The 54315-nt window shown below is 41.9% G+C and overlaps 1 protein-coding gene across 1 annotated transcript; it reads right to left on the bottom strand.

Moving 5' to 3' along the window:
* Positions 1 to 298: 298 nt before the first annotated feature.
* Positions 299 to 18374, bottom strand: st8sia3 (ST8 alpha-N-acetyl-neuraminide alpha-2,8-sialyltransferase 3). The gene is made up of 5 exons (XM_068335364.1): positions 18196 to 18374; positions 8431 to 8460; positions 5755 to 5865; positions 4301 to 4858; positions 299 to 581 (listed from the first exon to the last, which is right to left on the bottom strand). The coding sequence occupies exons 1-5, from the start codon at positions 18357 to 18359 to the stop codon at positions 299 to 301; spliced, it is 1146 nt and encodes a 381-aa protein (XP_068191465.1). The 5' UTR covers positions 18360 to 18374.
* Positions 18375 to 54315: the final 35941 nt, after the last annotated feature.

Below are 54315 nucleotides of genomic sequence, written 5' to 3'. Positions count from 1 at the left end.
ACAGCAACCTTTTAAAAATGAGGAAAAAAAAGAAACTGCAGTCATTTTCTCTGCTGGAGTTTTGGTAGACGTTACCATCTCTTGACTTCTTGAACTGATGCTGTTTGCACAGTTCATCTGGAGCGGCACACAAATACAGGCACCTGTTAGAATTCCTCAGAGAACATGATGGACTAACAGCCTGAGAGCCAAGATCTTTCATTTAAAAGCATGAAGTCTTCCCTTGTTGCCTCGTCATCTTAACAGCTCTGCCTGTGGAGGATTCAGAAGAGGCGCTGCGCTGGCTGCAGGCTTCAGCCTATGCACAGTGGGAGAGGGACAGCTTCAGCAGCCCCTCCAAATGCATCTTATAGAGGAGTTTGAACTCGGCAGGTAACTGATGAGACTCCTGCCATTTGGTGGTGAACTTCGTGCCCTTCTTGTCGTAGTAGTGGTATGGTAGCTCCTTACCCGTGTTTGGGTCCCAGCCAAAAGGCCAGAAGCCGTACAGATGTATCTGGTCACACATGGATGAAGCCAATGTGTACATCAGGATGCCAGTGCTCAGGCGCTTTGGCGACAGCTGCTTGGTTTTCCAGTAGCTGATGAGTACAAGAGAGTAGAACAATCACATGTTAGAAGAACCCAAAGAAGAGTTTTCTAAGTATGTGAAGTATAAATCACCTAAAACACATGGAAATAAGCTAAATTGCATTGACATTACTTAACAAATCTTTTACATATTCTCATATTTCTCTAAGAAGTATTTGTATTTTCTGAAATGCCTCTGTTACATCCCGCTTCAAAGCGATGATGTATTGTAACTGTCAGTGTTGGTGTGTTTGTCCGTTCGTCTGACCTGAAAGGTCAGAGACTGCAATATCCCGTGACTTAGGTAAGGGTATGTGAAAGTAATACCTGACAAGTGCATAGCATTGACCTTTCAGGGTAGGCTATGCACTAGCTTTGGCCGTAGATCAAAGCTAGTGCATAGGTAGATCAAATACTAGCTTTGATCTATGGTCTTACACTGGCCTTCTCCCTCGTCTTTCTATCTTGTCCGGTTCCTGAGTGGACAAAATTTGAAATTTGACCTTGATCTAATTTTCTCAAGGTCAAATTCATCATCTCATTTTCTTCCCCTTTGTCGCCCGAGTAATGTGCTTTTAATTAATTAATTTTAATTTGTACTTAAAAAATATCCAGATGTGGACAATGGCTCATCATGTCACATCAGTGTGTGCAGCTGGCTCATAATCCACATCTGGAGATTAAAATACAAGTACATTGGAAAAAAAGACAACAGTTTATAACTCCAACATTTTTGTAAGAACAAATCTATCTTTCTTTCTGAAATTATCTCAAAAATCTTTCAACAAATCTTACTGAAACTGTGGAGGTAGAACCCAGGAAAAGGAAATTAAATTACATTTTGAAGCATTTGAAGGTATGGATGCAGATTCTGCAATAACCCTAACCCTAACACGTTCACAAACATTGTGAATTAATATTATTTCTTGAATAATTTATCAATGTTAAAGTTATGCCAAAAAACACCCCAAACACACTTTGTAATGTGACCACAGTTGAATAAAAACGTCACAGAGGTGGAACTCTCCAAGACGGCCACAACAAACCACTTCCAAGAGTTCTTGAGGTGTTGAAAGCAGCCTGAGCTGCTTAAACGTGACGATTCTTCCAGGACAGGCAGCTTTAATGGGATTGATGAAGATTAGTCTACTGTACCAACTTCCTATTCTGCTGCTACAACACTAAGCACCAGACCTAAATCCGACTCCGCGCACAAAACCCCAGCTCTGTGCCATGCCTTTCACTAAAGACATGTTTTCTCATAATCCGGCTTTGAGACCAAATCTCCTTTTTGCCACACAACACAATCACGTTTGTTTACACAAAGACTTTAAAGAGGATAGAGATCAGCACTGACATAAATACAGAGAAAGAAACACATGGACAATCACGAGCTGACCATCCTGACCTGGTGTGAGATATGAGAGTCTGGATAAGATAACATCATATAGGGACCTGTTGAAATCAGCAATGACAACACATCAGAGTCTGATCTGGATTCAAGTAATAATCCGGACTGTTTGATCCAGAATTTTAAAATGTATGGAACAACAGCCAAACCAGCAATGACACCAAGATGATTCAAAATTCTAGGGGTAGGTTTTAATGGACATGTGTTATGAGGTTCAGATTTAATGCGACTATTGTATTTAGGTGCAATGACGTGATAGGGAAACTGATCTCCTTTGGAGGAGGTGTGTTACTGCAACACAATTTCTCTTAGTAATTATGGAAATAAAGCTACAGGATAGTCACATGATTCCCTACTGTTAAAGTGAGATAGCAATGGATAGTAAGACTACGTTAGGAAATAAAAATAACAGCAGAGTTCATTTTACCTCAAGAAAGTAGTGCGTCCCTGGGATGCGCGTCAAGAAAAATGTGTGGATCCCAACTTGACATTAATGCATCCCAAAATTAATAACAATATATGTTAGAAGCGTACGCAGGGATTGAGTTTTGCCAATAGCACAATATAAAAACTAAACAAACTGTTAATTAAGTAAAAAGAAAAAAAGAGTAAAATTATATATTGGTTTTATCAAAATGTTTAAGACTGGTAGTCATTAGAAAACAGTTTTAGAAATAAAGATGCAATACAAATTTTTTTTTTTCAGTTTTGCTTTTCACTCACTAGTTTTCTTTGCCCTTAATTCATATACTGTATTCTCCTGTGGACGCTGCACCAAGCAGACAGAGCCTTCTCTACACACATTCCAGTAATATCTGTCAGTAATATCTGTCTCTTTTTCTTCATTAACTTTTGATTGTGGTAATTCAAGAAAGCACTCGTAACTTGCTTTTTCTCCAACTTTAGTATCTTTTTCGGAGGCATTGTGATAATCAATCAATCAGTCAATCTTTATTTGTATAGCGCTTAACTACATCAGCAGACATTTCAAAGCGCTTTAACACAGACAAACCCAACAGGACGCTTTTGATTGCTCTGGAGGGTCTAACTAAGTCCTCGCTCAAACTGCAGCATATGAAGTGAGCAGACGTCTTGTTGCCGTTTGGCCGATTTTAATAAAGCGGAATCACGCAGTTGAGTCTCGAGACAAAAAACTCGCACGAGTTTCTCGTGCGAGATCAAAACATTTCCAGGTTCAAAATTTAAGTGGAGAAATGGAAAAATTGTGAATATTTTTGTTGAATGGAAGTGCATTTACAGCTTGCGTCCCAGGGACGCATGCTGTCTGACGATTGTGCGTCCCTGTCAAAGACCTAAGGACGCACGCTAACGAGAACACTGTAAGAGTAAACATAAATGTAACTTTTAAATAATAATTCTATGAAGGTAAAAAAATATTCAAAACCTACAGCACTTGTTTGAAAAAAAAAAATCCCCACCTAATCTAATAAATATTGTTGCCACCAAGAGTTGTCACCATTGGTGGCAACGACATCAAACATTTGCGACAACTGACAGTAATTCTTTCACATCGATGAATTTGTGGCCCACTCTTCTTCTGTATAATGGTTTTAGTTCACCCACAATGGAAGGTTTTCCAGCATTAATTGCCCCTTAACGTTCATGTCACAACATGTCCATTGAATCAAAGACTTAGGACTTAGATGAGGCCACTCTAAAAGCTAAATTTGTCTTGGGGATCATCAAAATATTTTTTTAGCAAATGTGACACAAGCCTTTCTTTTGCTCAGCAGTGGTTTGGATAGCTTTTTCCATCTATGTATGAAATCATCATTTAAAAACTGCTTTAGTATTGACTCTGCTTATGTTTGTTTGATGATCTGAATCATTTACTTGGGACAAAAATAAATAAATTAAAATGGGGGCAAGTACTGTACTTTGTCACATTACATTACTATGTCAGCCTTAAGATATTCATATTAATGAGTTGTTTCTTTTGATCATTACTTTTGTTCATGTTTAAAAAATAATTTCACGTCTGGCTATCAGACCTGGAAAAGATGTTAATGGAAGCATTAAAAAAAGCATTGTAATTGTAATTCAACTGGATCTTCCATCAACATTTCCAGCTAGTTACCCACTCAATGAAGTCAGCAAAAGCTAGAGACAAGGCCAAAGGAACCAAAAGTGGAACCCGTCCAGCAGCATCCTGACTTAGTGGAGGGCCACTAGCTCTACTATATGAAGCATCTAGCGATCAGTAAGCTAAAATAAAGGTGATGATAGAGATACAGCTAACAGATCCTCTCAGATGGAGACGGGGTTTTTAATGCACTGCAGTGATACTCTGTATCTTACTTGTTGATGTACTGCATGATGTTTCCAGGCCAGGCCAGTTGCACCTTCAGCTGATGTCGATGTTCCACAAAGAAATCTACCAGCGTCCTTGTCACTGTGGCCGATGTGTGGAAGAAAAATGCCGGTATCCACAGGATGACCCCGTCCAACTTCTTCAAGCTCAGGAAAAAGTTATTCCTATCCTGCACAGTCAACAAATTGTTGTAGTATTTCTCCAGGATACTGGGGTTAAAGGTTGTCATGTTGGTCCGTCGTCCAACATCTTTCTTAAAGATCTCAGTTGGAGCAAAGTTGCAGCGGAAGACAAAGTCAAACTTCTCAATCTGAGCACCGCAACGTGAGCCAGTCAGGATGCCACTGTTGCCTATCACTGCACAAACATTGTAGTGTTTGTTGAGGATCTGCGATTTCTCAGGGAGGAGAGACTGGAAGTTCTCACCAATGGAGAAGACATACTTGTGGCTGGAATAGTCATAATGCATCAGTTGTCCGATTCGGACTGAGTCTCGTGTAAGGGTGAAGTTGTGGGGGATGTCGATGTACCGAGAGATCTCCTTTCTGCAAAAAAAACATTTTTGTTCATTACTACATTGTGTCTGTAACCATCAATAACTCAGACATGATATTTGTTCTTTCTTATCTAAAGACAATTAATTTTGTCTTTAAATAAGGAAGTTATGTGTTGTAGATGATTACATTCAGAGGCAGATCTGAATCTCTCCAATTCCAAGGACATCTGAATCAGACTAGATGTAATGGCATCAACCTGAGCCAATAGGAGTGCTCAATTCACACATGTGACTCTATACATTACCAGCAAATAAAGCGACTGAGAAGTGATGGGTATACAAGTAGTTAGAGGGAAGAAATCTTCAAAAAAAGAAGTTGAGACAATGTAAATCTTTTACGACATTGTCCCCAAGTTTATTGATGGAAGTAAACGACCCACAGACAACCAGGAGCTCAGTCCAAAGCACTGATTCTTTAATCCTGGACTCTTGTTTCATGGCTGAAGAGGTCCCTTCAGTTCTAACTGACTGGATGAGAGAAGGAACATCTAAACCCTAAACTGAAGTACAATTGTTTCAGATTCAACCTTCACTGGGATGATTCTCTTCCTTATGAGGAAATAAAAAGCCGATGTCTGTCTTAAGTCTTTGTGGAGCTATAAAACACCAAACAAAATGTGATATTTAAAAGTGTATACTCCACAAGGAGGGAAGATTAAGTAATAAAATGTTTTTAGAAAAATAATGTCACAATCATACTATTAAACAATTAAATCTGTAACTAGGGTGCTTTTAGTTACAAGTTTGTTTGATATAAATTTTATAGAATTTGACCAGACAACTCAGAGGAAACAGCAGAGAAGGGAAATAGTCAAACCGCGTGTGTGTGTGTGTGTGTGTGTGTGTGTGTGTGTGTGTGTGTGTGTGTGTGTGTGTGTCACCTACTTGAACTGTGTGAAAGCAGTGCTGTTGTAGCTCCATTTAGAGGTATTCTGCAGGTCCTCATTGGTCAGAGGATTGAAAGCTTGATCCAGATGCTTCAACGCCATCTGGGAGCTTCACAGTCAAAGAAGAGAAGAGAAGCAGGAAGAGGAGGAGGAAACACAGACATGGAGGTTAACCCGGTTTTCATGTTAGTAGGAGGTGATGTGCTCCATTTACACCTTGGAATGACTTCAGGAGAGTTTTATGTCATTCACAACAAGGTTTGTGGGTAAAATATTTGTACAAGAAAAGAAACACAAGCAGTCAGGCAAGTCAGACAGCTTTCACAAAATGCCCCCCAAAAAAAAGAAAAGAAAAAAGAAACAAATGATTTTCTTTTCAGAGAAAGCCGTCTTTTTTTTTTTTGTTTCTTGCGTCTGAGAAGCAGTTCATTAACAAATCAGTTCATGCTTTTTTTTTTTTCATTATCATTTGTCGGTTGGCAAATATTTTAAATATAATTCATGTGAATATAGACTTAAAACTTAAAATTGTGAGATTGTCTGACTGCAGGCATTTCTTCATGTCATTACAGTTGATTCTGCAAAATTAAAAATCAAGCAAAAGTAAATCATAAGCATTTTTAAGAAAAAGAATGACTGTTATTTCAGTGTAATCTTTTTCACAAAGCCAAAATGCCTCCATAAAAAGCTGATTGGAATGAACAAGTATTTGAGGAGCTGCTCGGCAAATGTGTTTCTTTAGGGAAACAGTTGCAGAGACAAACTGATTGACACTTTCAGCCTCTTGTTGTTGAGGCTATAATAAACAATCACTGCATTTCTTGACAAATGAGCACTACAGTCAGAATGTTGCTGAAATTCTATCCATCTTGCCAAGCTGTTCAATATTTTACATGCATTCTCGTTGAGGGAAATAAATTTTTCCTTCAGTCATATTTGGTTTCATCTATGTCAAATGTCATATCTCATAGGAGAGGAAACGTGCTTAATAAGATGACACTTTGGATGCAGTGCAAGAAGCTTCATTTCCTCTGATGTTAAAACCAAGGAGAATAAATTTGTACATTTTCTAAATCATGATTTTCACATGAAAAGCATGATATTTTTACTTTTCCTTGAACATGTTTCTGTCTCCTCATTCGAATTACATATATAGGCCAGATCCGTCTTCATTCACAGCTTAAAAAGGTACCAATAGGGAATAAGGAACTAAATTCAAAATTAAAATCAAGATTAAATAGCAGATAGCCATTTTCTGAGCAATAAAAACCTAATGGTAAAAAAAGAAAAGAAAAAAAAAACCATAAAAGAAAGCCTGAGTAAATCAGAAAAAAGTAAGTAAGTAGATATAGATAAAATAAAAAAGGAAGAAAGAGCAAGTCTAAGAAATGCGGGACACAGGAGAGAAAGACAACAGAAGCAAAAAGAGAAAATTCAGACGAATTGAAAGAGTAAAAGCACATGGATGGAATGAGGACGTTTAACGAGCAGAAAAGAAGAGAAATTACTAAATAAAACAGGACGTAACAGAACTAAAATTCAAAGCAATGACATTTCCTCCAAATGAACATCCAAATGCAAAGGTTTCAGGTTGAGGCACAACTGAAAAATAGTATTTGCAAGCAAATTAAAAAACATCCTCATGTTGCGTGCAGTTAGAGGATCGTGGAGTTTACTGCATCAGGACAGATCAGACAATAATAGACAATATCCCTGCTTCAAAAGCTTGCATGATCATCCAATGACTTCTACTCTACCTCTGGACACCCATAAAGCCCAGAAGAAACCTTCAACAGTACAAGTGAATACTGAGTGACCTAGATCTGATGCCAGTTTGGGCTACAGCAGCATTCGGTTTCTGCAGCATCCACCATCTGTAGACAGCGATGCTCATCCGGAGAGGTGCAGTGCTGAATCAGGATCAGCATGAAATATGTACAGAATAATAATGCAATACATTAATCTGATGTTAAATATAAGTAGTTTGCAGCTAGGGCAGGCTTTCACGCTGTATCAAGACAAATTCTTTGTCTGTTTTTTAACAAACGATGGTAATTAAAACTGATTCTGATTCTGATCAAGAACTCTTGTCCGTTTAGAGTTTTGTGGTGCTGCCAATAGATTTGGGATAAAATTATGCAGTTTATCAAAGAACAAGATCCCACAACCTTCTGTATCTAACTCATCCACCCACACAGTCACATAATGATGAGTCTAAAACCCAGCTCTCCCAGTCATCTCCAGTTCTCACAGCCCTCCCCACATTTTCTGTCCTTCCTCACAGAGGAAAACTGCAGCTATGCATTTATAACAACACCGCCCCACAGCAGAATGCTCTAAATCTAAACCTCTGCTCTCCCATAGCCTCTTCACTGCTGCTCCGGTTTGTTCCTACCATCGTCTTCTGAAGCTGGTGATAATACTTCTATCTGAATAATCCAAAAGAACCACTGGTATTGACGCTGCCATATGCTCTTTGACACCGGATTTCCTGATCACTGTAGCTTATTTGTGAGTGCATTTTACTCTGTTTTCATCGGAATTCTTTGTTTCATGTTGATTCACATTCAACACTGCACCATCAAAAAGACCCGGGAACTAATTAGAGTGCATAGATTTTCTGTTTTTTTTGCTTGTTTTCATGAAAGAAAAGTAGCTAGAACTCAAACGTCACCTCAGGTCTGGTTTTTGAGGCGGCTTCTCGCTGCAAGAGGAAATTTAAAAAAGACAAGAAGAAAATTAGGTCTTTAAAAAAATTCTTTAAAGACCTATATATGCCTATATTTCAAATACTTGCTTCACGTCACTGTGACTTAACTATAACAGACTTTGATTATGTTATAAAACAGATGTAATGGCCATCCGTTGATCATAAATCACTTTAGCAGCAATCACAAAGGAGAAAACAGGAAAAGAGAGATCCTGACAGCTGGACAGTGAAAAACATTTTATGGGTGAAAATACTGAATGATAAAAACACAAACAGATTTTCATCCACTGTGACGTCATTACAACTTAAGGTTGTGTCTTAAATAATTCTGCGAATGGGGCTCAAAGTGTCAGTAGCTTCAGACTGACAGAGTCATCTTGTTCATGTCACCTTTCCTCCATGACCCTAGACCTTCTGATCTTGCCTACTATTCTGATGTAGAAAAAAACTGAAATTCCTAAAAGTTCCATTTGATGAAAAAAATAACTATTTTTAAGAGTTTAAACAAAATTGAAAAGAGATTAATGTTTTTGAAGACCCTGGTGCTTGTCCATAGGAAGATTTAGACTTATCTTTTTAGTTTTATGAGTTACATATAAACTCAAGACCTGAGGGCTGGATGATGCTTCAGGAAACACCCCAGTCATTTCAAATACTGTATAGTGAATCTCAGACAACACAGACCCCACCTCTCCTGAATCCCCACATTCCTGATGATAAACTCAGTCACAAAAAACACAGAAAGAAATGTAAATGTTTCAAATCAGAGTGTGTTCTCCTCAAAATGCTGGTCTTCATCACATCTAACTCATTCTGAACATAACCTTGGACAGCAGTGACAGCGAGCAAAGAGGAAAATGACCACAAGCAGGAGGAAAATTAATGTGGCTCTCACGCTGTAAATCAGAGTCAAGGACAGCTTGCCGTCCTCCAGAACCTTCATCAGAAGGATGCCGCCTTAGCGTCACACCTCAGATCTGACCGAACATGTCAGACAAATAAAGATTTACAGAATGATTTTCCATGATGGTGTGCAGCAGTGGCCCTGCTGACACCTGTAAAAGAAAAGGATCAGGGAGCTCCTCTGGTGTTCGAGCTGCAACTAGATGCAGTAAAACTGGACGAAAGTCAGGTGTAAACACACCTCAGAAGCACGCTGAGGACCTGAGCTGAACGAGTTGCGGAGGTAGTCAGACGCTCATCCTCATTATCAACTACAAGCTCATAGAAGAAGAAGATTTTGATTTTTACAAAAACACATTAATAACACTCAACCATTTTACAATTTTACATCATATGAAAAGTGCTAAAGTGCTTCAAAAATACAAAAAAATCATAAATAAAAATAAACACAATTTCAAAATCAGTGCATTACATCAGGAAATTTGCAAAACTAGGTTGATCAACTAAAGTGCATAAGACATTTTTGTGAAGCCAGACGTTCCTAAAGTTATCCAGGTCTTTTGTCATTTTTATAAAAACCAAATTCTAGTTGCAAGCAACTCTAACGTTACAACAAAAAACAGTAGCTGTTTCTTGAACGGTATTGGTTTCAATTTTCCTCTTTCTTGTAACATAAATTGCGAGTTTTGCTTCTCCAGAAATAAAATGTAAAAGCTGCCACTTTTCTGATTCAATCTCTTGTACCCAGCACCATAAATACATTTTCTGATATTAAAATTTGAGAATTTTAGAAACCCTGATGGAGGGTCCATAAAGGCCAAGCGATGCCATAGCTGTGAGGCCACCAGGTTGTTTATTACTAAAACGCGGCCTCTGTACGACATTCTGGGGACATTCCCTCTATTTTTTCGATGACACCCTCCCAGTTCTTCCTGGTTCTTGTCTCATTTGATAGGTGCACACCGAGATATTTGAGACCATCGGTCTTCCAACACAAATTTTGAGTAAGAACCGGGAGGTTGTCATGCCATTTTCCAACAGCAAGGGCTTCACTTTTGCTCCAGTTTACTTAAGCTGCAGTTAGAACATTCAATAAATTTCTTAAAATCACTAAAAACATCAACATCCCTCTGGTTTTTTGTAAGAACAACAACATCATCAACATAGGCAGATAAAATAATGCCTTTTACCTTTAAAAACAGGTAAAATCAAACCGTCAATGCTTTTGCGGATTTTACAGAGGGGTTCTAGGGAGAGTGCATGGGGCATCCCAGGCAGAGCACAGCCCTGCCGGATGCCCTGGTGCACCCTAAAGGGGGCACACAAACTGCCGTTAAACTTCAGGATACTCTCAACGTCACTGTACAACACACAGATCTTGGCAATAAAACCGGTGCCGAACCCAAACTTCTCCATAGTTTTCCATAGGAAGCTGTGCTCAACACGGTCAAATGCCTTTTCCTGATCCAGTGAAATGAGACCAGCATTTATACCCAATGAGCTGGAAACCTCCAAAACATCTCGAATTAGGGAGACATTGTCTACCATGGACCTGCCGGGCACACAGTAGGTCTGATCCCGGTGGATGACCTGCATCATAGCTTCCCTCATCCTGGTAGCCAAAGCCTTGGACAGAAACTTGTAATCGGTGCAGAGCAGTGACACAAGGGCGCCAGTTCTTGATTTCCTGCAGATTGCCTTTTTTAGGCAGGAGGGCAATGACCGCCCTCCGGCAGGACAGTGGCAAAGAGCTCGAGGCCAGACTTTCATTGGACACTTCCAGCACATCATGTGCTAGAATGTCCCAGAAGGCTTTGTAAAATTCCAGTGTCAGGCCGTCAATACCCGCAGCCCGTCATCCCTGCATGTTCTGCAGGGCAGTGTGGAGCTCCTCCAACTCCAGTGGCTGGTCAAGCTGTGAATTTATCTCTGTGGAGACCTGAGGTAGTTCTGCACAGAACTCCTCCAACAGTGACTGGTTCTCCTGATATTCACTGTCATACAAAGATGAATAAAAACTCACAGCTCGCCTTCTGATCTGTCTGGGCTCTGTCAGCTCCTGCCATGTGTCAGACAGCAGGAAGTGGATTACGTTGGTCTGTCCATGCTTCTTCTCCAGGCCGAAGAAGAAGCTAGAGGGAGCATCCATCTCGGTGATGTTTTGCACCCTGGATCGGACCAGAGCACCCTGTACTTTAGTATCCAACAGGTCGGCTAAAGCCATTCTTTTGGACTTGAGGATTTCAATATACCTCTGATTTCCTGTGGAAGCGCTTGTCTCTAACTCCACGATCTCAGCTTCCAGGTCCTTCATGGACCTGAACGTCACATATGACGTTCAGAGTATACTGCTGGCACAGGAGTTTTATCTCCGTTTTGCCTTAGTCCCACCACTGCCTAAGATAAGTAAAATCAGCTTTTCTAAGTTTAAAAGTGCTCCAAAAATAACTTAAAACCTCTCTAAAGCCTCTGTCTAAACCAAGTGTACTGTCGGCAGTCTGGATGCATCCTCCTTCACACATCCACCAGGCCATGAGAAGAGACCAGCCGTTCCCAGTGTGTTGGGATGCTGGGTGAGGCTCTGCATGATTACGGTCTAAAACCCTGTCCTCAGTACAGTTAAAATCCGCACCCAAGAATAAAGAATCCTCCGAGTCACAGCAATCCAGTCTAGCTTGTATTTTTTCTAGAAAGCTCTTCCTCTCTGTACCGTTTGTTGGAGCATAAATATTCATAAAAACCAGGGTCCGGTGCTCAAAATGTGCCTTTGCTAAAAGACACCTCCCCTTTACGACATGCTCGACCTCCAAAAATGTTGGGTTAAAAGTTCTGGAGAACAGGAAGCCCACTCCACCACTCAGCGTGGTGTTATGGCTCAGGTCCACCTGTCCTTCCCACTCCTTCATCCAGTCCACCTCATTGTTCTCATTGCTGTGTGTTTCTTGTAAAAACAGAACATCAATATTTTTCCTCCCTGCTGTGTCAAAAACCAGTGCCCTTTTCCTTTCTTCTCTGGCTCCATTTACGTTTAACGTCCCCACTCTAAAAGAATCCATGATGAGGGAGAAGTTAAAAGTAAGAACCTTAAAATAAATAAATAGGAAATATAATAAGACAGTTAACTCAGTCGTTTATGGACTTTATTCATTTGCTTTTTGAGTCGGTATATCTCTTGATCACTGAGTTCTGATGTGGCTCTGTTTTTAATAAGTTGTTTTGCTGATTTATAAAAAATTAATTTATCAGGAAAAAACTGTTCTAGATTCAGACCTTTCATGCCTTTAGTTTGTTGTACAAACAATTTAAACATTTTTTCTGGGTACAAAACGTGCTGCTGACTGGCAGTGACTGGAGTGTGAGGTAGTTCACTGCAATCAGACATACAATCATCACTGTCACTACTGTCTCGAACACTCGGTCTGACCTCAATCCGACCAGCTTTACATCCGGCGGACACAGTCAATACATTCTTGCGCTTACTGCGCCGCCTACCAGGAACAGTAATCCATTCAGACGCATGGTCGTCTGTGACAGCTTCAGTACCCATTCTCCTTCCTAACCTCACCCACTGCACCTGTCACCACCCTAGTCTCACCCAGTGTACCTTTCTCACCCAGTTCACCTATCACCTCCATAATCTCACCCCGCTCACTCACTACCTCTCTAATCTCACCCTGTTCACCTGCCAGCTCACCATTCTCACTCACCACAACCGTCACCTCACCCAACTCACTGGACACCACCCCGCTCTCACCCATCACTCCACCTGCTTTAACCCTGACCTCACCTACTCTCTCAGCTATCCTGCCACCATCCTCACTTGTCCCACCTTCACTCTCCCCCCTCACCTCGATGTTATCACTGGTTAACACTGCTCCTACTGCCCCTGACTCTCAGTCTTGCTCCTCGGAGCGTCTCCCTGCTCCGCGTCCCCGATGGTACGCCTCAGAGCGGCGGTGGGAACCACCGTCTCACCGGTCGGGTCCCACGGAGCATCGCTGATGCGCTTTGGACAGGCGCTAACAATGTGTCCCTCCTCTCCACAGCCAAAACATTGAAGTCGAGAGGAGGTGACGTACATCATGTAGTCATAGTCGTCCACGAGATGTTTCAGCTGCGGGGACTTGCACCCCGACGGGACTTTCATAATTGGCGACACAACTTTTCTGTGTCGAGAGAGTTCTCTAATTAGGAAATCGTCACTGATGAAACACGGGATGTTTGGCAGCGTGATTTTAGACGCCGGCTGTGAAAACGGCATGACCTGTACAAACAGTCTGTTTACATTTATCCCCTTTTCAACCAGCAACTTCACCTGTTCCACCTTCTCCACGATTGACAATTGCCCCGTTCATCCGGCCGGCAGACTTCAGCGCACTGCACCCGATAACATCCCCCACCGGAATTGCCACCTCATCCGCGCTACAAGGAGAAACCACCCTGATCCCGTGACTCTTTGTCAGCGATGTGAAGCCACCATACGCCATGACGGCGTCTGAGCGGCCACCAACCAGCCCACGCCTGGTCGGCAAAAACCACACAAAAAAACTGACAATAAACGACACTAAACACTCAAGACAAACCCAATTAACAATATACAAAGAATACAAACATAAAGACAAAACGTAAAGATAGAAAATAGTGCTGAAACACACTCAGCAGTTTTCCACTCATTTCATTCACTCCTCCCAGAAGAAGAAGAAGAAGTTTTTTTTTTTTTTGCAAAAACACTTTAATCACATTCAAACATTTTACAATTTTATAGAAGAAGAAGACGAACAGGAAGAACAATAAGAAGAAACATACTTTTACTTATTTATCATTAATTATTTTTCCACTCCAGCCAATTTTTTGCACACACATATGTATTTGATACAGCACACACACATGAGGCCTGTAGGCATGCAAATAAATAGTGAAAGGTAGGGCAGCTCCTTTGTGGTATGCCCTATGAGCAACTTGTAAGGGGGTGTTGCCTTGCTCAAGGGCACATTGGCAGTGTTTGGGAGGTGAACTACCACCTCTGTACTGCCAGTTCACACTCCAATCTTTTTGGTCTACATGGGACTTGAACCGGCCACCCTCTGGTCCCCAGCCCAAGATCAAGAACTGAGTTACTGCTGCCCCCAAAAGTGTTCCCTGACCAGGAATTGAACCGCAGCAGAGAAAGCACCGAATCCTAAACTCTAGACCACCTGGGAGAACAGTCACAAGTACTAGGGAGTGTATACATTAGCTGAGGTTCTGTTATATACAGACATGAGGTCAATATATCTGCATAGTTTGTTCCAAATGCAGTATGTTCAAATTCACACGTGTAATAAGGGGACATGTGTGAAGTGATATGGATATGTGTAAAGATCTACATAGTTTAAAAAAGAATGTTACAGTTGAACCAGTTCTCCCAATTAAACACTGTCACCCAAAGATCCGTTACAGCAGATGAAGAGTGGCGGTCTACACAGGTAGGCTACCTCTGCATATGGATGATGGATGGACTGATCACATTTCATTGGCTGTTTTGAACTTCACTCCTGTCTTCTCTCTATAAATATCCTTGGCTTTTATTCCACCCTATCACATATTGTTGACAAAAGTGAGAGGAAATGATTTTTATCTCACCACAATTTTGGTCAGTTTCAAAGGGTCATGGTTCTTTCTTGGTCCATGGTACATCTTTCCACCAAGTTTCATTGAAATCAGTTTAGTAGGTTTCCTATAAATCGGGGAAATTGCTGATGCACAAACAAAAAAGGTCCTCAGTGTTTATGAATAAAAAACCGCCCCAGATCTCTGAGGTTTTCTCTTCAGATACCATCCTTTCACCGAGTTCCATGGAAATTTGTTCCAGATTTTTTGCATAATTAGGTCTGATAAACCAACAAACCAACTGATCAACTGACCGACCGACCTACCACCAAACAAACCACCTACCAACCAACCAACATTGGTGAAGTATAACTGTCTCTATAATTCAAGTTTACATTTTTGATTATAGTTCTGAATTAAAGCTGACATTTCTCATATATTTGCAGAATATTTTTATTTTGGCATGAGATTGGAATTTTAACGTAAAATCCAAAGATACAAAACAAAAGTCACACGGATAACTTTACAACCTGATTGCTTCAGTAAAAAATATAGAACGACGAACATCATGCCACAGAACGTGCTACTTTCCAATACAATTCTATGACCTGGCCTAAATATATTTACTCGATGTGTCTGTCCACCATGGTATGTTGACCAGTTGGCAATAAATAAAGTGCTTCCAAAATGTTTACCGTCACCACAGGAAACCCTCTGTTTCACCTAAATGAAAGTTTACTGCAAGGAGAAGGTATTCCACGTTGCTTCTGGTCTTTCATTTACATTTCAGTGGAAAAACACCTGAGTTCATTTGGAGTGTGAACACACCCCAAGAGCTGAAGCCTACTCTGTGGTTCAGCTCACTTGTTGCGTTTAAGTTGTCCTGTTTCACCTGAAACATGAAGGTTGTGATTTACTGTACATTTTAAGATGAGTCAATGACACCACATCAATCTTTCTGTGCAACCAGTTAGAAGAACCTAACAAAGTGTACAGCATAATGCAGCACCACTCAGATTTGATCCTCATTTTCAAAGTACATTTGTTCAGTAAATATAAAAGCAAAACTAAGTTTTTCACATTGTGTATGAACAGGGAGCGATGACAGATGTGAAAGAGCATTGCTCTGGACTCTACACATTCTAGAAGTAGAAGTCCAGTGATTTCTCCCAAAACACTGTCACTCATTTTGGTGTACATCGCTGGTCTCACCAGAGACCAAACAACATCGCTGAGGAAAAGACAGGAGACAGAGCTGGAGGTAGCAGAGATGAAGATGCTGAGGTTCTCTCTGGGAGTCACCAGGAAGGATAGGATCAGGAATGAGTACATCAGAGGGACAGCACATGTTAGAGGTTTTGGAGATAAAGTCAGAGAGGCCAGACTGAGATGGTTTGGACATGTCCAGAGGAGAGATAGTGAATATATTGGTAGAAGGATGCTGAGTTTTGAACTGCCAGGCAGGAGGTGTAGAGGAAGACCAAAGAGGAGGTTTATGGATGTAGTCAAAGAGGACATGAAGGTAGTTGGTGTGAGAGAAGAGGATGCAGAAGACAGGGTTAGATGGAGGCAACTGATTCGCTGTGGCGACCCCTGAAGGGAAAAGCCGAAAGGAAAAGAGGAAGAAGACTGTCACTCATTCTGTGAGTCTGCCTTGACCTTGATCCTCATAAAACACAATATTAACTGGGAATATCTGGTTCCTTGATGAGACGTGTTAGGCTGGGGACATGAAACCTCAAGGATGAAGTCGTTCGTTCCTAAGGTCCATTTCCCTCCAACTGCTTTGAACTTTTTCACTGTGTCTCCGTGCTAGAGGGGTCTCACTTCTTATCAGATGGTTGGCAGTTTGATCTCCTGACTTAAAAATACTATTGTAGTGCCGTAGTACTTAACTAGTTTACATGTGGACGAGCTGTTTCACAAAGACGTAACTGTGTGCTCCACAATGTTAAGAGGTGTAACATATGACATAGCAGCAAGGATAAAATCAGTCTCACCAACTAGTGTCATCTTCTGTGCTTGTTCGTCAATTGGCATCATTAAATCTTCCGAGGGAGTTCACACGCCCAAGACTTCTGTTTCAATGCTGTTCCCACCACTGCAGGCATTAGTGAGGTCTTGGGCTAGGGACTGGAGGGTGCTCAGTTCAAGATCCATGTGGACCAAAAAGTTCACAATGTGAACTAGCACTGGAGAGGTGCCACTTCAACTCCAGACTACTGCCGAGGTGCCCTTGAACAAGGCATCATCCACTTTCTTTTTGCTCATTTGAGTGCTTCACAACGGAGCTGCCCACTGCTCTACCTCTCACCATTATTTATGAATACTTATTTTAATACTTGAATACTATTACTTCTAACAACTAAAGTGGAAAAATGATTTTCCCTGCAGTAAATTTATAAAGATTGATTCTTCTTCTTCATTCTTCTTCTTTTATAAATGTCTTCTTTTGGCCAGTCAGATCTGAGTCACTTTAATATGTGGTTCTACATTGAATGCATGTGCTATTTAGTGTCTTTGAGACATGCGTGAAAGTACAATATGTGGATCGGAACTCAGGTGACTTCTGTGATCTATGCATGTGCTAAACACCGTCATCAACAATGTGCACCAATAATGTGATAAAATGAAAGTACCAGAGAAGAGCAATGACAGCAATGCTACAACACCTTCCTTCGCTATTAACACGCACACCCTGGTTATAATACTGTCCTATGAATATGATGTGTGAGAGGTATATAATGTAGTTTCACCTTGTCACCTGGGAATAGTCATACTACTGTAATTATGAGGGTCAAACATCAAGATAACCAAATCTGATCTGAGCAAATAATCTGAATTTAACATTGAGGCTTGTAATATGAATACGGCTAAGTGCTGAGGACCGGGTGTCGGCATTATTTTGGAGTAATATTGTAAATGTGGCCAAACATATCGTGTGATTATCATAAAGCTATCTGTGGGCTGCAGGCCGCACAGCAGAGAGGCCTTCAACTGAATCTGATCAGTGTACAAGTGGAACTGCTTAGACACTCATGATTCAGTCCACATTGTTTACATCATCATCTGATTTGATTTATCAGCAACTTAATTAAAGTGTGCACCTGGACACAACATTTTAGGATTTAAAACTCATTCAAAACAGAGAGAAATGTTCATTAGATGACTAAAAAATATCCAAACCCACACGGTCAGCATGCACAGCAGCAGCTCCACAGTCTGACCTGGACTCACCGAAACCCAGCGTGGAACATGGACATCCTGGGTCCCCCACTGGACCCGTATCTAGGGGTGCTGAGTAGGAAGTCCTTCTTGATGGACGCGTAGCTGATGAGCGACAGGATGAGCAGCGCGACGCTGAACATGATGAGCCCCAGCGCGCTGGCTATCCGCACCATCCTGCCTCTCTGCGGGCACCAGCCCCCCCACACCAGAGGATCACTGACGGGCCAGGACAAGGACACTGCGAGCACACAGACGCACCGCATCCGCGGCAAGACCAGGGTGTAGACGCGGAGACGCCGCACGGATTTCAGAGTTCATGTGGGGAGTTGGAACACATGCGGGGACGCATAAGCGGTGACGCATGTGCGGCGCAAAGCAACGCGGCCATGCAAAAGGCCGGTCAGGCAAACAACGACGTGCAAACCACCAATTTATAAAACGCTTTTAACTGAAGACATGAAAGCCACAAAGTCCACATGTGACGCAGGAATGGGCAGCAAGAGGCCCGTTTCCGCGACCGTTTTAATAGTCTCACTATGACGCAGAGCGGTAGGTGCGCGTATGCGGAAGAAAAGGCGCACTGACGCATTAACGGTCCGTGAAACGGAGGATGGGCAAGCAGGGGAAGGTCTGTGGTCTTGGAGGTTTTTCTTCACAGCCTGAAGACGTTGAGATGGAGCGACGACACGCAGGAGAAGATGATGCTGCGACGACCGGCGGATGATGCTGCGTCCTTCATCTACATCCAGCTCGGCGTCTCTCTCCTCTTCTTTCTTCGCGGCTGTCAAATTAATTAATCCGGAGTGTCGCTGCAACGGAGACGCAGCTCTCGTAGGGCGGCAATCAGATAAACATCAGCAGCAGCATCCGAGGCGGAGCTCCGCGTCCTGATGGAAGCAGGGAGCCGCAGAGACAGAGGATACCCGCCCGAACGCACACCGCTGCAGAAATACGAGAAGTGCATGAAGTACTCAGGGTTTCCCCTAATGTCAAAGAATAGACAGTATGCATTTGTTCATGCAGAAATGATCAGGACGTATGTTGGAGAAAAACATCTACATGTAGTTCAACAATTGGCCTGGAGGTGTTAAGTTTATTTACCTCTGGGGATGAAGACGTCTTCTTCAGTTCAAATGCACAATTAATAAAAACCTAAAAACGGATAATTTATTGAATTGAAGCAACCCGAAAAACGATTAAAAGAATTAAGGAAAACGGATTTAAATGAAGTTTAATGCTTTTGTTTTCATTTGCTGTTCAAACACAATTTATATACTGTATACTGTATATTAAAAACTGAAACATGTTTTGTGCTGTTCCTTGAAAAAAAGTTTGGAGTCACTTCTCCAAAGGAGGTAAAGTATTTTTTTTGTTTTTTTTAATGCAATTGTGGGTTTATTTGTTTGTGTGGTTGGTATTTAAGTTCACTTTAAAGGAAATGACTGAATCTCGTCAAGAAGTAAGGCTTTTAAAATGGAGAGAAGTTGGTTTCATCTCTGGGTCTGCCCTTCAGCATCTTTAACAACAATGACAACAACAATAACAACGACAACAACAACACACTATGGACAACACCGTTGGATCTGTGCAGCAAGACGAGAGGTGGGATCATTAAAACTAAAAACAAGAACTAACGCAGTCAGAGACTGCAACATCCCGCGACACCCCTGAATTCAAAATTTTACCCTGACTTACTTGCATAGATAAAAGCTATTGCTCTGACCTACTGTCATTGATCAAAACACTAGTTTTGATCTATGGTCTTACTCACATTGGCCTTCTCCCTCGTCTTTCTATCTTATCCAGTTCCTTAGTGTACAAAAGTTAAAATTTGACCTTGACCTAGTTTTCTGAAGATCAAGGTCATCATCTCATTTTCATCCCCTTTGCTGTCTGAATAATGTGCTTTTTGTTTCATCTTTCTATCTGCAACGGTTGTGAAGATATTTGGTGGACGAACGAACGGACGAACGAACGGACTAACTGACGAACACACAAACGCTGACAATTACAATACATCACCGCTTTGAAGCTGGAGGTAATAAGTAGTTTATGAGTCTCATTGAACACTGTGTGGAGTCAACAGGATAAAACCAGGCAATAGATGCTAAAAATGTTTAATTTTTGACCTACAACTCACAACAGAATCACTTGAGATCCTAATTTCAGTGAAATATTTAACATGGCTAAATTAAACTTTCTAGATGCCCAGTTTAAACAAATTTTAGAATGCTGTTTCCACCACAAACTGACATAGACAGACAGACACAGACACACAGACAGACACACACACAGACACACAGACTGTCATTTCTTCTGGCATTTCAACAGTGACCTTTCCACTGATGTTAAGGCCTGATGAAACACACACACACACACACACACACACACACACACACACACACACACACACACACACACACACACACACACACACACACACACACACACACACACACACAGTCCCAGTCAGTAGCTGCTAACTCTCCAGTGTTTCTAACCGATGCAGAACGTAATGCTGACTTCCACTAATCACAGTTGAACATGTCTGATTGATGGAACTTTTAATTACAATGTAGACTACATACTAGCCAAAGCTGTTTAAATCAATCCACTGGACTTTAAGAAAGTTCCTTGAAGATCAATCCAATGGATTGATTTAAAGAGCTTTGGATAACCATGACCTGGATAACTGAGAACCTACAAACATCTAGACCATACATACTAATAATGTTTCTGTCAGATCATTCACAAACCAAATGAAATGAATCTAATCTGTTTGCTTGGCTACTTGTCAGTTTGCGCTAACTGTCCCTTTGCTAATGACGAATAAATAATGAATATGAAAAAAGTGAAAAATGTGGAAATGTAAAAGATGGAGGGTGCATGAGATCATCTATGTAATAAAAATAACATGTTGACACGTGCATTAAACTGTTGCATAATTTAGTCTTTCATGATGTACGGTATGAATGATGCAGCATTAATTTTATTGCAAATATGCACTTAGAAAACTTGAATCCGCGCAAAACTGAACAAAAGTAAAGTCTCTATCAAAACAGTGAGTGCATGCTTGGTTTAATTGTGTTGCTTTTACTCAAAATGAATGAGACACAGTGTTAAAAAAAGAATATGAACAATAATCGCCGTATATTTAGCTAAATGGAACCACTAAACAGTAACTTGCAGCAAGTCACACTGTTTCTGAGTGAAGATGGAAGGTATGTAAGAGGAGAATGTAAATTCAGGTCGTGTGATTAGAGAAGAGGAGTAAGGGTAGGAGATGTGAGTGTAACAGATAGACGAGTAAAACGATCCTGAGTGGAGAGATGGCGGCAGTGAGGACAGATCCAGGAGGATGATATTGGTGTATCAGCTTCCAATAGATAAAACAGGCCATTGGGAATTTTGTTTTCTTCAGAGAGCAGCTGAAATGTGTTGATGCTTCTTTGTCCCTCAGACTCCCAAGGAGCCACCAGCTGTCCCATTCAGTCAACAGGAAGTGACGTAAACGTATAAAGCATCGTGCTGCATATCTCTACTCTCATAGCAATAATGTAGATGGCTTAAATTAAACCCATTGAATTCTGTGTATTTACACTATCTTCCTCCCGCTGATATAACAAAGTAGGATCTTTGTATGATGACCTATGGTGAAGACACTTTGGATTCTTAATTCACTTCAGCTCATTGATTCTTCAAGAGAACTTGTATTATGAGTATACAAAGAGGTTCATCAATGGTTTCAGTCTTTTCAGTCTAAAGATGGATAATGTAGCGCCACTTCCTCATCCTGGACACAGATTAGCCAAGAAAACACAAATACCAGCACTGTCCTACTCTGCTGTTGGAATAATTTGCAGCCAGTTTTAGCAACAGAAAAATAATTGAAAGAAAAGTTAATAATAAAGGGAAGAATTGGCGATATATCAGCGTGAGAAGAGCCCTTGAACCTTTATTTAACTTCTGAGGTCAAAAAGTTCATGTTAGGGGCGGCAGCAGCTCAGTTCACTAGGTCTTGGCTTGGGGGCTGGAGGGTGGTCGGTGGTTGCCAGTTCACCTCCTGCAGCACTGAGCAAGGCAGCGTGTGTGTGTGTGTGTGTGTGTGTGTGTGTGTGTGTGTTTCGGGCCTGTACCCATATATATGCGTATGACTTCTAACAACTACAGTGGAAAAAACTTCAAACTGTTCCAAGAAGTTCTGCTTAGGCCAGCACATCGTGCAGCCATACATAGATGAACAACCACTCACACATACACTCATAGACAAGTTGAAGTGATAAGTGCATTGAAATTGCCTATTTTTGGATGTGAGAGCTGGAAATTGTCACTCAAACTATGTTTTCTGTGATCATAAATCAAGGTGTGACTTTGTTGATAAGTTGTTCATGAAAATGTCTGAAAATCACATTATTTTCTCTTAAATGAGTCTATTTGTGTGTGTGTGTGTGTGTGTGTGTGTGTGTGTGTGTGTGTGTGTGTGTGTGTGTGTGTGTGTGTGTGTGTGTGTGTGTGTGTGTGTGTGTGTGTGTACCTGGTGTTCAGTAATTTCACGCTCCTCGAGCCCAGGCAGAGCCTCACCCTCTGATTGTCCACCCTCCTCTCTGCTGTAAGGACTATTGATTATTAATTGACTCCTTCATGAGATGTGAGCTGCTCTGATTGGTTTCATATCACAGAGTTCACATGAAAATCAGATCAGCCTGAATCATGAGTTCACTACTGTGTTATTGAAGCCCTCTGAGGATCGCTGCAGTTCAACAGGAACAAAGGAAAATGACACATTTCATTTTTTCAAACCAGAATTTTATGCTTTTTTTAGACGAATAAAATCATCACTTTTTAAAAATAAAATAAAACCAGTCTTATTTATATTATTACAATATTTACTAACTATACTATCATGAGTACTATTAGGACCCATTTACACCTGTATTAAATATTATAAGTCATGATGTGTATCTGGATAGTGACATCAGATCCATTTACACCTTCTGACAGTATTGTGTCCACATTGTGATTTGGTGTCTCATAGAATTGTCAAGTTGATGGTGGACAACATGGTGCTGTCATGGTTGTGTGAACAAAGCAGTATAACCTCAGGGATTCAGGAACTGAAAGGATCTTACACTGTTGGAGAAACTGAGGTAGTAAAAGAAAAACAAGACATTATGGTAAAGCATTTAGTGCAGTGCAGAACACAAAACCAATGTAAATACAAAAAACACGGAGGCAATGATAACTCCAGAGACCTGATCAACATGCAACTTTGTGATCTGAAGACTGGAATTTTTTTGTGATCACAATGTTCTCAAAACTTGACATGAATTCACACTTCATTAACCTGTACATTTCCTCATCTAAATACAGATTATGGTTTAATGATGGATGTTAATGCGATCCAGTGCCTGAAACATAAAGCCTACCTCCCAATCAATACTTCTTTGTTTGGTTATACATCTGCTTAAAGTTGTAAAAACAAACATATGATCCATTATATAATAGTCCTTCTGGGTCCACCTCAACATTTAACCAATTTTTCCTAAGCCAAAGATCCACCCTTACACACAATGTCCATCAAATTCTAGAACCCTATTTCATTGTCTGCTAGCTGTAAATAAATCAACCTTCCATCAAGCCTATTTGGAAATGTAGCAAAGTAGCAAAGTAACTGACAAGGTGGAAATGTTGGATAATTTTAAAACGGATTTGATCTCCCCTGGCCACTACTTTTAAAAAACTCCTATATCATCATTGTTTAATCACAAAGACATTGTCAACAATTAAGTTTTTAACTTCACCCTTTTCCGAAAAGAAAGGTCATTGGGGCTCTAAAGAGCCTTAATCCTGTTAAACCTGCTGGATCAGATAAACTAGGGCCTGGCATGAAAACAGGCATCAGATTTTATTCTTTCTCATTTTTAATCTCAGATTAACAAATAAAAGCTACTTCGAGGGTTGTATAGGTCCCGAAAGGGGTTCCACAAGGTTTGACTGTAAGACCACTATTAGATAGATAGATACTTTATTAATCCCTGAGGAAATTATACAGTCAACCAACAAACCAACCAACCACCCAACCAACCATTCATTCATTCATTCATTTTCCAACCCGCTTAATCCGCTAACGCAGGTCGCGGGGTAGCCAGTGCCTATCCTGGCAGTCTCAGGGTGTGAGGCGGGGGACACTCCGGGCACGACGCCAGTGTACCGCGGAGCCACATAGAAACAAACAATCATTCACACACACACTCACTCCTATGGTCAATTGGGGACCGGCCAATTAACCTGAAGCGCATGCTTTTGGAGGTGGGAGGAAGCCGGAGAACCCAGAGAGAACCCACGCAGACACGGGGAGAGCATGCGAACTCCGCACAGAGCGGGACTCGAACCTGGGTCCGCTGTGTTGTGAGGCAGCAGCGCTAACCATCGCGCCACCGTGCCGCCCACCTCCCAGATTACTTTGTAAAATCTTGAGAACCACCCGTAGGCCTGCATTTTAGGAGAGCAGCATTCTTATGGGATGATATGACACTAAGATTCCCTTCAGATATAATGGTGCATGGATATTTAGTGTATTGTATGTGAGCAGGAGAACCTTAAACCTGAATTTCAGTGGAGGCTATTGCAGAGACACTGAAACTGGAGAAACATGCTGTCTTTTTCTTGTTCCAGTCTTTACAGGATCTGCAGCATTTTGAATCAGCTGGAAGGTCTTTAGTCTTTAGTACAACATGATTATAAGCTGTCAAGCCTGGATCAATTTGCATCATTTTGAAACAGAAAGTGTGATTTTTTTGATAGAACATAAATGAAAAGTATTATATTATATTATTATTACACTAAAGTATTATATATAACTCCATGTGATGTCATCCAGACTTACTGTGCCATTCAATCATTTTATCTGGTTATATACACAGTGCGTCCTCGTTCCTCGCGGGTAATGCGTTCCAGGAATCACATGTGATTATCGAATTCCGCGATAGAATGACAAACTATTTATCTTATTATTTACGGTAATTTAAACATTTATGTACCCTCCCCATACTGATATTAAACCACCTTCTATCTGTATTACCTTTTCCCACACTCTTATCCACTGTTTAAAGCACTTTTGTGTCATCGAACATAGCGCACCTCCGGATGCCATCAGCCAATAGAATCCGCATATGGTATCACGTGACTGCCTACCAAAAATCCGCAATGAGGTGAAGTCGTGAGTGTTGATGCGAGAATGAGCGAGGGCGCACTGTGCTGTTATTTAGTTGAAGTATAAATTATTTTGGTCAAAATATTTGCTGGCTGCGATGCACTGGTGCCGCATCCATGCTGTCCCCTGCCTCTCGCCCGTAGTCATCTGGGATAGTCTCCAGCAACCCCTGTGACCCGCAAAGTAGAAGAAGTAGCTGTAGACAAGACAATCACGATTATCACGTCTACAAGATATTTTAGTATTTGTATATTGAGACGCAGAACCTCTGCACCAAATTCATTTAACATTGATGAAGCCCCCACCCAACCAGTTCAATGAATGCTGACTAAGCAACTGCTACAAGGTTTTGGAAACCATAGAGAACTAGCCATCCAAAGGCGTTTAAATCAATCAAATGATTTCAACGCCTTTTGAGAACCATGACAAAGATAAATGAGAACCTTAGAGACACAGGGAACTAAAACTTATTAATCAGAGTTGTGGAACAGCATTTACAGTAGTCGTAACAGTATTGCAACACTGGTAGTCACTTTCAAAAAAGCATTGTGCAACAGTGCCAAAACAAACTGTGCTCTCCGTGATACCTTAGAAGTATTTAAACCACACACACCAAGGCTTCACAATGGCACTTTGGTGTGTGAGTTCTCAGCTTATGCCGATGTTCCACTACATAAAGAGATAGGATGATCAACGGTTAAATATTTCACTATTTCACATGTCCTTAGCTCAACTGTCATCAGTATCACTTGTTCAAATATGGACTTCCTGTTAAATAGTGGCACAAGCTGATTCGTTCAGAGAAATGTCAGGTGGAGTAAAGCAAAAACAGGCCCGCTATGAGAACACACGTAAATGTCCTGTAAATGAGGCTTGTGACTGTGAGTCCTTTTTTTGAATTTTATTTTAATTTTTAATTTTTTTTTCTTTTTTTTACTTTTATTGTATTTTTATTATATCCTTTCTTTTTATTTGTACGTTCTCATGTCTGCGTGGGTTCTCCGGCTTCCTAACACCTCCAAAAACAAGCAGCTCAGGTGAATTGATCACTCCAAATTGTCAATGGGTGAGAGTGTGGTTCTCTCACCCATTGACAATTTGGAGTGATCAATTCACCTGAGTGCTTGTGTCTTGAAGGTAGCTCTAGGAGGCAGGGAATCAACGCATGAAACTGAGACGTACGGTACACAGCTAAGGCAGTCAATCCACGCAGAGGTATCCAAGGCGGAAAGCAAAAAGGCAAGGTCAAAAAACAAGCAAGGTTCAAACACGAAAAGCTATGACAAGAACTATGACAAAAGGCTGGGACGTGAGCAATGAACTACAACGAACTGGCGACGAGACAAGACGCAAAGGGGAAATATATGCAGGACTGATGGGGGGTGATTGGACACAGGTGCTGGACACACAAACAGGAATCAGGTGCACGCAGAATTCTTAATGGTAATGTCATTTAAGCCCCTATAATCAATACAAGGCCGGAGTGTCTCGTCCTTTTCCATGAAGAAGAATCCCGCCTCCATCGGTGACGATGAGGGACGTACGAGTCCAGCAGCAAGACAGTCAGCTATGTAGGTCTCCATGGGCTCTCTCTCTGGTCTGGATAGATTATAGAGCTTACTTGAAGGGTAAGAGGTACCAGGGAGCAAATGTGTTGCACAATTGTAAGGTCTGTGAGGAGGGAGAGATGTGGCGCGGTCCTTGCTAAAAATCTCCTGGAGGTCATGGTACTCGGAGGGAACAGAGGTAAGATCTACTGGCGAGGGTGGAGCTGGTGTGGAAATGACGGAAACGGGAATGGCAGAACGCAAACAATGTGAGTGGCAGAACAAACTCCAGTAAGTGATTGCAGAGGAAGACCAGTCTATATGTGAGTTATGGAGCTTTAACCAGGGGAGACCTAAAACTAGTGGGGAACTGGGGGAAGAAATAATATACAGGGATATTACCTGGTGATGGTTCCAAGAGAGCAACAAGGACAAAGCGGCTGTACGATGAGTTATGCGGGCTAGAAGCCCCCCATCGAGGGCAAACACATTCTTGGGTTCACTAAGAGGTTCGGAGGGCAAGTTCACACGAGTGATAAAATCATAGTCAATAAAACTTTAATCAGCACCAAAATCCACCAAAACTTGCAGAGGAAAAGAGGCTTGAGTTTCCAGGACACAGTACCTTTTAGTAAAATGCGATAAGAAGAGGGCGACTTAGCAGACGTATGGCTCACCAGTGCCCCTCCTGATGCTGAAGATCCTGCTCTTGTCACAGACGGGCAATGAGCTATCATATGGCCCGCCTTACCACAGTACACACAAAACTTCTGTTCAAAATGATGTTGACGCTTTAGAGGCATTGGTCTCTTCCTCCCCAGCTGCATAGATTCCTCAGCATTGGAAGTTGATGAAGCCAGTTATGGAGGAACTCCGGAGGGAAGTTGCTGGTGATGTGGTTGCTGCTGTTGAGGTGGCCTGGGCCGGAAGAGGGGAACACTCTCCCTGACTGCCCTTTCCCTACGTCTCTCACAGAGACGGTTATCAAGACGAATTGCTAGGGAAATTAACTCGTCTAAGGAATCAGTTTCATCCCTAGCCGCTAATTCATCCTTCAGTTTCTCACTTAACCCACGAAGAAAAACCCCCTGTAATGCTCTCTCATTCCAGCCACTCTCTGCGGCAAGAATGCGGAAGTCTATGGAATAAATAGAAACGGCCTGAGCCCTGACGCATGGAAAGGAGTCGGTTACTGGCCTCCTTTCATTGTAAAGAATGATCAAAAACTTTCAGCATCTCGGCGGTGAACAACATATAACTATATGCAAATGGATGAATTACTGTTAGCCATAGCTACAGCCCAAGCAGATGCTTTGTTGGATAATAAACTCATGGTGAAGGCATCTCTCAAAGTATCTGAAACATAAGTCTTAGGCTGCTGGTCAAAAACAAGTGAGCACTGGTGGAGAAACTCTCTATATGACCCTAAAACCCCTGAGTACCTGACTGGAGTGGGAACGAAAGGTTCTCTTGGCTGGCTGGGTACGGTGAACTGATCCAAGCGACTGTCGAGCTGAGTCACACTGTTGCTGAGTTTGCTGAGTCCCTGATTTCCTGAAGTGCTCTCTCGTGTACTCCAACAAGGGTCCCTTGAAAAGTCAAAGCCTGCCGGATGCCATCAGTCTCTGCGGGGTCCATGGTGGCCAGATTATTCTGTTACGGGTAGTTCAAGTCTGGACCCCAAGGAGCAGAGACTGACACAAACGTAAAAATAAACAGTTTTATTGCTCAGGCAAAAACATATGTGAGCAATGAAACTGAAACAACAGAGCAAAAATTAACAAAAATCCACAACCCTGAAAAGAGCATGTAGCAGCGAGAAAACTAACACTAGCATCACGTACACAGGACGAAATAATCTGGCACCCTCTTAGGGAAAAGCCAGGCCTTTTAACATGAGGCTGTGGAGCAGAGTGGGAACTGGTGTGGCTCGTCAGCTGCTAAGATCCAGCCACACCCTCTGCCACAGCTCTACCTGTCAAGAGAAAATGAGTTTTCACAACAACAGACCTGCCAAGCACATGTAACCAACGTGAAGAAACAATTCATGTGGAGTTTCTAGTCGTCTCCTAACAACCGTTGGGGCGTCACATGACCCCACGCAGCGTATCGGTGCCCATAAAAGGGCGTCCCAGGAAGTGAGTTGGGTGATGCGAGGGGGGCCGTGAGGAGACGGACGCCGAATTCTTAGTTTTGATTTCTCTGACAACACTTGAAACGTTATTGATTTATCGCCTGAATGTCAATTTGTGAGAGCCAACGACAGCGTGATTACGTTCGTGAAACGGCGGAACCGATGAGTTGCGCTAACAGTTAGCTTTTAGGCTGTATGCATACAATGGGGTCAGCGAGCATAACTATGCCCGTTTCTCCGAATGTATGTATTTAAGTGTATCTTCGGGCATACACTTTAAAAAAGAACAAAGTTAATATTGTACAGTATTAATTGTGATGCGAACTGCATTATTTATTGATTTTGATTGATTAATTGATATATATATATATATATTAAAAAAAAAAAAAAATGTCCCTCTCACCCTTGTGGGGTGGTATCTGTGTGTCATCCTCAAGCTCGGGTCCTCTACCAGAGGCCTGGGAGTCTGAGGGTTCTGCGCAGTATCTTAGCTGTTCCTAGGACTGCGCTCTTCTGGACTGAGGCTTCAGATGTTGTTCCAGGAATCTGCTGGAGCCACTCTTCCAGTTTGGGGGTCACTGCCCCAAGTGCTCCTACTACCACGGGGACCACATTAACCTTAACCTTCCACATCTGTTCCAGCTGTTCTTTCAACCCTTGATATTTCTCAATCTTTTCGTGTTCCTTCTTCCTGATGTTGGCATCAGCTGGAATTGCCACATCTATCACCACTGCTCTCTTCTGCTCTTTGTCCATCACCACAATGTCCGGTTTGTTAGCCAGTAGCTGTTTGTCGGTCTGGAAGCTGAAGTCCCACAGGATCTTAGCCTTGCCGTTCTCAACCACCTTCGGTGGTATGTCCCATTGGGATTTGGGTACTTCTAGTCCATACCGGGTACAGATGTTCCTGTACACTATCACAGCTACTTGGTTGTGCCTTTCCATGTATGCTGAGCTGGCAAGCATCTTACACCCTGCTACCACATGCTGGACTGACTCTGGGGCTTCTTTACATAGCCTGCACCTTGGGTCAGATCTACTGTGGTAGATATTGGCCTCTATTGCCCTTGTACTTAGGGCCTGTTCTTGTGCTGCCATGATCAGTGCCTCTGTGCTGTCTGTCAGTCCAGCTTTATTCAGCCATTGGTAGGTCTTCTTGATATCAGCCACTTCCTCTATCTGACGGTGGTACATGCCGTGTAGGGGCTTGTCCCTCCATGTTGTCTCCTCCTCCTCCTCCTCTTCCTCCTCAGGTTTCTGCTGTCTAAGGCATTCACTGAGCAGTTCATCTGTTGGGGCCATCTTCCTGATGTACTCTTGGATTTTTGATGTCTCATCCTGGACAGTGGCCCTGATGCTCACTAGTCCTCGGCCTCCCTCTTTCCGCTTAGTGTACAGCCTCAGGATGCTGGACTTGGGGTGAAACCCTCCATGCATGGTGAGGAGCTTTCTAGTCTTGATATCTGTGGCTTCTATCTCCTCCTTTGGCCAGCTTATGATCCCAGCGGGGTATCTGATGACAGTGCATACATGTTGATGGCTCGGACCTTGTTCTTGCCATTCAGCTGACTTCTCAGGACTTGCCTTACTCTCTGGAGGTATTTGGCTGTGGATGACTTCCTTGCGGCCTCCTCATGGTTGCTATTAGCCTGTGGGATTCCAAGGTATTTGTAGCTGTCCTTGATGTCTTCTATCCTGCCCCCTGGTAGGTTGACCCCTTCAGTTCTGATCATCTTGCCTCTTCTTGATACCATCCGGCCACATTTGTCTAATCCGAATGACATCCCTATGTCGTCGCTGTAGATCCTGGTGGTGTGGATCAGTGAGTCAATTTCTCGCTCATTCCTGGCATACAGCTTGATGTCATCCATGTAGAGGAGATGGCTGATTGTTGTCCCGCTTCGGAATTGGTATCCGTAGCCACTCTTTGTGATGATGTGACTGAGGGGGTTCAGGCCTATGCAGAACAGCAGTGGTGATAGTGCATCCCCTTGGTATATGCCGCACTTGATGTTAACTTGGGCAATTGGCTTGGAGTTAGTCTCCAGGGTTGTCTTCCACTTCCCCATTGAGTTCTTGATGAAGGCTCTTAGTGTCCTGTTGATCTTATACAGTTCCAGACATTCCAGTATCCACGTGTGTGGCATTGAGTCATAGGCTTTCTGGTAGTCAATCCAGGCGGTGCACAAGTTGGTCTGCCTATTCTTACAGTCTCTGTGTACTGCTCTGTCCACCAGTAGCTGGTGCTTGGCTCCCCTGGTGTTACTACCAACTCCTTTCTGTGTCCCACTCATGTATTGATCCATGTGCCTACTCATCTTAGCTGCCATGATGCCTGACAGGAGCTTCCATGTTGTACTGAGACAGGTTATTGGCCGGTAGTTGGATGGGGTAGATTCCTTCTGTGGGTCTTTCATGATCAGGACTGTCCTGCCTTCAGTCAACCATTCTGGGTGCGTCCCATCCCTTAGCAGCTGGTTCATCTGTGCTGCTAGACGCTCGTGGAGTGCTGTCAGCTGCTTTAGCCAGTATGTATGGATCATATCGGGGCCCGGTGCTGACCAACTCTTCATCTTTGACACTCTTTCTTGGATGTCTGCCATTGAGATGGTTACCGGTTCTTGTTCTGGGAGGCAGCTGTGGTCAGTCCTTAGGTCCACTAGCCACTGGGCATCGGTGTTGTGTGATGCTACTCTTTCCCATATGCCCTTCCAGTATTTCTCCACCTCAGCTCTTGGTGGGTCTGGCCGGATGCTATTTCCCTGCCACTGAGAGTACACCTTTGCTGGTTGAGTGGAGAAGGTCTTGTTTATTCTCCTGGCCTCAATCTCCTTGGTGTATCGCTTCAGTCGGGTAGCCAGAGCTGTTAGTCTCTGTTTGGCAGTTTCGAGTGCTTCAGGTATGGAGAGCTTGCTGTATTTCCTGGGTGCCCCTTTATTCACCATGTTCCCCTTCTGTAGCTCAGCTAGCTGGCTGACTTCTCTCCGTGTCGCCTTTATCTTGGCCTCTAACCGTCTCTTCCATGGAGGGTATTGTTTGTTATGCCCTGTGTTGATCTTGTATCCCAGCATCTCGAGGATTACTGTTGCTGTACTGTGGATCAGCTTGTTGGTCTCAGTTATGTTCCCTGTGGGGATGGTTCTTATTGCAGCATTCACATCTTCTAGCAGATCTTCTGAAGGTACTTGACAACTTAGCTTCGGTATTTGTTGGAGGCTCCAGGTTTCCATTTGGGTTACGATCTTCCTTCGCAGGTCAGCAGCTCTTGTATTGAGGCTGTCTATGTCTCTTGGGGCTTGGTACCCAATCACGGATTGTGGGGGGGGTGATATCCCCCCACTGACCTGGCGTCCTGGCTCCCCCTTGCCGTAGCATTGTTGTTGTATTTCATCGATCTCTAGTTGTGACAGCAGTTTTCAGTTACGGATGTTGGAACACTGGGCTAACAGCTGTTTCTTTGTTAGCCTTGATTGTGGGTTTCGAAGCATCCATTGGTCCCACATCCGCCCCATATATCCCCTCTCTCTGGGATTACTTGTGTAGTAGCATTCCAACAACTCCGTATTCTCCGCCCTTGTCCATGTGTGTCTTGTTCCAGTAGCCCATTTCTCATCAGATTGCCCTGGTTCCCTAGCATCTGACGCGGACCTTGTTAACCCGGGCGACGTCCGAGCCGGTATGACTCTGTCATTATTGTGTTCACTCATGTTTGAGGTAGGCTCGTATAGCATTAAGGGTCTTGCCTAAGGACCCTCACTGGATAGTGCCCGCCATGTCTGGGGTTCGAAGCCACGCCCTCCTGCATTCCAGACCACGCCCTCCTGCATTACAGACCACGCCCCTTTCTGCATTTCACGTTGACTGGATAGTGTTTGTCCCGACCGGGATTTCGAACCCACAACCTCCTGCATTCAAGTCAGTTGACTTAACCACTGTACTATCCAGCTATATATATATATATATATATATATATATATATATATATATATATATATATATATATATATATTTATATATATTTGGTGTACACCGAGCTGAAACTGGTCCTGTTCCTTTTTATTCAGGCCAGGTTTGGATGGCGAGCTAAGGAACGAAAAGAACTTGGAAAGAAATCCTTGTGAACTGAATTCTGCCGTCTGTCCCACACTCACATTCACACATTCCCTTTCCTCACTTTGCACATAATCCCTCTGGAAATTCTGCTCAAGTCAACGCTGGTACAACCCCGTGTTGTGGACAACCCGAACTTTTGTTGTGCGCAATGCGCACATGGACTGAAACCAAATTAAGAGGGCTCATTGGACTTTAGAATTGAATGTATTAATTATTGAATGAATGTATTATTATTGAATGTATGCATTTGACGGCATTGATTTTTTAAAGTTTTCCTTGAAGCTAATTTAAGTTAGAAATGTAATTTGTTTTTTCCTTTGTGAGAATAGCCATTCTTTGTGTTCTATAATTTTTTAAAATATATGGTACCAAATTCAAACCTCAGTCTCAGTCTCTTCCTCTCTCCACTCCTAGAGCCGAACCACATCTTCTGAGAAAGCCCAATTTGATATTGTTAATTTGTTAATATACACATACATATGCTACACACACAAACAGAACAGAACCATGACACAGTCTCCACAGTGAACAGAGTGGTTATTCATGAAATGCACCAGCTGGAGTGACAGAAATCTACCCAAGGCCCTATCTTTTAATGTGTGGAAAACTATTAAAATGAGATTGATACATGGAATAACTGGCTTGGTTTCAGTAGGTACTGGGGTTTTTTTTCCCAAGTGATCTGGAACTCGGTAGGTGAAAAAAGAAAGAAAGCAGACAGCAGGCGTAAATGTAGCCTGAATGTCCAAGGTCACATTGAAAAATCTAGTTTCCACATTTCATAATTCATCATCTCAACCTTGAGATTGAACCTGCTCCTCTCTGCTGATGGACCTTGTGTGTGTGTGTGTGTGTGTGTGTGTGTGTGTGTGTGTGTGTGTGTGTGTGTGTGTGTGTGTGTGTGTGTGTGTGTGTGTGTAAATGGAGTAGGCTGCAGTGCTTTGTTATGTCCACTGTATCGATAGGACAGCAGACAGACTGCACATCACTCATTGCCCAGACTGTGTGTGTGTGTGTGTGTGTTTAGACAGCAGTGAAGGACTGTGTATCAAAGCCAAATAGGTCAAAACGCTCACAAGACTGTAGTCAAGTTTGAAGACCAGCTGCTGATCTTGATCTTTGCATTTCAGCTGAGTTCAGAGTTCAAACTCTTAAGAAAATGTGAGTGTGAATCCATTCAGATTTCATACCTTTAATCTGCACTAACAGCGTATGATACACAGCGTACAAGTTTTTCTTATCTCAACATAACATAATTTTTAGTACAACATAGATCTGCTGCAACATGTGCAAAAGACACGTGTGTTTAGATGTTTCCAGGTTTGACACTCACTAATGAAGGTCAGCCGCTGTACGGGAAAACACCAGAAGAACGGAGTAAGCGAATCTTGGGTTATAGAGCGCCATCCATCATGGAATGTTTTCAGTTGCAAGAGGAACTAAACAACAATAACAAACAAGGCAGCATCTGAAATCGTTGAAACTGATTGAACTTTTAAGCTCCAAATCCCACAAGCTCTCTAGGAAAGCAACAATTTGATCCTAATCGCTGCCTGGATGGACAGATCTCGGCTACCGTTCAGGGGCTGCAGCCTCTGAAGTCTGCCTGCAGGGCGCTGGTCTGAAGCAAGTAGGCCTACATGTCCACGGCTGAAAGGTCAATTTCTTTCCATTTTGCAATAGAAAAAAGATAAATGGGAAAATTAGGTGAGAGGAGATGATCTCTGTGTTGCAGAACACACACTCCTATCCCTCTTTTGACTCCTTCACATTTCTCCATCTCCTCCTGCTTCCACTGCAAGCCTTCCCACATTTTATCTCTTTTTCTCCCCACATCTTTTCATCATCCTTCTTTCCTCCACACCTTTAGCTCTCCCTCTCCTCTCCTAATCCGATCTTCTCTCTCCCCTCCGTCCCTCTATCATTTATTGTTTTCCTTTTTTCTCCTCTTTTACACATTCACAATACCTGGGCGAGAGCGAAGGGAGAGCAGCTGTTGCCAAGCAACCCTGCTGACCAACGAGGTGTGGAGAAGTGAAAGGGGTAAAATGAAGGAGGATCATAGGAGAGGAGATGAGGTACTGAGGAGGATGGAGAGAAGAGAGAAAGGAGAGGGTAGAAGGAGGCTAGATGAGAAGAGGAAGTAAGAGAAGGGAGAAAAGAGAAAGGGGCAGGATAAGGTGCCGGTCGCTGCTCACTGATTGCAGGAGACGCTCTAGCCAATCAATTTCAGCAGGTGCGTGACCAGAACTGTCCAGCATCAATCACTCACACACACACACACACACACACACATACACACACACACACACACATGCACACGCACATTCCTTGTGGAGGAATTTGGTAAAGTAACAAGGACACACGCAGGAATCGAGTGGAGCAACAAAGAGGTAAAGGAGCAGAGGAGAAGGGGAATAGAGTGGAGTTTGGATTCAAGGCCTAAGATCAGTCTGTGTTTTTAAAAATTCACTGCCATCAGCGAGTTGATCACCATAAACCAATTTAGTTGATGTTTAATCAATCATAGTCATTACAGTAACATGCATTAATAATTAGCAAGCAGATGAACAGTAATTGAGGGAACGTCATAAAATCATTGACATGCTGGTAACAGACGGAGCTGTAATAGAAGGTCACTTTGAAGAACACAGGTTTGATTTAAGGAAGCAGTAGCACACACCAAACTAAAGGTGACTAAAGGAAGCAAATATTATAATGTAAGATGAGCAGTACAATTAAAACATGCTCATTTCAGGCGTGAGACTTTTTGTCCATGTTCAATATAAATTCTATTCCAACTGTTCTACTCCAACATTCAATAATAAACATTAATAAATGAATGAAAAGTCCTGCTGTTGGTTGCTGTTGCAGGTCTTTAACAAGCCAAAGCTGCAGACTGGAAGGCCTACTCATCTGTCCACCTGTACAATGACACCTGGTTCTTGCTTTCACTGAGCAAGTCTTCCAAAAGGCTAATAAGACAGTAATTAGCCACTTGTATAGGAATGGAGATAAGTTCCCAATTATTCCATTACAGCTTGACAACTGTGAATTTTTTTTAAATGTGCATTCCGATAATTTATAATTAAAGCCTGAAATTCCATTAGGTAGTTCAGAGGGTCGCTCTAATGAAATGATTCACCCTCCCTTAAAGTTACCCTGGTGTAAACTGTGAAGTATCATAGAACACATTTTATGAAGCAGTTTCGAGTTTCGTGTCTGTACGTCTCACCTGTGGCATCAACATGGTCCATGTTTGGGAAATGCTTTGGAGAAAATCCAGACGCGTGCAAAATCCTGCTTATTGTGCTTGTTGACCAACATCGGCTTCAAACTAAACTAAACCAAACTACAGAGTAAATTTTTGCTAAAGAAGAAATTTTCAATTAAACTGTATTTGTCACTCCACGGTGCACTGGCGTTGTGCCCGGAGTGTCCCCCGCCTCACGTCCTATGCCGCTGAGATAGGCTCTCCGGCTCCCTGTGACCCGCTGCGGCGGATATAGCGGTGGTAATCTGAAGATGACTGACTGACTGTATTTGTCAAAGGCACCATCTCCCTCCCCTTCCCCCAGTATTCTTTTCATAAATCCTTTATGCATTATTCATAGTTGCATTGCTATGAATATCTTGGAAAACAATATACATGGACAATTCTGAGCTGCAACTTTAGTTTTGTTTAACAAAATTACAATTAATTTTAACATAAGATATGTAAAGTTTCAATTGTTTTACAAATTTCATTGTAAGATTAAAATTAGCGTTCTATGTCGAAATAAAGTCAGAAACATTTACTCCTTTCTTTTCATTTTACAATTTTCTGTTAGTTTATTTTAAATTTGAAACTACAAATCACTTTTACCGCAATGTATACATGCTTGTTTTTCTATCTTTTGATTGTACAAATGATATACCTGTATGGTTTGATTTTCCTCTCGCTCTTAATATTTATATTTTCTTTTTTTGTTCTTTTCTGTTCAATAAATTTCACATGTAGAAATAGGAGAACTGTACATAAATTAAAGCTTTAGTTGGCCATATTTGTATTTATTCTTTTTCTTATCCTTATTCTCAGTCTTTTGAGTATTTTAGGGGCAGATTCAGAGCACAAATCCAAAATGAATGTCACATCGCATTTTAAAGTGTGATCTGAAGTATAAAACCAAAGCTAAAGTGGCCAAAGATGTTCAACTGTTTTATTACACGTTAACAATTATACGGACAATTAATCCCTCTACAGAGGGTCTAAAATAAAATAAAATAAATGACAGAGAACAAGTTCCAGTTGAAGTTTTAGGAGTTTCAGTCATGGATGAAACTCCCCTGCCTTTCCCCCTCCTCTTCCTCCCTCTGTCTCTGTCTGTCTCCTTCATTAAACTGGAGGCTCCCAGACATCAGAACTCGCCAGTTTTACTGATCAGTCTGTCTCTAAACAGTATTGATCCATCCTTATATGAGCCACTATTGATCTGATCTGTTAGGATGATTTTACCCCATGAGATGAACACTGTAAAATATGACATACCCTACAAATCATTTCCCAAGTGACTGTCGGTGACGTCTGGGCTTCCAGTGTCTGTTGCCTCTGTCCTCACAAGCAGATCTTATCATACTGAAGGCCGTCAAGTTGCTGAACAGTTGTTTTCTTATAACTAGTTTTTGGCTAATTTATGTAGCTTCAAACCTGAAACATAACATGGGTTACATATTAAATTAATACTGTAATGTACTGGATTGAAAAAATATGTCTGTTACGTCAATATAGCTAAATGTTTGCAAAAAATGAAGAATGGTTCTGTATTTTCTTCTTCTCAATAAAAAATAAAAAACTACTTATTTCAGTCCTGAAGCATTGAACACAAGTCTGTGCACAGAGCGTTTTTAATTTAACGTTGCGTCAATCTGTGAGCATTGACTCGGTGTGATTCATTTCTTATAGTGTGCCACCCTCTAAGCTCATTAAATGGAATAGACCAGGGTCCGACACATGAGGCAGATTAACACTGACATCATCTCAGATAAAGTAATCTGGGATACCTGATTATGAGATGATGGAGGTGAAAATGAAAATAACTACGATTGACGGACTACGTGACACAGAAGTGTTACACCGAGTCCCACAAGAAATCTGTACATAAGATGTTTCAGGCCTCCTTTGTAGTCTGCATACTCTGCTGGCCTAACATATTAATTAAAATGCACAGATAAACTGTACAACCAAGTTATCGGAGTGTTCTTAAAGAAAGACGTGTGACATCTGTAAGAGGTGTGGGTTCTGTGCGAGTGACAATAAAAGGAGTAGGAATGTCGCCTCTCAAAGTGCCGGTTTTTAAAAGAATTGACCTGCTGACTGCTGCTCACGCTGTAGAGGTGCTATCTGCTGCAGCTATTCATTCATTAATTTTCTCAACCAACTTCATCTGCTTGCGCAGGTCACGGGGAGCTGGAGCCTATCTCAGCTTGTCTCAGAGCATGAGGCGGGGAAACTCCGGATGCGACGCCAGCGCACTGAAGAGCTGCACACAGACACACAAACACACACACACACACACACACACACACACACACACACACACACACACACACACACACACACACACACACACACACACACACACACACACACACTCATTCCTACACACACAAAAGACAAGCAGACATATTAATCATCTTCGGAGGAAATGACCTGTAAAAATAATGATCAATATCCATTCAAATATTAGCCAACACATCCCATCATAGTGATGGGGTTAGGACGGGCTCTCCGGCTCAGCCGTTCAATCATTGACTGCATATTTTCGGTAGAATTCAGTTAGGAGTGTCTGTTGGCGCTGGCTCACACTTGTAGACCTATTGTAGTTTAACCAGTTTAACCACTGTTTACTGTTCGCACGAAGAAAGAGAAGAGGAGTGCCAAGAGTATTGGACTAAGAGTAGGGACGTTGAATGTTGGAACTATGACAGGAAAAGGTAGAGAGTTGGTTGACATGATGCAGAAGAGGAAGGTAGACATACTGTGTGTCCAGGAGACCAGGTGGAAAGGTAGCAAGGCTAGAAGTTTAGGAGCAGGGTTCAAGTTGTTCTATCATGGTGTAGATGGGAAGAGAAATGGAGTAGGAGTTATCTTGAAGGAGGAGTTTGTTAGGAATGAACTTGGAGGTAAAAAGAGTGCCGGATAGAGTGATGAGTCTGAAGCTAGAAATAGAAGGTGTGATGTTCAACATTGTTAGTGGGTATGCTCCACAGGTAGGATGTGAGCTGGAGGAGAAGTAGAAATTCTGGTTGGACTTTGATGAAGTGATGCAGAGCATGCCTAGAAGTGAGAGAGTTGTCATTGGAGCAGACTTCAATGGACATGTTGGTGCAGGTAACAGAGGTGATGAGGAAGTGATGGGCAGGTTTGGTATCCAGGAGAGGAACGCAGAAGGACAGATGGTAGTTGATTTTGCAAAAAGGATGGAAATGGCTGTAGTGAATACTTACTTCCAGAAGAGGAAGGAACACAGGGTGACCTATAAGAGTAGTGGTAGGAGCACACAGGTAGACTACATCTTGTGTAGACGGTGTAACCTGAAGGAGATCAGTGACTGCAAAGTAGTGGTAGGCGAGAGTGTAGCCAAACAGCTTAGGATGGTGGTGTGTAGGATCACTTTGGTGGTGAGGAAGATGAAGAGGGCAAAGGCAGAGCAGAAGGCGAAATGGTGGAAGCTAAAAAAGGAAGAGTGTTGCATGACTTTTGGGAAGGAGTTAAGACAGGCTCTGGGTGGTCAGGAGGGGCTTCCAGATGACTGGACAACTACAGCTAATTGGATCAGGGAGACAGGTAGGAGAGTACTTGGTGTGTCATCTGGAAGGAAAGTAGATAAGGAGACTTGGTGGTGGAATGAGGAGCTACAGGAGTGTATACAGAGAAAGGTTAGCTAAGAAGAAGTGGGACACTGACAGGACTGAGGAGAGTAGACAGGAGTACAGGGAGATGCAGCGTAAGGTGAAGGTAGAGGTAGCAAAGGCCAAACAAGGGGCTTATGATGACTTGTATGCTAGGTTGGACAGTAAAGAGACTGATCTATACAGGTTGGCAAGACTGAGAGATAGAGATGGCAAGGACGTGCAGCAGGTTAGGGTGATTAAGGATAGGGACAGAAGTCTATTGACAGGTGCCAGTAGTGTGATGGGAAGATGGAAAGAGTACTTTGAAGAGTTGATGAACGTGGAAAATGAGAGAGAACAAAGACTAGAAGAGGTGACTGTTGTGGACCAGGAAGTAGCAAAGATTAGTCAGGATGAAGTGAGGAGGGCACTGAAGAAGATGAAGAGTGGAAAGGCAGTCTGTCCTGATGATATACCTGTAGAGGTATGGAAGTGTCTAGGAGAAGAGGCAGTAGAGTTTTGACTGGGTTGTTCAACAGGATCTTAGATAGTGAGAAGATGCCTGAGGAGTGGAGGAGAAGTGTGCTGGTGCCCATTTTTAAGAACAAGGGAGACGTGCAGAGTTGTGGCAACTACAGAGGAATAAATCTGATGATCCATACAATGAAGTTATGAGAAAGAGTAGTGGAAGCTAGACTAAGGGCAGAAGTGAACAACTGTGAGCAGCAGTATGGTTTCATGCCAAAAAAGAGCACTACAGATAGAGTATTTGCTTTGAGGATGTTGATAGAGAAGTACAGAGAAGGCCAGAGGGAGCTGCATTTTGTTTTTGTAGATCTGGAGAAAGCTTATGACAGGGTGCCCAGATAGGAACTGTGGTATTGTATGAAGAAGTCTGGAGTGGCAGAGAAGTATGTTAGAGCGGTGCAGGACATGTATGAGGACTGCAAGACAGTGGTGAGGTGTGCTGTAGGTGTGACAGAGGAGTTCAAGGTGGAGGTGGGACTGCATCAGGGATCAGCTCTGAGCCCCTTCTTGTTCGCTATGGTGATGGACAGGCTGAAAGATGAGGTTAGACAGGAATCTCCATGGACTATGATGTTTGCAGATGACATTGTGATCTGCACTGAGAGCAGGGAAGAGGTGGAGGAGAAGCTAGAGAGGTGGAGGTTTGTCCTGGAAAGGAGAGGAATGAAGGTTAGCTGCAGTAAGACAGAGTACGTGTGTGAAAGAGAGGGACCCAAGTGGAAGAGTGAGGTTACAGGGAGAAGAGATCAAGAAGGTAGAGGATTTTAAGTACTTAGGGTCAACAGTCCAGAGCAATGGAGAGTCTGGAAAAGAGGTGAAGAAGCGTGTACAGGCAGGATGGAACGGGTGGAGAAAAGTGTCAGGTGTGATGTGTGATAGAAGAGTTTCAGCTAAAATGAAAGGAAAGTGTACAAAACTGTGGTGAGACCAGCAATGTTGTTTGGTCTAGAGACAGTGTCACTGAAGAAAAGACAGGAGAAAGAGCTGGAGGTAGCAGAGATGAAGATGCTGAGGTTCTCTTTGGGAGTGACCAGGAAGGATAGGATCAGGAATGAGTACATCAGAGGGACAGCACATGTTAGAGGTTTTGGAGATAAAGTCAGAGAGGCCAGACTGAGATGGTTTGGACATGTCCAGAGGAGAGATAGTGAATATATTGGTAGAAGGATGCTGAGTTTTGAACTGCCAGGCAGGAGGCCTAGAGGAAGACCAAAGAGGAGGTTTATGGATGTAATGAGGGAGGACATGAAGGTAGTTGGTGTGAGAGAAGAGGATGCAGAAGACAGGGCTAGATGGAGGCAATTGAGTCACTGTGGCGACCCCTGAAGGGAAAGGCCGAAAGGAAAAGAAGAAGAAGAACTACTGTTTACCGTCTGTTACTATCACTTCTTTTAGAACAATGGCCAGTAGACGGCAGATTGTGTGTGCGTTGTCAGCTTTGACCTGATGGTGTACTACTACTCCTGATGACCATGTGGTCTATGACTCATGGTTGGTCAAGAGGCTGTGAAACATCCATCAGTCCATTTTTATGTAGAAGAGATCAATCGTCTACATAAAAATGGATGGATGGATGGATGCATGGATTGAGGATGACTGCAATTCCGTGTCCACAGCCCCTTTTCCTCTTTGTGTGTCATACCGGCAGGAGGTGGGATACACCCCGAACGTTTTGCCAATGCTTCACAGATGTTGAAAGAAATCATGTCTGTTAATTAGGACAGTTCATTTTGACAATTTAGACATACATTCAATGCTTATTGATAACTACAATGAGGTACATTATGAGTGGCCCCATGCCTTTTGTTGGGGGGGAGGGGCATAGAGTGGATTCCTCTATTGACCAAGTCCATGGTTTCTCCTTTATGAGGCTGTTATATAAGTAGTTTAGAAATAAATAATGAATGCAACTAATGTCGATACATAAACTCACAGCTTCTGGTTGAAGGACTGCAGTTGAATACAATTTATTTAGTGGGTTAAACAGAAACAGACATTTGTGCTCACTCATTCCTGGTGTTTACTGTAGCCACAAGGCAGGCAGCGATTATGGGAGGTACGTATTCACCTCATTAATTAACATTACTTAAAAAATAAATTGATTAGGTAACATTAATTAAATACAGTTAATGTCAAATAAAAAGGCTCGAGATCTGGTTTATGGTGTGTGTGGTTTACAGAGTTAGCAGAGATATATGCTCTACTGTGTGTTATTTTATTCGTTTAATGATGACTGACATTAACAGTTCTTCTGCCTATGCTTGACTAGTTTTATTGATCAACTGATGGGAATTAAGTTGTTTTGATGTTAAAGTATAGATTGATATAATCAGTTATTTCTGCCATGTTGCTGTAACTTATCTTCACCAATCCACATTGCTTCCTTTGTGGTTGGTGAAGCTTTATTTAAAGTGGAATCACTGCTAGCACAGCTTGCTCCATTTTACATAAAGCTCATTGAACATACCACATCATTCTGTTTCAACCAACAATACCAACATTCCTCCCCTCCCCACCTTCTGTATCTACTCGTCATCCTTCCTGCCCCCCCCCCCCCCCCCCCGCCCCTCTAATATGTGGAGATGATGACCCATTGATTTCTGCTGTAGGGATGTTTGACAAGCAGGTGGTAGCTTGAATACATTCGGTTTGTAATCTCACTCCATCTGTAATTAGGAGTTGATTATTACACTGATAGTAATGTGGTCACGTCAGGCTCTCGCCGACACTTTATTTGTATGTTTGAGTGCTTGATAATCAAGATAGTAAAGATAATAAATTTCTAGTAGCCCATCATGGGACACCAAAACTCTCCTGACCATTTCACTGGCATTGCAGGACTACTTGTCATGGACTGTCGTTCTATTGTGCAGTTACTGCTCCTACTAATTGCAATTGACCCTTTGATGTCCAACATATTGTAAGCATTGAAGAGAAGCTTGTTACTTTTGTTTGGTGGCAGCTATGGGAGTACTACATTTTAACATTTTAATTTATCCATGTATATTATTATTTTTTAATGTTTGTACTCACACATGGAAGCTGAAAAATGAAGAGTCTTGCATGACTTTTAGGAAGGAGTTAAGACAGGCTCTGGGTAGTCAGGAGGGGCTTCCAGATGACTGGACAACTACAGCTACTGTGATAAGGGGAGACAGGTAGGAGAGTACTTGGTGTGTCATCTAGAAGGAAAGTAGATAAGGAGACTTGGTGGTGGAATGAGGAGGTACAGGAGTGTATACAGAGAAAGAGGTTAGCTAAGAAATGGGACACTGAGAGGACTGAGGACAATAGACAGGAGTACAGGGAAATGCAGCGTAAGGTGAAAGTAGAGGTAGCAAAGGCCAAAAAAGGGGCTTATGATGACTTGTATGCTAGGTTGGACAGTAAGGAGGGAGAGGCTGATCTATACAGGTTGGCAAGACAGAGAGACACAGATGGGAAGGACGTGCAGCAGGTTAGGATGATTAAGGATAGGGAAGGAAGTATATTGACTTCCATCCCTATCCCTATCCTGCACCTCCAAGCCCACCAGTATCACCCCTCATCTATCGGCTGGGGTCCTGCTCCCTTTCTTCCTCCGTGCCACCATACAGTCATTCATGGAGCTGTAATTTTGCCATGAATTTACCAACTACATGATGGGGAACATGTACTGCAGGCAACAACCCAGGTGTCGGTGAACGCAGCCTGACATTCTCGTCCCCAATTCAATGCCAGGATCAAATCATCTAACTACACTGACTCTATCTGGCCTATCTGCCACTCTCTCTCTGTCTCTCTTTCTCTTACCCTGTCCTTATCTTCTTTTTATTTCTTTTCCACCAAACTGGTCAAGGCGGATGGCCGCCCAAAAGAGTCTGGGTCATGCCCGGAGTTTCAACGAGGGAATTTTTCCCACCACTGTCGCTTATGCTTGCTGTGGAGGGTTCAGTTGGATTTTTCTGTCTGTTAAAGCGCTTTGAAATGTCTATTGCCATGATTGAGCGCTATATAAATAAAGCTTGATTGATTGCTTGATTGATTGAAGAAGGTGGAGGATTTTAAGCACTAAGGGTCAACAGTCCAGAGCAAGGGAGAGTGTGGAAAATAGGCGAAGAAGTGTGTACAGGCAGGATGGAATGGGTGGAGAAAAGTGTCAGATGTGATGTGTGATAGAAGAGTTTCAGCTAAAATGAAAGGAAAGGTGTCCAAAAATGTGGTGAGACCAGCAATGTTGTTTGGTCTAGAGACAGTGTCACTGAGGAAAAGACAGGAGACAGAGCTGGAGGTAGCAGAGATGAAGATACTGAGGTTCTCTTTGTATCTATCCTGGTCAGTCCCAATCAGGAATGAGTACATCAGAGGGACAGCACATGTTAGAGGTTTTGGAGATAAAGTCAGAGAGGCCAGACTGAGATGGTTTGGACATGTCCAGAGGAGAGATAGTGAATATAGGTAGAAGGATACTGTGTTTTGAACAGCCAGGCAGGAGGCCCAGAGGAAGACCAAAGATGAGGTTTATGGATGTAGTGAAAGAGGACAGAAGGTAGTTGGTGTGAGAGAAGAGGATGCAAAAGAAGTGGAAGCGAAATAATGCTATAACACTCTCATCACAAAGACAGGGTTAGATGGAGGCAAATGATTCACTGTGTTGACCCCTGAAGGGAAAAGCCGAAAGGAGAGGAAGAAGAAGTTTGTGCTCACACAGAATTTATAGGAGAATGAGACAAGGTTACAAGAGTTACCTCCTGAAAATATTGTCAAGACTAATAGTACATTTACTATAAGCAAGATTTTGCTGAAAGGGAGGGCACCGTGGCGTAGTGGGTAGCGCTGTCCCCTCACAACACGGCGGGTCCAGGTTCGAGTCCAGCCCTGTGGGGAGTTTGCATGCTCTCCCCGTGTCTGCGTGGGTTCTCTCTGGGTTCTCTGGCTTCCTCCCACCCCCAAAAACATGCGCTTCAGGTTGATTGGCCGGTCCCAAATTGTCTGTAGAAGTGAGTGTGTGTGTGCATGGTTGTCCGTCTTTGTGTGGCTCCGCGGTGCACTGGCGTCGTGCCCGGAGTGTCCCCCGCCTCATGCCCTATGTCAGTTGAGTTGGGCTCCAGCTCCCTGTGACCCGCTAAGGTGGATGAAGCCGTAGAAAATCAATGAATAAATGAATGAATGAATGACTTCCTGATGTTTTCATTGACACATGCCCCAAACTAATCTGTGGTCCTGAATTTCAACTGCCTAAAAGTCATTGTATGTGATTAAAAATGACACACAACCATGGTCCCTGGCTGGCTCCTGTTGTCATAAAGCTGATGAGATAGAAGACTTGATCTCTATCCACCTCAGACTAACAGATACTCTGAGCTTAACACCAGGGCTGACCAAAGTTCCTGAACATTTTTATCCTTTATGAATAGACTGGTCTTATAATCAATGGCCTTTTTATTTTGGCTTTAGTTAATATTCGTTTGAATATTACCATAATAGTGTCTGGTATAGAATCGCCACGATTACCTGTCGCTGCTGACTTTGTTCTCCTGTGTTTTAATGTAACACAATACACTGAAACAGTGTGTGGTGTTAGGGTAGATCACAGATGTAATTGTTCTTTTTATATATTTTTATTGTACCAAATCAGGGCATGCTGGCTACACTACAGTAGGAAAGCGCCTGACTCTGGGGGACAGACAGACTAGAAGCTGCTCAAAGACGATTGAGAAGGCAGATGTGTGGACAGCCAATCTCAGCAGAGCGCTGTTAGGACGATAGTCTTATATAGAGGCTGGCCCCATTAAGTAGAATCATGGGAGTCAGTTCAGATTAATGTCTCCTCATTAACCATCAGTGTGACCAATAAATGCTGTATATGTGATTTATCAGGGCCTCACTATTGAAAGTAAAATACAGCATCTGCTTTATGTGCATGTGTCTTTTACTGTGATGGATTATACTGCAGATAAATGAGGAAAGGACAGCAAAGGGATTCTAAAAGTAGCCGAATAACACACTGAACACTGGTCAGCACTGCTTTGAAGAGAATAAGAACACGGAGCTGTCAAGATGAACATCGTAGTGACGGTCACACAGCTGCATGCTCATCATTACTAATTTATATCTGATGCTGTCTGCTAAAACTCCTGAGACCAACACACACACACGCCTGCACGCCTGCACGCATGCACGCGCACACAGACGCACACAGACGCACACACACACACACACACACACACACACACACACACACACACACACACACACACACACACACACACACACACACACACACACACACAAAATAGAGTTTGAATTGTATATCTACCATGTTTCAGACATAACACACACAATACAGCTGCTATTGCTAATAATAAAATAATAACAAAATGTTAATAAACACAATAGTTACAGCTTACCTGCCCCAAAGCAATTCTAGAACATTAAACAATTTATAAATTGATATCGTTTTAAAGTGTTAAACTAATAAATCGGATTAGCTTCCCTGGGTTAAGGAGGACTTATGAGAATGATTTACAGTTTTATTATTGGATGCCCTTAAATTTAAAATAGTAAAAAAAGAATGATATAATTCTATATTTGGGGCAACTATTATGGTAAGAATATTGAAAATTGTCATCCTTTAGACATATGTTTAGTCTTTAGTTTATTTCTTGCTTTTTTTTAATTCCCTTTTTCCCAATCACTGGAATTTTGAATTTTCATTTGACTAAATCTTTACACCCCCACACAATTTTAGCCATTTTTTCTTTATTTTCAGGATAGAAAGAATCCAAGAATTTGTCCAGAGAGAGGTAGTCTTCCAGGTGGCATCAACTTCATCCATTTCCTGCTCTCCTTCTCATGGATTCTTCCAGTCTTTCCTCACTTCTGTCTCCACATTCTTGTTCATGGAGGATTGTTGGGTCTCTGTAGAATAAAGTTACTCTAGACTTGCGTTGTGATTCGGTGGTTTTTAAAAAAACTGAATTGACTCTACCATTGCTGAAATATATAAATTGCATATCTTTTTACACAAAAAGTCATACATTTTAGAAGAAAACTGATGACTGATGCTGAGTCTGACATGTCTAAGACCCTGTTTAAAATTTGTCAACAAATACAAATAGTCACAATGACGTAGTTTACACACAATGACCACTAGCACTACGGAGGCGGTGAAGTGATTCATATCTTGAAAGAACAAATAGTCTCTATGCAGAATAAAAAATGCCCAAATATTCTAGTTAATGAATTAATGGATTGGGGTTGGTTAGTTACAAGCAGCTTCAAGTCTTCTTAGCTAGGGACAAATCCTCTCAGAGCAACATGCTAGTCAGTTATCAGAGAACGTTAAACTTTTTCTCAGAAATATGTAAATTAACAAGTAAAGAAGATTTTAGAAATTGTTGTTCATACAAAAATTCTTGTCTCCTACAGATACAGACTAAACACATGTATGACTGTCGTGTTCATATAGCTGCAATGCTGGTAAAAAAACGTGTATATTCAGTAATAAGAGTGTGTGGGGATGCACATGTGTGTCCATCCTCTAACTAAGTGGACGGGTCTAATCACCTCAGAGGGAGGAACCTATTCTCCTTCCGCCGCCTCTTAACGGATATTAACGGCCCCCAACGCTCCCCCGTTTCCTACTGAGAAATGAAATACATCACTAATGGTTTATCACAAACACGGCTAATGCTTTATGCAGACCTCTTACCATTAATAAATGATAGCATGTAAAGGGGGGAGGGGTGCTGTGAGAGCTGAAGGGGCCTAAAGGGGGAGAGTTGGATCAGTTTCAGATATTAAACAGAAAAAGTAGTGCTTGATTCGTATCCTTTTGTGGTGACAATGAGGGGATGTGTTTTTTATTTTTGTGGTTGCTCTAGAATTCAGGCATTTTTCACTCAATTGTGGGGAACACATTTAATTCTAATATGACCTGATTAATGAAATGGGATGTAATCTCTTCTATTATTGTACAAAAGCAAATTAAATTAGCAAGTTAAATCAAGTAAGTACCATCAAATTAATTTGTTTTCTTTACGGGGGAGTAATGGTTAGCACTGCTGCCTCACAGCAAGAAGGTCAGGGGTTCAAACCCCATCATTTCCGACGTGGCCTTTCTGTGAAGAGTTTGCATGTTCTCTCCATGTCTGAGTGGGTTTTCTCCGGGTTCTCCGGTTTCCCCCCATTATCAGGAAAAACATGCATCTAAGGAATATTAGGTCACGTTGGCCTGTAGTGGCGGCGCACCCAGGGTGCAGCGGCTCTAGACCAACTTTCCATCGGGCCTTTCAATTTCATTGTACCAGCCCTGTGTATAATGACAAATAAAGCTCTTTGTCTTTTGTCTTTATTTATTGTACTGAAGTGTGAAATTACTTCTGTTGGGAGGATGGTTTGTTTTATCTCAGTTTTGATTAAATTAACTCTTTCAAATGTTGTTTGTCTTGTCTGCCTCTGGATATTTTATATATATTATATCCATGAAATAACTGCACAGCACCATTGCAAAGATTTGTGGGATTTGGCAAGCAGTGGAACCTTAAATTCTGGTGTAGCATCAACAGCCAAATGAGGTAATGAGAAATATATTGTAAAATAAATGAATAATTTATTGCATGCTAAGAATATGTACAATTTCATTCTATGATATTATAACAGATTGATGTTCCCACAGTCCTTTTCCATGTCTCCCCTGAGTTTGTTCCTCATTTCCTGTCTCTTCTTCCGCTGTTTCTGTCACAGAAAGTCTAAAATGCCACAGAATATTGAACTGAGAGATGCTAACCCAAATTTGACCATGGTAAAAGTTATTAATCATATGATTCCTTCACTTCATTTGATTTTTTTTTCTATTTAATTGTCTTTACCCTGTTTTATTCTAATCAATCAAGTTCTTTAATATCTAATTTCTCAGCTGCTATAAAGGGAATTTCCCCAGTGTAGGATTTGTAGAATCTCTTCTCATCTCATCCCATCTTTTCTTATCAAGGCTCACCTTTACTGATCACTAGTCACTTCATCTTTACTCTTTCTAATATTGACTGCACATTTGAATGTTTGTGTGAATGTGTGAGTGAATTGGTGTTTGAATGTGTGTGTGAATGTGTGTGTGAATGTGTGTATGAATGGGTGTGTGAATGGGTGTTTGTCCACGTGTGTGAGGCCCAGTGAGAAACTGACTTATTCAGCATGTGATTCAGATAAGTGCTGACGCACAAAATGATTACTGGTTGTCTCATCTTCAAATAAATGAATGTATGATTCATTCATATCATATCAAAGAAATTCCACTTCTAGAATTAAACTGATCAGCCGCAAACTCGGAAAGTAATGTTTCAGGGGCATATTGATAAAAACCCATCAACACCTTCTAAAAAGCTGCAAAGGTACAACCAGAGCAGCACCAAACATTTAGCTCATTTCACTTTGAAACTGGAGGCTGCACCATCTGATGGTTATGATACACTTACTCCTCATCCTCCCCTCCTACAATCCAGTTGCCCATACGTGACCTCACATCAGGTCAATCAGTGAAACACCTTGATGTTGCTTTGTTGGGTATATCACGGTGAATACCAACGCTAGCACTGCAAATTTCAGTAAGTCTACCAGGTTGATTCATGTCAGACATGCTCAAAAGTTTATGAAAATTCATAGACGAGTCAGATTTCTCACACCATGTGATATTTTATGGATTTGTGGATTGCACAAGGCAAAATAACACTATGACGCCCCTGGGATAACCCCAGGAGGGGTCTGAAATTTGGTAAGCATATGTAAGATATCAGGATCAACATAGAATACCTCTTGAAGCTTTTGACGCACATCCAATAGGAAGTTGGCCATTTTTAAGTTAGAGTTGATTTTGACTTTTTGATCTGCAGGCCTTTTCTTTAATAACTCTTGGTAGGAATTGGATTTGAGTGACTTTTTTAAAGTTTGTCAATGCAAACTCATGGATTTAAATTGAACATGACTATGCTTTTTTTTTCTTGAAAGTTGTGACCATGGCACAATGATATATTTAGATATTTTCCCCTTGAAATTGGAAGTTATCATAACTCCATTGCCCACGGGCCAGTCAGCACCAAACTTCACATCTTGTGTGTGAATCCCAACACAAAGATATGTACATGTCCATAATGCAGTTATTGTCAGTAAATGACATATTTTATCCTTTTATTTAGTTCTATCCAGCTGACAAATTTGTCCTCAAATTTGGATTGGAATTCTTACTCTTAAATCACACTATATTGTGAATGTAACCAGCTAATGCTCATGGCAGGCCGGTGGCAGCAGGATGCAGTTCAATAATTTTCCATGTAAGAGGACCTGGGTGTGAATTAAATGTTCACTCTTTAATCAAAATTTATGGTTGGATAAGCATCACGCCCTGAAAACAGACCCCTTCTGTTACGTAACTTTTGTACACGTACATGAGGATGGATGCCAATGGTTTTAACTACATCTCAGTTTAATAGCAAGTGAACTTCATGGACTTGCTTCTAAATTTTTTCAGTGACAACTCAACAAACTCCGTCTTACACTACAGTTTACATACAGTACACTGACAAAACCTGTGCAATTGTACTTTTCCTGATTCATTTATATTTGAAATATAGATGTAATTTTGCAACTTCTCACCTATCCACCAAAATTCCCTGTCAGTACATATCAGTGAATAATGTTCACTGCTTTTGAACCTCAATTAGCTCATGTGAAAACCGGTCAAATCACTTGTTCACCAAATGACCTAAATCCTAACTTTTATCCTTGTGTACTGACAGTAAAATACAGAAATACGCACATTCACACACACACACACACACACACACACGAACACACACACACACACACACACACACACACACACACACACACACACACACACACACACACACACACACACACACACACACACACACACACACACACACACACACACACACACACACACACACACACACAGGCTGCACATTTGACCCTCATGTCCAGTATCCTACATGCTCCCCTGTGTCCTCATTAACCCAACCTCAGAGGCCACAATTCATCTTTCTACCTCTGTCTCATTCCCTGTAATAGCATCCTTACCCCATCGCCTCGTTTAACTTTTTCAATTAAAAGAGGAGGATCTCTCTATTAACCCTGCGCCTCCGCCTGCCATTTTTCCAGCCTTAACGTTGTTTTGGAGAGGGCCGCAGGGATGGTCCAGGTGCCCGTATTTCACTCTGAAACCGGCGTTACTCTGGTGTGGTGACAGCAAGCGGCAGGCGCGGGGGTGAGTTATGAAGCCTGGATGGAGAGGGCAAATCATAAGTTTGTGTCTCATACTGCTGCTGATCTGTGGGGGGAGAACGAAGGAGGACAGATACATGAGGAGACACTGTAGGGGTCAATGCCAGTCCCTGTCTGCCTGATACCAATTCTGTCTGAACCTGTCTGTTCTTTTTTGAGTGTTTGATGTTCTGTTTGCTGTCAGTCTGTCAGTTCCTCTCTATTTGTTACGTAGACAATCGGTAATCCTGGCCCACATAGTCAACTGGCGCATAACCCAAAATGTGTTTTTTAAAAAGCCAATGTCATTTTGTCATACCTTATGGTTCAGATTCAGATGATCTAACAGCCGCAGAACACCGCTACGACTTATTGCTGCGTTACTTTTCATAAGGTGGATTTAAATAGATGTAACTTTAATTTAAGTAGCCCCACCCTCCTGTTCTGTGATTGGCCAGAAATCCTGTTCTATGATTGTTAAGGAGGCTTTTGTTCTTAACCCCAAACCATTTACGCTACACATATAAGGTAAAAAAGAATCTGTATTTATTTTGTATTCATCATTCATATTCTTTTGTGTATTTTTTCAATATATTAGATGCTTTTTAGAGACTCTGATGTACCTCTATAGAAGAAGCTCTCTGTTAGAAATCTTTCATTAAGTCACGTGATGCACTGTAAAATACTGTAGTTCTGCTCTTTTGTTTAAGGAACCTTAATATTTATAACTGAGAAGAGAACCCGCTCCTGATTCTTCTCTATTAATCTGAGTGCCAGTGGTGATGGAGATGAAGAAGATCAATGATGCTTAATAGCCGTTTTCATTTACGACTTTTCTATTACAAATTTTTTTTTTTTTTTTTATTTTTTTTATTTTATATACTGGTTTGATCCCCGAAGGGAAATTAAGAAAGCACACTCTAGCTACTGATTACAAACGCATGCATACATATTTGTGAGTACAGGCCCCTGTATCACACACACACACAAAGGGGCCTGTAGGCATGCAGGGGAGGTAGAGTGGCAGGCAGCTCCTTCTTGGTGCGCCTCAAATGAGCAATTTGTAAAGGGGACGGCACCTTGCTCAAGGGTGCCTCGGCAGTGCTCCGGAGATGAGCTGACACCTCCCACTGTTAGCTCACCTCTGGGTATTTTTGGGGGGGCGGGAGCGGGAATCGAACCGCCGATCTTAAATCATAGGACGACCCACTCTACCGCCCGCTTTACCACTGAGCCACTGCCGCCCCCCAAAATTTAGAAATTTAAGAGTTAACTTAAAAACTGTACTTAAATGTGTGTTTTGAATATTAAAAAAATAGGTATGTGAACACATTTTTAAATTAATTGCATCTTGTAGTGAACTGTAGTGACTTAGACATAATGCAGGATGAAGTCTCAAAGAATCTTTGGTTTCCAGGTGGTAAACTAATATTTTAGTTTACAATACCAGTCGGCAGCTAGATTATTTTTTGTCCTTTACCCTCCTTCCTCTCCTTCTTTCCATCCATTCCTGTGTCTCTTCATCTCGGTCTTTTTTATGCCGTCTATTTCTCTCAGTCGGGGTCTGTCCGTCGGCCCCTGTAACAGATTGTGGGCCACACCAGAACAAGCCATGTCTGAGATGAGCCGCAGTTATTAAAAACGTCACCGTACAATAACCTTTCTGATAGATGACATCACCGTTACATCATCAGCACCCACCCTGTCTGATGGTGAAGGTCACCTTGCTTTGGACAAACAGTCTGTTTCTGCAACAATTCCAGACCAAAAACTCATTACTGAAGTTCATCTCTGACAGTTAACCTGCACAATCTTCTGTAATATATATTATTAATTTTAACATGCTAGTCCCTTTTTACATTTATTAGAGGCACCTTAAAATCCACATCACATCAAGCAGTTATTTCATATACCATAGCTGCCAAACAGAATGTTGGAGGGGGAGGAGGGTTACTTGAGCTGCCCTTGATACCCAGAAATTTTATGTTACTAAAATAAAGACTATGAGCAAACTTTTTATTTGTTGGATGTGTGCTACTTCTAAATAACTGTGGTTTGACTACTTGTCATGTACTAATAATAACATGTTTAGTCAAACCTGGTCCACAGCTTTCCTCTATAATGTTCGTACCACCACTGTTTCACAGCCACACTTTATTTTCCTGTTATTATCTGTGTGTGTCTTGCATATTGTTTTTCTGATGCACTATAAATATCATAGTATTTCTTGGTGCTGGCAAATGAACTTATAATGTGACTGAATTAAATGAGAAATAAATATAAAATGCACAGTTATTGTCTATTTGTCCTCCTCCGGTATATAATGTCAGACTACTACTATTTATGAAAACAAAATATATGAGATGAATGAATGAATGAATGCACGAGTGAATGAATGCATGAATGAATGAATGAATGAATGAATGAATGAATGAATGCATGAATAACTAAGTCAAATACAA

The sequence above is a fragment of the Antennarius striatus genome, chromosome 15, assembly GCF_040054535.1.
Source record: "Antennarius striatus isolate MH-2024 chromosome 15, ASM4005453v1, whole genome shotgun sequence".
In the NCBI taxonomy this organism is placed as follows: domain Eukaryota; kingdom Metazoa; phylum Chordata; class Actinopteri; order Lophiiformes; family Antennariidae; genus Antennarius; species Antennarius striatus.
This window is presented reverse-complemented; position numbering and strand designations above follow the sequence as displayed.

Bases quoted from the DNA above. Each gene is read 5' to 3' on its own strand.
- st8sia3 (XM_068335364.1), bottom strand. From the start codon at position 18,359: ATGGTGCGGATAGCCAGCGCGCTGGGGCTCATCATGTTCAGCGTCGCG. The intron at 8,461-18,195 runs GTGAGTCCAGGT...TTCCTCTTGCAG, and splicing joins ATGTTCCACGCTGGGTTTCG to CGAGAAGCCGCCTCAAAAAC. The intron at 4,859-5,754 runs GTAGGTGACACA...TTTTTTTTGCAG, and splicing joins ACTGCTTTCACACAGTTCAA to AAAGGAGATCTCTCGGTACA.